The following is a 60,024-nucleotide window of genomic DNA, read 5'->3' as shown; positions in this document are numbered from 1 at the left end:
TTAGTTATTTTCTTCAAGCCCTGCAGGATGTGGGCCCATACACAACTCTACCGGAGGGTCAAATGTCTTTGCATGCCTCCATAGATTGTTTTTCTATTGCAAACATTTATGGAGTACTCTAATTGTATTTCTCGGAATCACACTGTCACTGATATGTCGCCAGACTTCTGATATCTCCCTTCTGCTATAGTTGTCCTTTCACATCTGAAGAAAAAGAAGAGATTTGTTAATTTTCGTTAAGAATAAATAAAGCAGTCTATATGATTTAGAATGGAAAAGCTAATAAATCCAATATCTCGTGTTTTATGTAAAAAATGTTTTACTGAATTTGGTATATAAACAAACTAATAAAAGGGTTTAGTCAGAAAATTACAAGCATTCGTGGCTCCAAATACTTGAGAGATCATACTATACAATATAGACCGGTATGAGTGAAATGTTAGGTGAACTTGTTAACCCTTTGATTCAATACGCAAATAAAAGTGAATGAGCAATAGTATGCTACAGCAATGAGTATATATTTCTACACTGATTAGAAAAATCTAAATGGAGGTGCATGAACTATTTGAAACCATAAAGGGTAATAAATATGCAATTTCGGCAAATGGGCAACTACGTACCGTATTGATTTGATAACTTTGTAGTATTTGACAAAAGCTGGCTTTCCCACATATACTTAACAGTGCTATGCCCGGGTGTGATATACAACAATAGTATTTACCTTATCTTTTTCCGATTTCTTTTTACCTTCAATTTTCTAAAATATCATTAAAATCGACAACAACTGTCAAAGCAGGCACGAACACTATTTGTGCCACTGCTATGCCTTGAAAGCAGCACACATCCGCTCGTTTTCGTCTCGTCAAGTATGTGCATTGGAGCGTGCTATCGGATACGATCTTCGGCCAAAAATGCCGGAGTTGCGCATCATGTTGTTTAATGTCATTGGACAAACATTGCAAATATTCAGGCTTGTGTAGGGCGATAGAGTGGTAAGTTGCTCGTTTTAAAGGCCTTCGAATGGCATTTCACTGGTGATGGCGGTATTTTCGTGCTTCTGAAATTATAACCTATTGTCAAGTGATCTATTATTAACGTTATTCCGCCTTCACATTGCCGTTACCGTACCTGACTTAGTTTCAAAAGCCTATTTAACATACAAAAATGGAATCACTCAGAGATGACTTTTCTATGGACTTGATTCTCCAAGAACTTTTCTTTCCATCAGCTGGAGAAGGATACAAACCTTTTATTGAAATGTGATATTTAAACTTATATGGTTGAAGAATGGCCAGAAGACTGAGAGACCTGCGTGACTACCGGTACCGTATCCCATGGTTCATAGACTAATAGTTAGCGTCCAAGTTAGGACTGAATTTGTGGGTTTAGTATAGAAACAAATGAAATGCAGGGGCAGTTTCAAAAGTCTTTTAAATACATTTTCTGGAAACATTGCACAAACTACAGCAATCTGTAATTTTGAACAGGTGAATATTTTTTTCAGATTCATTCATGATGGTTCAGTCGTCCATCTTGGTTCAACGCTAGATTTCAAAGCCAAGTGCTATAGATAAGTTCAGGAGTCTCTGCCACCACATCATCTTCAAATAGTGGTGTCGCTGGATAGTCACCAAGTCTCTGATGCAATTTGTACATGCTAGGGACGGTGAGGGCACCTAAGTTTATGTCGTATCACAGAAACACAGATTTATTAGCTCAGCCTGATGGGTGCAAATATACTATTGAAAAATAGGTTTTACAATATAGTTTATTCATTCAGTGTAGAAATAGAATATAACAGAATATAAAATCATATGATGAAGGAACAAGCAAGTAAATCCAAAAAAATTACTACAAATTATACAGTTTTCCAGATATTGTGTTGTATAGGATAAAAATACACACCAGATATATGCTTTTAGGCACAACAATGGAACGTCATAATAATAGAATTAAATTCATTCCACAATTCCATTGACAGACATAATGTATCACAATGATTTTACTGCTGAGGTATTTTATTAAAGCTGTCTGGTTTCATCTTCTGATAATATGGAAGAATTGCGCTCACTGAGCACTAACGTTACCTCATTGTTATATAGTCAGATGGGCAAACACCCACCACTTTGTTCGGTTCTAAAGTTATCAGATGATTATGAACAAGTTGCAATTTATATGACAGTGATAAATGCAAAATAGGTATTTATCACACACCACAGTTGCTACAAAGTGCAGGGCCAACTTCTGGTATCAGGAGCAGCTTGGTGTGACTTTGCAGTCCGCACAAAAAATGATATTGCTATCACCAGGGTCACACCGGACATGGCATGCATGCTGCGCATACTTCATAAAGCAGGGGTCTCAAACCCGCGGGCCAATTGCGGCCCGCAGGACGATAGTTTGCGGCCCCCGCCTGGGTATGAAAGTTTAATGTTAGTGCGGCCCGCAAGTTACTCAGCTCAGTTAGAATGATTGATGCATTTAATATATGATCAGGACAAGTAGAGCAAAACGAAATATTTTATAATCTATCTCCCGAATAGAATATGCGGTACGGTAACCTACTAGTACCGTACCTGTAGGCAGGATATTCGATGGACCTTTGACCCCGAAGAAAACTTCTTATCCTTACCATTGAGCATAGCTCTCTTGTTATTATTATTCCTTCATTTACCTTCCGCAGTATGCGAGAGTTATTGTCTCACTCCTACAGTAGTGTGATAAATTTTATTCGCAATGGTAGCAGTGGCATCAAAATGCCCAATTTGTTCTAATTCTAAGCAAGCGAAGAATCGCGTTTGGATGAAATTGCAAAGTAGATACTGAAGTTTGAGCAGTCATGTAACATTCATTGTTTGAGAATATTTATTTTTTGCTGTTTGGATAATAAATGGAAGGTTTCTTGAAGAATTTTCATCACTTACGACTAAAAATTAGGCACGTGTTTTATCCGAATTATATGATTTAAATAAATCTTGATTTAGATAATGAAACTTTTACTCCGGTTACAATTAAATAATAAAATCAACAACCTAAATGAAACATAAAATATACAAATTTTGTGTCGATTTTAATAATACTGTGCCCACAAACCCTTCCCATTGGCAGCGGTGGAATTTTTTTGTATGCGTGTGTGCAGTTATTTGCACATTCAGGGCCTATTCGTTTTTGTGTAGGACCCTATTACCGATCAGTCGATTGCAATCTATTTTGAAGATTTTAGTCAATCGCGGTCGAAATCAGGCTGGCCACCCCTGGTATATATTACCAAGTGGACTAATATAAATTACATTTTCCCTCTAAACTAGGGTTACCATATTTTTTTGACTTCAAAGCGGGACGCCTCCTGTAACTTCACAGTTTCCGATTTTACTACATATGCCTACATTTAAGCCGGGATGCTGTCTTCATTGACCATATTGTCATCGAGAGTTCTTGCGCATATTCTCTGTCTAAATATCGAGTTCACTTCAAAAAATAGAAAGGAATAGACGCTAACGATACAGATGATCTGAATTTAGATTTTTTTATGTACCGCAAAAGTAATAAAAAATAATGAAATAGTCGTTTTCAAGCATTGAGAATTTACTTATTCGCCCAAGCATGCTTTTCTGTAGATAACATCTTTTAAAAAACGTTCAATGTTACATTCACGTGAACGTCCGAACAGGACCAATTAGAATTGATTTCACATGTGATACGTTCGCTAACAATGTTATTAAATAAAGCGATATGGGCATGTTTTTGTCCGTTTTGCGCGTTACGCCACAAAGAATGTAGTGCCACATTATAAAATACTCCAACGGCACATTTCTTGTGTATTTTCCCCACGCCGAAAAGGGCTTTGTCGGTGATACGCGACCATATTAAAAAACAGTAAAGTGATACGCCGTCAGTAAAAAGTTGAGAACCACTGATCTAGTGTACCTGGGCACTACTTGCATTTTTCAGCGTTGTAACCAGTTGTGTCAGTTGTGACACATATTGTGATGTAATTAAACAGTCGAATGAAGTTTTGTTATTTTCTTAAATTTCAAATACCATTTACATATTAATTTTGCATTCCATTCGTCATTGCTGTATTTATTATAAAAAATCATAAATTTTTATCAACTATTCAAAACATTTTTTGAACAAAGTTTTGATAAGAAAAAATTAAAAACATACACTAAAAATGACTTAATCTAAATATATAGACCGAAAATTTACAAAAGTACTACAGAATAAACTCAATGTTTTTTATTACATATGTCCTGACGTTTGGCATCTCTTTTGTGCCACCAGCTTACTAGTATCAGGCTGAAATGATTTTACAGTACCAACTCTAATTAACGAGGTCACACGATCATCGGTTAATTTGGATCGTTGGGAATGTTTGATTAATTTCAGTAATGCAAAAATATTACGTTTATCATTTCATGTATAAATCAGTAAACACACAAACGACTGACTTTTCGGACCAGACATTTCCCGCCACATTTCGCGAGATTTCCTACTATTACGTGGTATAGGACCGCTTGAGTTGATTGATATTGAATTTTAGTAACTAGGTCAGGGATGGCGAATCTTTTTCAATGAATGGGTCAAAAATTATATTTTTATCGCGGAACAGAAGAGTGTGGATTACAGATATTTTTTCAATGTTTGTATCTATAAGAAACTTCTGACACGAATCGTATAAGCTTTTGTTTGGTGTTGGTGTAGTTTTGGGCTTTACTTATGCAGGACTTCTTTCAGGGACTTTTTATGGCAGTCAATTTTATGAAATTAGAGTACCAAAACATGCATATGAATTACCAAAAACGTTTAGAATGATGCGGTTGGTAAATTATTTTACGGTTCCATAGAGTTTGGAGGGAATTCCACTCTGATAGTGTTATATTGTTCGATCAGCTTTCAATCACATTAATGCACGTTTACACTGCCTCATTGGTATTTCTAGGTTTCTATTTCAAGGCTGAAAGATTTTTTTTTTCTCAACAATATTGTCAATTGCCAATAGCTGAATAACAGTACACAGCAGTGCAGACAAGCGTTCAAGATTAGGGATTTTGAAAATTACCATACCGTCCAAAAATTAACAATTTGAATATGAGCGATCGCAGCCTTGACTGCACAACTGACGGTACAATATAATAGTTCAGTTATTGCTAGATTAATTTAAGGCCGGTTTTATCAATTTCTATCACTGATTTTTTTTAATTCGTGCCTTGGTGGGTCACGAATAAAATGCGATGGGTCCCTTTGTTACCCGCGGGTCAGTGGTTCGCCATCCCTGAACTAGGTACTTGTATAATTTTAATAATATACAAAAACATACAAATTTGCCATATTGTATTCTTTCATTGTATTGGTGGAAACGTGAAAAATTAAACAATGTGCTTTAGAATTTTGAGAAATGTAGAAATATTGCAATTCCTATTTTTCTTCAAAAATGCCACCTTCTTCATGTACTTTGCGTTTCATTTAATCCCTGAGGTGTTTTTTTTGCAGGTATATTTGCTAGCTTGACGTGTATTCATAATTGGGTCAACTTGAAAACAAACATAAAAATTAATTTTCCCAAAACTACTTTCAGTAAATTGTCGTTTTCTGTGTGAATAATCAGTTTCACTTTGAAAGATTTGAAACATGTATTACATTTAGATAAAAAAAACTTACAAAATATTACTATTATTGTTCGAGGTGGTTATTGCGTTCGAGGGCCGCATTGGGGTGCTCTGGGGCCGCAAGTTTGACACCCCTGAACTACATGTTATAATTGGTGACAAGCAACTCCCAGGACTGCGGACTAATATACACAGGGTGGCCCAAAAGTAGGTGGTTGCCCAAAAGTAGGTATACAGTTATTGAACTATTTTATATGCTTTGAAGCTACTGTTACTTGTTGAGTACCACAAAAATTGCTTTTTTTTAGAAAATAAATCTAGTGTGAATTTTACATTAGTTTTCTAGCTGCTTGGAAGGTAATAAAACATAAATAAAATTACTGTATACCTACTTTTGGGCCACCCTGTAGATTGCATTTTCCCTCTTAACTTCTTTCACTTAGAAAAAAGAGTCTCAATACCCAGTTTCCTCTATTTGACTATGTTATACTTACTCCATTTTAATACGAAATCCTGGTATTGTTTCTCCAGCAAATGGGCACAATTATTTGTAATATTCCGTAGAATCCTCCATTTGTGTTATACACTACTTTAAAACATGGGATTTTGCTACGATGGCGGCCTTGTTGTTGAAATTTGATTTAACAACCTCCATCCACCCGCGGTTCGTCAGGATCAAACGTTACGAAGCATAGCAAATTACCGAAAGTTGGAAAAATTCCTTTATATGTTTTATATCCTATTAATGGGAAATTTGTTCCCCTTTTTCACCCACTTACGTCAATAGGTAAATCTGCCGGAAGCTGTTAGTTGAATGATTCATTACAAAACTAATAGTACGTAACAAGATAATCTTTTGTTTACTCTTGCACTTTGATCTCTTTCTTAAACTAACTAAATAGTTTGTTTGAAAACGTAACATTGCTACATGCGATAGGGAAAATGATTAACTCTGAAACTTTCGCATTCCGTGCGTTGAATGTTCTTGCTGACGTGCTATACTTCGAACTTAGACAATTCCGTCGGATATAAAAACTCCAGAATCCAATTTTATGGTGGTTCATACAATTTTGAGTCTCGGGTTCACGGGAAATTGAGATGGTTGTTGCATTCCCTGATTACTAGACATGGTTGTCTACGGTAACACCCTTGTAACACCCAGATAAAAGTTGTGAATTGAAATGGCCCATCGACAAATGACCCCGATGTAACGTAAAACACTTTTTATGGACTGGAAAAGTATTTTTGATAGCAATAGTCCAGAATGCTATCAAAAATAAATAAACGCTTATCAAACATAATACAAAAATATAGCAAAATACCTTATTCAAAATCAAAACTATGATTGAAATTGTCTGTAAATACGGCTTAAATAATAATTTGCCACTAAATTGAGACTATAAAACTCATTTATTTGTTTCCTGTTCCATGTGATTAATAAATTAACTGAAACATGACACTCTCATGTACGAGCCATAAAATAAATTTAGTTTGGAAGAATTGCATCACAAACGCCCATTTCTTTTGTTTTTGCCGAAAAATATTTACTACTCAGAAACATCGTTGATGAGTAATTTGAAACTGTGCAAAAACAACCCGACGAAGAGTTCACGCACGAATTACTAATCTCGTCGATAATTCCCCGAATGTTTCCAAGTTTTAAAATGCATGCGGTTTCTCGGCGTAGCTTTTTTATGTAAAAGTTTATTATCTAAATTAAAGGCTGCGGAATATTACATTTTCATTCGGTATCTCATATATATAAAACAATTTGTAAATATATAATGTTTTTTCAAGAAGTCGAAATAGGGAGTAAATATACACAAGAGAAGAATGTTAACAAAACTGAACTGTTTTTATATTGTTATAGTATCACTGAATGAAAGTTAATATCTGCACGTGGAATGCGTATAAATTTGGATTTTATTGCCGTCTACTTTTTTATACAAATTTCCGAAGTCTGAATGAAAATGCCTATATTACAGGAAAAAAATACTATTGTTGAAACACCACACAATTGACAAAATACCAGCGATCGCACTTCTCAAATTTTTGTTTGTTTTGCAAGCTTCCTGCAGCTTACTATTTTGTTTTGTTTTGAAGGTCATAACACACAGACCTCTTTAACGCATACCATCACGACTTCAACTAACGGAATATACTAGTATTCGATTACAAGTAAAACCTGATGAACACAAATGTTCCAATTCAAAATATTAGCCAGACGGCCAAAAAAACCTTCTTTTGAGATGAAACAATGGATACTTTTCCAGAAGTAGACTTTCAAAATATTTGCCCTCATCTACGCTATTCATTCCTACGGTGACGATTTTTGTTTGAGCCTGTTCACAAAGTGAACTTTTGGCCAATGCGACGCATTGTTCTGGCGAGAACCAAACATTGCATGCAAGCAACTGTTTTGACTGGTTCACTATTAGCGCGACACAGAATACCGATTGCATTCTCTCTATTGAAAACGGAGAATATAATACTGTTACTGACCATCGTGACCCCACCATATACCATAAACAAAGTACTCAGGTATGTGAAACGACAAAAAAGAGCAGGGATGTTAGGTACACAAATACTGGCGGATCAATTTCAATTTTTAGTCGAGTCATTTCACATCGATTCATTAAAATTCGTTTTCCCAGGTCGCAAGTAAATCTCGCATCTTGTTTTGCTAATTAGATACGTTTCATGCATTACTAACATATCTTTGCAACACCCACGCATCACCTATAATGCTTTCAGAAGCTCTTTAATTATGTCTAGGTCATTCATTTTAGACGATATGGTATTTTTACTTGACTTGCAGTAATTATTTTCCTGGTGTAAATAGAACATAAATTAAAATATAAAAATGCAGTTGATAAATGAAATTCAATGGCATTTCCTTTCTCCAAACCCACGGAACTTTTTCGTATCAGAAAAGCGACTTCTGAATCGAAACGTCGCAGATGACCAGGCACGAATGACGCAATCACTGCAGAAAGAACAACAACAGCTCACGTGATAATATTGCCGTGAATGTTCGGTACTTTTTCTTTGAAATAACTAAACAAACGAATGAAAAACGCAGTAATTTTCGAATGGAGGGTATAAAGCAACAGAAATTTCTCTGAACAGTGATTGTGCTTCTAGAAACCTTCAAATGAATGAGCTAAAAATGCTTGATTGTATAACTAGGAGACGAGGACGGGATGGAGAGAGAGGGATTGCTGCCAAGACCATATGCGAGATTTTTTCGTATTGCAATCAAACACATGATTCGAAAGCAATAATTTGTTTTTGAAATTGTTGTCAAATACTAATGTCTATCCCCCTAGCAGTTAGTAATTGCAATTAATTGAAGTAGATAGTAAGCTTCAATATTTATATAAAACATATCGACAAATAGACAGATACAGTTGTTTAAATGGATTCCGTATTTATGAAGTGCTCTAGTTAGTAAAAGTTACTACTTATCTTTATAGGATTCTTTATATAGCTGATATGCAGCACTTGCGTTACTTCGGACTTCAAAAAAGCGCTAGATGTAAATTGCAGAAATATTTACCCATGGTGACATCAGTGTAGATGAGATTTGTGACAAACTATCTTTGACATAAATTTAAGTCGGTTCTTTAACTATGTATTTACCAAATCATCTTGTTCATTATTTGCATAAGCTGAAAAATCGTAAAAAAAACTTAATGAATAAACAACTTGATTTTCTCAAAACATACGCTCAATCTAACGCTCGCTTATTTTACGGCTGACAAGTTTGGGGTAAAATTATGGGATTTTAGCGGACGAAAACATGTTAAGTAATAATAATAGGCGTGTAAAGTACGTGGACTCTGTATTCCTAAATTTCTGCTCATGCACAACAAATATTCTGCAATTTGTAAATATTTGCTAACTAAGGAAAAAAGAAAAAGGAGAAACTTAAACATTGAATATTAATACTAAAAAGATAGAGACTTCTGATCAGTGATCGGCAAACTCTAAGTATGAGTGGGACAAATTATACTAAGGAAGCGTGGGAAACCGCGAATCCAATTTTGGTATGAAATTCAACCATCGGTAGCAACGTTCGCAAGAAAACGACATACAACTGACGCTACTTACCACAAAACAAATGCCGCACACAAAGTCATTGTTACGACATGCATCCGTGCTTCTAACAATGCAGTTAGAAGCAATTTTCGTTTTCATGAATTAAAAGTGAGGTCGTTAATCTAGAGCCACAAAATATTGATCGCGGGCGCATTTGGCCGCTGATCCGACAAAACGGTTCACTATCAAAAGCGGTGTCAAAACTATTTTAATGTGGTGTTGTGTGCTTGATGGATTCTATATACAACGTACATGTTTTATACTTAATTAAATGGTGAATTATTGATTAAATAATTTAATTACTTAGAAGCTACAAAATGTGACAAGGACTGACAAATCAGACACGTTTGTCATACCCAAACAAAATATAGGTTAAGAAACTCAATTTCAGGGATATACTAATAATTTAAATACTCAAATAATTTTTTGTTTTGTCTTGTAAACTTATACTGTTATATATATTTATCAGAATTCAGATATTTTCCTAAAATTTGCAAAAAAATGACTTTGTATTTTACTTCCCGGTATGTTTCATCGGTCGCTTTACCCATGCTGATGTTGTGTTGCTTGATGATGTCGTGTGACGTCGCAAATGCACGCAGCGAAAGAATAAGAAAGTGCGGAAACGAGGCAACATCGTTTTTGAAATGGTTCTGTCAGAATCCAACGTTTGAATTTCCTTTTGATTTCTCAAAAGTGCATGGTAGGTTTTTGATTTAAGTCATTTTTAGTGAAACAAGCATAGTGTGTTACTAGTACTTGAGCACCTGAAATCGGTGACTTTGCGGACCAAAATTTTTATATTATAAACATTATTAATAACATTTTTTGACTTAATATTTCTACAAAGAATAAAACAAGTTACACAGTTCGATATCAATTTTTCAAAAACACATAGGATGCAATGGGAATTGATGATAATTTGATGAAAAAAATTTCAATATAATTTTAATTATTTTTCAGTTGTGTTGCGTTATCAGCCGCCTCGAAAAGAGCTTTATCCTTTCCAATATCAAGCTGCTGTCTGCTGTAAAATGGGCTGCAAAGAGTATGAGTTTCGTCGATTGTGTAGATACCAAAATTTGCATGATTTATGTACAAATGGTATCAATATTCGCACAAAAGAAGGAAGAGACGCACGAGCACAATGTTTGCTTCAAGTTCACGGCTTAGCAGCTGCTCCTAAAACTATAGCATACAGTGGAAAATGAAGGAATTGAACTGATAACGATAAATCAATATACATACCTAATTTTGTCGTTTGTGTGTATCTATATTCTTGCAGATTTTTGTATTTTTGAAGAAGCTTTTTTATTTTAAAGATTCAAAAAACTTGGAAGAATCACACCAAAAGTAAAATTGGGGTTTCAGTAGTCGTTAGCGTTTTTATCTATTTGTTTCAATATGTTTCATTTTTTTTTTAATTAATGTCAGATTTTGATAGGATGTAAAATTAATACTTGAGTAGATCAACCAATTTGGGCCAGATGATGACATTGAAAATATTCAATATATTTAATTTTTGTTATTATGTTTTGAACCGTATTTATATTTTCAATGGAAGAGTTTGTTTGCAAATTTTATTTGTATTTTTTGAATTATTTATTCTCATTAAAACCAGGAAACGCTATATGTCAATTTTAAAGATTTGTAATTTAATGATGCAACATATCCTATATATTATAAAGAATTGCTTCAAAGAGTTCTTCCTATACAGGATGCATGGATTATATTACATTTGAGTGCAATTGTATTTTAATGACTGAATGTATTTATTTCTGTTCAGAAATTTCCATAAAAGTATAAATAGTTTTAACGAATTATTCTGTGAAAATGTTAACGAAAAGTACCATATTCCGTTTAAGTGGAATGGCATTATTTCTATATTCTCTATTCTTTGCGTCATCACAAGTTGAAGGGGCAATACCACCGAAGCGATGGGTTAGAAAATGTGGACAAGAATCGAAGACGTTTCTACGATGGTATTGCAAAGATAGTTCTTTCGTATTTCCATTTCCGTTTCGCCAAGTTCATGGTAATTTAAGTTTATTCTACATAAATTATTTTACCACTTTTATCACACGATTTTTTTTTCATTTTCATTTTGAGCTGCATATTGCAAGTCGATATTTTGGTCATTATCATCTAAACGTGAAAACATTTTTATATTGCTTTTAACGATTGACTGTTTTGTTTGGCGTTTATATTTCCGCACATTATTGAACACAATGTTTCGAATTTATTTAAACTCGATAAAACTTAACTTTGTTAACGTGATATTTTTATTCTGTTTTAGTTGTTCTGCGCTATCCAGCCCCGAGAAAAGAGCTATTTCCATTTCAGCACCAAGCTTCTGAATGTTGTAAACGCGGGTGCCAGGAAAGTGGATATATCAAAATGTGTTGGTATCACAATATCCTCAAACATTGCGAGAGGCACAACAACCACCATACGAAGGAAGGTAGACAAAACCGTGCAAACTGCCTTCTGAAATTAGAAAAAGTCAAAAGATCCTATGAAGTTGAACAAATACCCAGGCTAACGAAAACTCAAATTGCAAGCGATCTTGCATTAGAAAGCTCATGATCATTTAACTTATCAACATATATTTAAAAAAACATGTGTGCACTTTTTTGTAAAGGTGCAATTGGCTGGCAGCTGGCGTGTTACGCAATTTTTTTCATGACATCGCGGAACCAAGCACGTAACCCAAAATTTTAAAATTGGGCAAATCTCTTTTCCAGCTGTAAAGGTCGCGATCTCAATGACTGTCTATTTAACAAAGATATGACTGCAAACTATTTTTTGCAGTTGAATTTTTAATATAACATGGTGTGGAGGGTATTCGGAGGAAGATTTCAAAATGTTCTATTTTTTTATCCAGCAATGCCAGTCAAAATTATTTGCAATCGCCACACATTTTGGCTCATTATGTACATATTGCACTGTAATATTTATGAACTTTACTTTCTGTAATTTTAAATTTATTATCATGATTATTTATACCCAATTGGGCTTTCTGTTTCTTGTGTGTATTACTCATTTTTTCTATTTATTTATTTATTGGATTATTTTAAAAAAAATTCTTGTATTGTTATAGTGAATTGGATTAATCGTTCAATTCATTTGTGCCAGATATACCCAAGTAAATAAGAAAATCGCCATGCAAAATAGGATTTGCCGGAAATTAAATATATCTCATGAGGAAAATTTTGTAATGCTTTGTGAATGACGTTTTTCAAAAAATATTTTTACGTGTAAAATTATAGAACTTTAACAACTGTGATATTTTGCGCAAAAATCACAGGGGGAGAATTATCAGAACATGCAGAATAACTTTGGAATGACTTATTGGCTTTAATTAGGATTATATAGGGCAGATATTTTTGACCATTCTTCAATTGATACATTATTCGCATTCGGTGAATGAATGTTGCCCATTGTTAGTAAATATTCGATAGTAAAAATAAAACCCCAAGACACAAAAAAGACTGGCGCTTCCGTAGTATGTGCACCAAGATGGCGGACACCGGAACGTGGTGTGTGTACCAGATTAGGGCTGGACATAATTTTATTTTAATTTTTCTTATTTTAGTTCCATTACGAGATCGGGGACTAGCCAGGTGACCCTAATCTTGTACACATACTGCGTTCCGATGTCCGCCATCTTGGTTCACATACTACATGAGTACCTAGAGATTAGTGTCATTCAATAATACTTCCATTATAGATACAATGTTTTGAATTACATTTTGGAACTAATTTTACCTATTTATCTGCAACTAAAATCCTTCATCAACCCTGAATGCTCGAGCACATCGGTAAATATATAATCTTTGAAAGTCTAGAGTCCAGACAATATGATATTGGTCGAAGCAGAGGGTGCATCATATGGCCTGCGGGACTGTCCGGCCCGCGGAATCTCTATACTTGGCCCGTCAGAGACTTTATCCGATAATTTTTGAATGCATGTTACGTGACCACGTTACAATGAGGTAAAAATTCGTCTAACAATGATTCAATAGCATTATATTTATTTACTGGCGCCGTGTAGTGATTGAAAAAATTAAAACGCCTACCAGTAATAACTTAGGTTGATAATGAATGGCGAAATGGATATGGGTTGTGAAAATGATCATCGAAAAGTGTCTCTGGATAGGAAATATTTATTAAAAACAATGGCTCGCCGAATGGATGATCTTTAAAAAAAATATCGAAGTAGGACAAACTTACAAGCGATTGTTGAACCTGAACGTGCCCATCATTGAAAAGATTTGCATATTTGTACAGGAGTTATGTATATGGGCATTACATATCTCTGGAAAATCATGAACAAAAATGATCTCTCCTCGGGGATCCTCGTACTCCTGTCAGCAATAAAAAAAATGACGCTATGCAAGACAAAATTCAGCAAACAGATTGCGATAGTTACACGCACCTGGTTCAAAGAATTAGAATACTGAAATAAGAATGGTAACATATTTTTTCATATATATATATATATATATCAGTATATGGTACAATTGTTCTTTGCACTTTCTGCCTCAACTTATCTCTGGATATTCCGTTTAATTCCCCAATGCTATGTTATATCCAGTGTATTCGCTAAGTTGCCTTATTGCCAACTTATACCTGAAATATTGTATCATTATCTATATATATATCTATACGGTATCGGTACCATTAGTAATCAAATGTAACTGTTTTATTTTATTATTATAAAACCTATTTTGTCAATTCGATTTATTGCACCTCCCTTTTTCTAACAATACACTTCGTCTAACACTCCACATTGTAACCAGGTGGATATCTAGGACCTAGGTCGCCTTCAAAATTCCACAGACTAATTTTCGGAATAGCTCTTGCTTCAAGTGATTTATCTGAAATGGGAAATTCTCCGTCCATCTGTTGGTCTTATGACTCTTCAATATAACCTCTACTATATAATCCCTGGTAAGCGGTGTTCGTTAGAATATTCATACGGTACACATCGTCATTTTTAGTAGTTTCAAAATTACCGAAATTCAAACTTTTTGTTTTAGATATTAGAACCTCGGGTGTCGCTGCTCGATAGCAAGCGTCGGTTCCCCGTGACATCCCTTCCCCAATAAACTGTGTAATTAACATTTTCTAGTAATTTGTGCTCGTGTGATATTTTTTACTGGTAAAAAAAATTTAACTTGACTTGATATCATCGGATAAAGAAGATAATTTGGCAGTTGGTAGTCTGCGATGCATGAATCAATGCATTCAAAAATAACCTTGCTAATAAAGAGATTCAAAACCACTCATATCACTCCCAGTTGACCCAGATGAACAAAAGAATAGCAAGCATCTCCGTTCTGCCAAAATCACCATTGTGACCTTATACCTACATTTCAAGTACCATGTATATCCATGTAAATTTTGGAAATCTCAAAGAGATAGGAATTCATTAAAAAGTATGAGACAAGAGGGCTGTATATATTTGGGAAATAAACCTGTTAGTTATTGCCTTATAGACTGTAATTCAATGTTCTTAATTTATTTTCATTTAAATTTACTTGTATTTTAACATTGAAATACCTAGCATTGCTAATTTGTTGATATCATCGTTTCTCATAACTATAAAATGACATCAGGGTTTTTACTTCACAGAGTATCAATTTTAACAACTAAATTATTTTTAACTCGAACGATTTCAATATGATGTCATTACGGTTTTGAATTGCTGTAAAATATGATAAAATAACCTGCAGGTGTTCATACTTGAAAATATCGAACCTGTATGAACCGTCAAGTCGTATAGTATTTAATGATGAAATGATATATAAACATTTCACGGGTTGTTAAGTTTTGCCGTTAGGGCATTCGAACACGTTTATATGAAAAAAAAACACAAATATTGAATTGCTAGGTAATTCTTACTTAGTTCACCTTTTATTTTTAAGCACATACGTTTGAGTCATAGATCTATTTAAGGTATATATAGCGCTAAACATGGCCACAGATAAAAATCAACGATTCATCAGTGGTTTTATTGTTTACAATAGAGAATAAACATTTTGTACGTACAGAATGTAAAAATGGCATTTCATGGTATAAGGAGACTAGGAAAACCAATACTGGGGTGAAACCTAACAGTAGTAATACTTGCATATACAAGTACTAAATTAGGCTATAAGATTGATTCTTTTGAATTGAAAACAGGAGCTCTGTCAATTCCATCAATTATGAACCTTAAATTATTGTTAACTCAAACAAATTTTGTTTTTCAACCAATTTAGACTACGTTTTATTATCATCCTACAAAACCGGATGTTGGTTGTCTAAAGCGATTACAGGTGTGTTGTTCACGATTATGTCAAAAATATTCCTTCCAAAAAGCATTTTTGTGAAAGATCAGGATTATCTAGTAATCACAAAAATAATCTGGTTTTAAGTGAGATTTTGGGGAATTTTACAATAAAAATACGATACAGTCTTCACGATTACGATGTTTTGTTAGTTAATAGCTGATATGAAACGTTACGGAATTCACAAATTAGAATGTTTTCGTGCTTTCAGTCGATCGTTTTGTATATTTTTAATATTGAAAGTTTTGTATAGTTTTCATGATATAAATTTACATATGTTTTGGAACGAGCCAATTTGCGTTATTAATACTTATCTCAAACTGCATACTAACATGGTACATTCAATAACATGTATATGATGTGTGTTTAGGAATGTCATTATTTTTTTGTAATCACACTACCTATTTTCCGAAAGAGCTGCAGATGAAGTATATGATAAATATACAATTTTAAAACAGAAATATGTTACTTAATTTGTGCCAATTCTTAAAATATAAGATTAAATTTGAAATATGATTATGTATACTGACGTATTTGAATATTTGATAAAAATACTTTTGTGGGTTCGAATTAACTTTATTATTTGATTGTGAAACATCTAATCACTCAATTTTCAAATTTCCCGAATCCAAATTGTTTATTTGAAAACTCTTCAAATATTATCTTGATGTTTGAACAACTCAATATTTTTAGGTGTGTGAAACGACAAATTTCATTCATCCGATATTTAACATATAAAATTATAAAATGATCTTTTTTTCACATATTTTACCATTATCGTGATTTTATACTATAAATAGGTACCATTTAATATTAAATATTAGAAAAAAACGATCAGCTCATTTGGTCAATATCTCCATTTTAACCCATGGAAACAGGTAATTGCTCGTATAAATGATATCATTGTTTATTAGTATAATGACGTCAAAGAACGTCATACACCAAATTTAGAACAATATAAAGTGATGAGCATTGCGTCAATTACCCCCAAAAACTCTCCCTTTCCTGTCACCACTGTTTAAAATGTCACCTTTTGTTTACAGTCTAATATTTAACATGTACTATACCATTCTTATACGTGAAACAAGTAACTTGAAAACATGCTTGGTAGACAGACGTTTGAGCAAAACTTCATTTCGTATTTCCCCCTTATTTCATTCAATGTTGGTTGACATTACATATTCCCCGCATTAGGTCAGGCCTTATAAGAACCAAATACCTAATTTGTACCTTTCATGAAAGAATGGATTAAACTAATATTAGAATTAAAGGCGACAATGTCGTGATATGTTACAGGATTAAATGGACCACATTATCGAGTGGGAGTGTCCTTCTAGTTCAACATTAATCCCCAACCTATATTGTTAAAACGTAGGAGCATAAAGTTAGTATTTAAGTGCATTTTAAAGCGTCAGATTTATACGCAAAGACAAGCGATAGGATGTGATTTGTATAAACGTGTTGTAATTCAACAATAATAGCAGAATCCTTTTGTTAATATTTGACATCATTTGTTCCCACTTCTAAAATCAGAAACCCCACGTATCTAGTGGTATCGAACGTGACATAAAGTAATTTAAAGGGCTTTGGAAAAAAGTATAAACCATGACTCGGTAAATGTCGCAACTGGTATTAGATTATGAATTGAAGAGATAAATAAATAGCTGATAACCAAATTATGCATTTTTCCTCTTGAAAATTGTGAAATATTGGTTTGTCGTTTTGTAACAAACCACTATTTGTTATCTATTTTGAAAATCGATATTCTAATAATAATATATTTTATCATTCAAAAGAATGTTACAAAGATCATTAAATAGTCACTATTTCGCGGGAATTGTAATAACCTAATTGGTTTGAATCTTATGATTCTGTTTGTGAGAATTGCTATTTGTCCCATTCCTGACATAAATTATTTTTAATAGGAGGAGTACAATTCAAAAAATTTAAAAGTTTGAATTGATTCGTAAAAACTGAAACGATACCTTACGTATTTATCTACGACATTTTGAAAAGTATTTATGAAAATTTCAAATCGGCCGGTTTATCTTATCGCGCGGATGATTGTGGCGTAAATGCGATGATGACATTACAACCGTGACAAATTATAATTTTTAAGATACTTTCGAACAGGTGTTAGGGTGGAAGTAAGTGGTAAAGATCGTTCTTGCTCAACTTCAGGTCTGCTTAGTCGTAACTGAATATGAAACATCTGCGAAAGTGGCTACCTAGATTTGATAGTTTCAATAAACTGGTAATATTGCGTCATTGTATTATAATAAACTTAGTAAGTGCATTGAAAGCACAATTATCAGTTTGGGACTATAGTATAACTAATTACTTTTCTTCTTGCTGTGCCTTTGCACACACGTAAATACGTACGTGTGTGAAGCAAGGATGATGTGATACAAATAAAGATGAATATAAATGATTCAAACATATTAGCGCACACCAACACAAGCATTTGAGTTAGTGTATACAGCAAGAGCCTTGATTTAAAAATATCAACTAGTTACAATTGATAAAATTCAGTGACAGTATATCAAGCATTTCCCAGATATTTGGGTGGAGGTACAAGCTCATCAACATTCTGCATTATGCCACTCATATTTATCTCCCTTTTTCAAGCTACAAAACAATTTTATTGAGTTTGTAAATGGTTTATTTTGATGGACGTACTGTCTGCGTCTTACATTTTGATTTCCCTCTGATTCTCTGAAGATACGTATATCTTTCAGTAACTTGGCTTATTGTGACGTTATCAAACATTTACTCCAAAATTAAAACTTGAATACGCACCGCCATGAACGGGAAAAATATTTTTGTATGCAAATTTAAACCCAAGTTCAAAGATCTTTGTGGTGAACAATAAATCGAAGCATTTTTTATTAACAATTTGTCGTTCAATTTTTGAGGGCAATATTTTTCATTATAAAGCCTAGGGCAATACCAGGTGTTACATATTCTTAAAAATGCTGATTGTCTACAAAATTATTAAAAATTCAAATTCTGGCCTATTCTTTTTATATTTTATCACTTCCGTATATAAAAAATATAATCGTTTTGCTAGCTGTAAATCATTATGTTAAGATGTGAGGTTCAGCCAAGTATTGGACTCATATCATTGTAGAATAGGTCTGCGATGTGAACAGCATCGTTCTTGAAGACTGAATACAGCTCGAACATGTGAAAAAATCAAATCAAACCAGAACCAAAAATTTGGGACATTCTATCATTATATTTGTATCATACACATTAAATACAAACGAATTTTGATAACATTTGGATGTAAGTTTATTGCAAGTGTCATAATGAGCATTTTTATTAGATTAAAGCTTTGTCCATTCGTGGCTGACATTTGCCAAACAACAACATCTCAGTGCGGTTTTGGAAATTTGACAATCACATGAAATGTTTGCTGGTAGAGTCGTAACAAAAGTTTGTTTTAAAAATACTTCCGTGCTGAATGGTTATTATTTAGATATTAATATTACATTACACCTTTGCTTTGTCAACATCCATGCATAAATAAGACAAGCGTTTAGGGTTGGTCGTATACAAATAGATTGAATGTGATTTATCTAATCTAATTTGAAACTCTACAAAATTATCGACACACCTTGGATTTATAGGATAGTCCACACAACGTGCAAAAATTATTCAAGAGGAATTCATGCAATTTAAAACAGTAAAACAAATATTTACTCATGTTTAAATTTACTTTTTATTATCGCCTTATCAATGGGGCCATTTTGCTTTTTCAATGGAGGTAACATGAAAGAATGTCAAAATTGTTAGCACACCTGTTCTTTGCATAGCTTTAAAAATTATCACAACTTGTAGTAAAATTTCGTAGTGGTTAAACGTTGAAAATGAATGAAAAATGTCGAGTTCATCATTGAAATTACTTGTTTCTTGAAGTTTAAACTTTCGAAAGCTGTGTTCATATGATATATGTGTAGAATAACAGGGTAAATTATATATAGACCATTAGCCAGGTATGGCAAATATTGCCTGTTAATAAATATTAAACGACCCCTAAAAAATTAAATAAATGATCAGAGCGAGCACGAGATTGGAATATATATTGACTGCGATTCCCACCTTGAATATATAATAAACCTTTCTTTAACAATAGCGTAGTTGTTTCACCATCTCTCAAAAGATAAAATGGTGAAAATGCCCCTTTATTGTTTTGTTGAGATTGAGTCTTAAATCTATTCAAACGTGCGTCAAGTAGTTTATACAATAATTTCAGGTCAAGTGTATCTGGATTTGGTAAATCCTAGGCCAATCATAACCCAACGTTTGTTATATAACTTAAATGGTAATCCCTCCTCATAAATTTTTGTTTTGTTCTGTAATCTCCCTCCCCCACCTTTCCGATTCGATAAGTGAAGTTTCTGTAAGGAAGATAAAGTAGGCGATGATTTGAATAAGCGAAAATAAACCTGCGTGTTCTAAATTTAGAATCCTAAATAGACAAATTCAGATTTCTGGTGAAGCTAAACAAACTATCACTTTAATGCGACGAATATGTGGTTTCCAGCTCATTATGAAACTTCCCTCTATCTGAAGTAGGTATTAAGTGTATTCATTCACATTTGACTCTGGCGCTTTTTTGAGAGAATTGCAATGAAGTTAAACCGTCATTTGACTACAGCTAGTCAGTTCCCATCTTTGACGCTTTGCGTCTTTTTTTGTCTTAAAATCACACTCTAAAAGATTGTACAAATAGCATAATTAGGTTTCAAAACAAAAAAAATCCTACATACAACATTGACGAGTTTTTTTTTGTAAGTTATAAACGATGCCACAAGTTTTATCATTTTTATATAATTTTATATTTCTCGAAAATGAAAAAAAAAAGTGCCACAAAAAGTTGAATGCGCTAAAAAATAAAGCACTTGACAAATAAGAAAAGACAAGCAAGCGTTACATATATACGTAAACAAAGCGTTTTTACTTTCATCCCAAGATTACTAGCACTATTTGAGACTTAGAATTGTCGGGTAACTAGAGTATATCGCCAGCAATATCTCAAAAAATTATTTTTGTGATAAACGCACTATATGACTTATGAAATGTTCTGTGTCGCGTTTAACACTTCACATTTTGTCTTAAACTTCCAAATTCAAAATGGTAATGAATTCAGAAAAGAATATCTTGGTCACCAGCTTATTTTATATAATATGAAACCGGAATAATATAAATTCATGTAGAGGGTATGTTAACTAAACTCCATAGATACAAATGTACGACACTCGTCGTAGTTTGCATTCTGGGTAAAGCAAGTTAGTTGAGGTGGCATTCAGTGACCAGCACTTTGCGATTATATCCTCATTTGTTGTAGATTCTCTACTTCAAAGTTATAAACGACAATGCGAATATCGTCGTTTTCTTCTGCCAGCTCTGATACGGTGATTCCAATATCTTTCACAATTTTGGATTTTTCTAAAAAAAATTGTGTATTGTAATAAGTATTATCTCTGGAAATGCTCTTGAGATTGAGTCAAGGGTGATGAATGCGAGCCGTTATCAATCTATTAGGATATTTAAATTGGGCTTTTCGGGTATTTGATACTAACACGATAGAATCATTGCGCCAATGATTGGGTTAGACAATGGATTTGAATATACGGGAGAGGTGATGCGAACATTAGAACACCTGTATATTGTTGAAATAATTATAATAAAATATTTGATTCCAACATGAAATCAAAAATACCATTGTTTATAACGAGCTGTAATAGCGACTAAATGAATTATTTACCTGAATTTATAAATATCAATAGTTTAGCACTATCACTACTATCGATAAAAATTGCACTGATCTATGGCTAATCTGATGAACATTCAATAGAATGAAATACTCACTTGTGATAATGACACATCTTCTGATACCCGCTCTCAGGACAACCAAACCTACAACATACTGAAGCCTGATGTTGGAAAGGATAGAGACCTTTAACTGGAGGTCGATATCTCATTATGACTGAAATATAAGTTATTAAAACAGAGTAAGTTTACCAGTATGGCAAGCATTTTACAAAATTCTAATATGATATGAATTTGAAAATTCACGTAATGTAATTTGAACCAATAGCAATGCTAAAATTTAATGCGTAAGAAAACAAATATTAAATTATTACTAAGAATATCATATAACTGCACCAACGAACTGTGACTGGAGTATCTTAGTATATCACGATAATATTCATTTAAATGCAACAGAACAATAATTCACTTACTGTAAACTCGGTTGAATGGAAACGGAAAGTCAAATGAAGAATCCATGCAAAACCATCTGAGAAATTCACGGGCATTATTTCCACATCTCTGCATGACACCATTTGATACGCCGGCATGTGTTTTGTCTACCTGACTCGACAGCAATACCAAGAAAACTACCGAAGCAAAAGCATACGAAAATAGAGCCATTCTCATTTGCATTGATGACAGCAACTTGTCCCTTTTATATTTCAAATTTAATCACTACTTCTGCTCAAAATATATGAAAATCATGTTAGAATGAATAGAATAAACGATCAGAAAAATTCGGCCACTTCGAAACACTGCGATTTGCTATGTAACCTCTTTATTCGTTTGTAGAATGTAATGAGAAATATTGCTCTTCCGGTTCTTTTTATATCTACAAATGGACCTAGTTTAGTATATTTACAATAGTTAATAATTGAGTAATGTTTAGGTCGTTCCTTGACACACATGTGACTGGTAATGATATCGATTCACTCGACCAATACTGTAAAAAATTGGTGAAAAAAGGGAGATAATAACTAAAAATGCACATTTTGATATATATAAATATATATTTGTATTATGATGCACAACAAACAATATAAATGAAATATATTCAATTTGATATTTTGTAAAAATTTTTAAATCTTATCAGTGCAAGCTGAAAAATAGTTAGAGCGTACACGGAAAGCACCATAATTTATCTGTTTGTCCAGGCTATTTGTCAAAAGACAAACAACGCCAGTCTAGGTTATCTAATAGTAAACACCGTCATTTGGTTACTTGATTCTGAGCCAGTGATGAAAATGGGCGTTGTGGGTATTATTCTATTATCCTATCAGCTACTGTCATTTCCAACACAGTTCTGACACCCTGAATAATTAACTTAGATGATGACAGTGCTCCAGTTCGATTGCTTGTATTAAGGTACCAATGGCAGTCACAGTTGGTAAATCGAATGTAAAGCGTTCGATAATTCCAAATGTTTACACTGAAATCCACGATGGTCAGGCCATTTTACGATACCTTTATAAAAAATTACCGTGGCATAAACACGTTTCTAATTGCATATGATATGACCTTATTTTTAAATATTATACATGTTACATTCCGTAAATACAATTGCTGAATATAATTTCACGTAGCTGCTATCTCTTTTTACTGCAAGACGGGAAGCATTTTCTGCAATGAATTCTTTTCAGTTCGACAGTTTCTTATCTATTTTATAACCTTTCTCGTGCAAAATATTTTACTTCTTATTGCGAAACTCTATTTTCCACTTTTTGCAGTCGAAAAAGGGCATAGTTTTTAAGAAGAATAGTGCAGCTGAATTTCTACTATGATATGCTATTATATATTGTACGAGTGTAGTTTGATGTATTTGCCAATATCTTCGTCTCTTTGTAACATCTTTTAATATCCCCAACGAGATTTGTAAAAAACCGTTAACCTGTTCTGCACCTATCGAAGAATAAATTCGACAACTTTTGTCACTGACTTGTGACTTCCTGCGAAATATTGCCATCGTAGGAGAGAGAAATAAAAAAAAAAGAGAAAAAAGAAACTGAAGAATCGAGAGAATAAACCACAGACCTCTCTCAAACCCATCTGATGTTGTCTCAGTAATATAATATATATGATATACATTTGAAAAAATCAGCAAGTTGAGTCGAATTCAAAGTTGACGTGGCGTTAAGAAATGGATAGCAATACTGAAAAAATGAATTTTGACATTTTAAGGGGGCTAGTGCTGTATCTAAAAAACGCACTTAAAATATTTGATCAACTAACTGAATTTCTTTCAACGAGTCTTAATTTATTGATATATTTGCTCATTTTTGTGGTTTGGACTGATACCAAGTTTATAACGCAAACCCGCATAAATAACAGACAGAATACTTTATAAAAAGGAAAACTGTTTCAATTACGCATTGCGTACCAAGTTATTGGTTTGAATATTGTGAAGGCGTAGCACCTTATGCAAAGTTCCTTTTCAGTTATAAACAAACTCAAAATTATATATTAAAATTAAACGCTTGATCTGCTGGAATATATACTGCACATTAAGTTAATATATCTCATATTTATTTTTTAAGATTTTACAATCCCTCGAATAACAATTTAATGCGTATTGCAGGTAGTTAGTGTTTAATTTTAGCAAACTATCAAATTGCTAAACAATAAGTCCAAAACATTGAAAGCATCATTCAATATTTTCATATAATATATATATATATATATAGTGCATTAGGTAATTTACTGGTGTTAATAATTTACTTAAAAGTATACATGAGTATTTGATATCACCCACAAAAATTTCAACTGAGGATAAACTATTTCATTTTATTTTCAATTTCAATCCCATCTTATGATAAATTAAACCCTTATTAGCACAATACTTTCTGATGGTCCCCAGTCATCTTCAATTGCAATTTATTCTTCTTTGGCAGTCGTCCATGGGCTCTATCCATGAACAGTGTATTCACAATTTGCAACGTCAGTCTTAGACATCGTATCATTGTGTTTCAGTGGATTATTCTTGTACAGCATCTACCAGCAATTATGGGTTGATATCATACATTTTATAATATTTTTTAAATGTTTTGAAGTTTACTAAGCAATGGGTTTTTCTTAAATATGGTAACTATGGCAAAATGTTTTACTGGTAATGTGCTACATAAATAAGTTGCTGGCGGAAAAAGTGGTGAAACGATCTTATATCAAATTGAACAAAGAGCCGAGTGCAAATAACAAAAGAGAAAACACACATTAGGGATAAACCACACTTTGGGTGTAGCATTGAATTATGATTTGTTGTAACAGTCTAGCCTTTGAGTTCTCTAGAATTTATATAATACTGTAAGTTTCCTGACCTTTCTCATATTTCTCGTCACGATCTTTTGAAGTCGACAGATCATTTAAGATTTATTTTCTTTTCCGATGAGAAAAAGCAGAACGTCTTGCGCAACAAGACTCCGTGGGGTCCGAAAATCAATTTTCGAAGCGCGCTATTACCGGACTAGATGTTTTCTTTCAAATGTTTACTTTTAGAGTTTGATTATTTTGGCTTATATAATTAAAAAGCAACATAAATTTCATTAGCATTCCACGGTATATTGATATGACAACTTGGGAGTCAAACGCGTTTTAGACTCCAGAACGATCCTACTTTTATAATAATCAATGTGAAACAGAATAATATATGGTACAGCACGGAATAGACGTAATTGTGTGCCAAGCCGTAAAAGGATATTAAAGTCGAAAGCCAAACCGATCTATTGAGTTGATTACACAAGGGGTGCTAAACCAATAGCATCGTTTCCGCTCAAGTCGCTTAGTATATTGATTTAGTAGTCAGAATTGTTATATATGTCAATCGAAGAAGATCAAAATTGGTGCAATATTAGTTTAGGCAAGTCTAAACACCTCCTTTGATTTCCTGCTTGAAACGCTAAATGGGATGGTATTTATGTTTCTTGAATTCATATTATGTTCATATAATTTATTAAAATCGCCAGTGGACAAAACACTTTAGGCTTTGTTTTGACTAAGCCACACATGGAGATGGATTATTGGTAGTTAGATTAAACACGAACTCATGAGCTTTGGTAAAATGTTATTGTTGATAAGAGTACTTCATCAGTATTTATAGTGAATGATAAATTTTGAGCAGCGTATTCACAGCTTTATTAAATAGAGATTATTTAATCAAGAATGACATAACTGCAATACAAATATTTACTTTTGGCAATTTCGCACAAAAGCCGCATTCATTTCGTTCGACACAATTCGACCATAGGCACATTGTCGCCAAAAGGGGAGACTTTGCGTCATTCGGGGGCAAACAAGATTCCACAATAAACATGTACCTCACAATTGAATGCTTTGTTAACGCTTAAAAAGAATATTTCTGAAGACTAGCTTAATCATTTTTAAATAAATTCAGTGGCTCAAACACTAAGGTAAATAAACAATGAGACAGTGGGCTATTGTTGAGCTACAAGTTTTCAATAAAGACTGGGTTTAGTGTGCAAAAAGCAAAAAATCCCGTCTCGTCGTCCTTTTTACCACACGGTGTGCTTGATTGATCGCATCTTACAAGTACATAAATTTTCAATTTTGTGGTTGATTTTAGAAACTGAAATATGTATATGTAGCACGAGGTACACAAAAGAATCATTTGAAACGAATAGACATTTAAAAATACGCACCTGATATAATTTTATATATTTTTGTGGCACTTTTTTTATTCTCAAAAAATTGATTCTCTGATAATTCTTTTTAATACTGACGACTCCCTCAGGTATTTTTTAAACTATTTGTTCGTTTAAATTGCTGATGGTTGGTTTTATACATTGGAGTTGTAATTGTATTTAGTCAATCCGTAAAACTACTCAAAATGTGATCAAAAGAGAGCAAATGTAAATGTATCGTTATTTTTGTAATAAGTATATTTCGATGGAACATAATTTACATTATTTTCATCAGTTTGATCTGTCGTTAGGTGGCGCCGTCCAACCTACTGAATTTTATCGTCCGATGCGGTAAAAAAATACGAACTCAAAAGTTCTGATTGAAAGTTCTAATGCAAAATTGTATCAACTACGTATACATCTTAATTCTCTGATTCTTATAATGGTACCAAAGAGACCTTTGATTGAAGATCTGTTGAATGAAAATCATAAACAATGTATTTTCTTTGCCATGACATGAAAATATTCAAAATAATTTCATCTCCTAAATCTATTCCATCGTTCCCATAATTTATCAAGACTTGGTTTTCTATGAAATACAAGAAATAAAAAATGGGATATCATTCCAACCGTAGTCTATTGCGAGAGTAAAACATTTTACAACTATCTTATTTTTTACCGTAATAGAAGTCAATTTTTGCCGCCTGCACAACGCCAAAGGTAAACAAACATACCGTTCGTAGTTTTTATTCGGTATTTGTCTGTTCTTTCATCTTTCCATTTGTACCTTTTCTATTTATTATGTCGAAATCTAATTCTGATATTTGTTACGGAATTTAACAATTATTGTAATTTATTTTCTTGGGGGCTTATAACGGTTAAGGGTACACGTTAAATGCTCACTTGCAAAATTTTCTACCTACGAAGGGGCTTCCAGAACGAATTAATTGCGTATGTTGAGTTTCTACTGTGGTTGCAAGCACAAAAAATTGTTTGTTTTTGTTATTGATCTTAGGGTATTGTTAGGGTTCCTTGCAGAAATGTTGAGTTAAAACGCATAAATTGAAAACTGCCATTCAAATTTATCGTCATACCGACTTTTAACAAATTCAGTGAGAAACACGTTTTTATAACACTGTGTATTTTGCAACAGGATTTTTCAAGCTAGTTTTTCCAATATGACATTGGTATCAGGTACTGACATATTCTTTGCGACGCAAAGACGTTGGAATTGCTTTCACGTACCAGATTAACTAAACTGAAAACTCGTTTCGCGGGCATACACCATTCAAAATCGACACTACTCCGCGGGCCGCTTTTTTTTTCGCGGGCCGCATTTGGCCCGCGGACCGCAGTTTTTACATCCCTGCTTCAAATAGATTTTTATATAAAACACATACAATTTGTAATATGTACAAAACTGGGTTTATTTAAATTATGTGTCTTATATTTTTAGAATTTAAGTGACTTAATTTTTAAATATTTTTTCTACCGTCCACTGACTCTCTGATTTTTCTGATTCAAGCAAAAAAGTTTGTTTGTTTTTCTAGTAAGTAACCGTCATAATGTCGACTGATGGGGTGGGTACATTGCGATGCTTAGTTTCACTGTGTTCATCACTAATCTATATCTTGTTTGTTCGTTCCTGGGGTCAATTAAACAAGAATTTTTTCGAATTCGTTTGCTACATGTCTGCATTCAATAATATATTTATTAAAGTATTATAAATTGTTGTCGGAAAATTGATTAAAAGACGTTTTCTATATTTTTAAGATGTCATAGAAATCATTCATTTATCAATAGAATTGTTAGCGTGTACTCGCTGGATGGCGTTATGGAGCTATAATAAAACAATTTATTCGCGACCAATTTTTATCCTGATATACCAAAGCGCAGGTATGAAACTTAACCCAACATGTTCTATTTTATTGAAATAAAGTGACTCCATACTACGATTTTGTGGGCTATGACTTATTCGAATGAAACCCTAAAAGTGGTTAGCATTTATGAGTTTATTTCTGAAGCCGAATAGTAGTCACCGATTTTTTTGTTCCTGCTTGATTGTGGACCTGTGAATTTTCAAATCAAATCTACTGACTGACACCGTAGGCTAACATGTCTATGGCTAGTTAGAATATGGAAATCCAATTATATTGGTGTTTTATACAATATGTGCGAATATTCACCCATACTCAAAGAAACTCACAAGTATTACCAATAATTTATCTTAGCAATACACATCTAAATAACAATAATTATTAAAATAAAAAAAATTTATTTTAGAAACAAAAATAATTGAAACCATTTCCCATTTGTTGTGGCGCCTTTCCAAAATTAGAAACATATCAAATCTGAGACAATAGCAACATATTTATTGGCAAGATAGCAAATGATTGGAATTAAAATTTTTAACAATATAATACAAATAGTAGTTTTGAAAATTATGAATCCAGCGACTGTTTTGTACTCTGTAAAACAAAAATGAAGATACATATAAACTAGATACATATTACTCATAATAGATGTGTTCCTAGCCAGCACATTGAAAAGTGGGCATTTAGAATATTTAATATATTTTTATACGTTGGTCACTTGATCTTATATCCATCAGTAATATTCGACGACGATTGAAAAAGTGACTAAAGTTAAATATCACATCGCAAAACTATTAGTTTTGTAAAAAAAAGGAAATAAAATAATAACAATAAGATGTTTCAAAATCATAACACATAATCATAATGAATATAACATTACTACAGATGTGTTTCCATATATTCTAAGACAGCGCATGTAGTCGAGTACTGATGCAATCGTCAGTAGAACTCTAAAAAAGAAAAAAAGCATCAATGAAAGATATGAATAAGAGCTCAATTGTGGTTATTTGCGTTGCTTTTTTCTGGATTAATTTTTCTTAAGTAATTAATAGTTGAAGTTGGGAGTTTTCTAAAAGACATTTTACATTAATTTGTTTCAAGTTTTCCTGGGTTATTTGCTAATTAAGAAAAATGCTGTATCACGTGCTGTGAGCGATTCCGACGTGCGCTTGCTCAACAAAAATACTGGAAAAAACATTCATGATATTATACATGATTGCACTTATCTGTTGTTAATAATATACCAATTGTGAATTGCATTTGATTTTTGCCTCTCATAAATACTTATTTTGTAAAACACATATACCTCATATATCTTAATTTTGAAAATTACTATTTTTACTATATTCATTATTATATTCATTATTAATTTATTATTATTTACCTACCATGACTAAATCATACGATTTCCCTTCTTCAGAAAATTTCCGTCTTTTATGCAAACAAATTGTTGCAACAATCAAAACGAATTCCGCTGCTGCTATTACAAATAATATGATATGCATTGTTGCAGATATCTGAATATAAGAAATTTTCATCATGAAGGGAGGGAATAATCGATTTAGAAGAGCTCCTCGTCTTGATATTTATTCTCGTAAACTTGTAAATAATACACACCCATGTCATAAAACTTATTGTGAACACAAACGCGCAGGGAAAACGATCTTTTGAAAGAAACTGGTAGATTTTTGTCAAAACTGTGAATGCAAAATTGCCCAAATATTCTCAATGTTCGATCAAAACAACTACATCATATTTCAGTAAAGCCTATGTCATTTTGTACAATCGCTAAACTATTTCATCAGTCGGCTTGGAAGCATTTGCATTTCAGCTACATTGAAACTAATTTCGAACGAGTTATGGATATGTTTAATAACAATCATGTAATTGTGAATCAAATGATTCATATTGAGTTACTACATTTTTGAGAGGAGGTTTTATATGGTTAAACTTGCTAGTATCCACCATGCATGGCAGCTTAATTCCATACTGTATTGCTTATTTCAGAGCATTTTGTAGCCAAATATGATACATTGATATCCCATTTATAACTCAAACCTGGCCTAGCTGTATAGTTTCTCCACGATAACCACAAAACATACCAAACATGCCGGTATAACAAATTGGGAGTTTTGTTGAATATTTTGAATGGAAACGAAATCGCTCGACCGATGATTAGGGAAATTCTATTCAGAACGAGCTAACATTACAATGAGGAACACATTGAAAATCCAACACTCATAGCATATATAGTAAGGTTTGGACCCCATTTTTTTTAGAAATCACATTTTATTGAAATGTGATAATTAGGAATAATCTTCATTACCATAATAACTTTGTAATAATTTTTGAGCAAATGAAAAACAATTAAACCATGAAAATGAAGTTGAGATTCAAATTAAATATGGTGTCATTTTTAGTTAATTAATTTCACAGCGTGGTATATAATCACAAAGACATGAAATAAGAAAATAGGAATAAACAAAATACCAAGTTCTGTGGACTGTCTTGAAAAGCAGATACACATTCAATCGTCTCGATTACAATCATTAGGATGGCAAAGTAGGCTGAAACTAGACCGAAAGTGCAGATAATCTGAAATAGGTTTGTCAATAATTCATGTTTTGGGTCTGAATTCCCACAGAAATTTTACATTGTGTTTGACTCGACCAAGCAATAATTATAATAAATCACGCTTAGATATACTACAGTTATGCACGTAAAATGCTTGATAAGTTTAAGTCAGTCGAAACTTAATAATAATTTTTATAATGGGACCCAATGGCTTTTCTGGTAATTACTTCCGCATGTCGAGTCGTAAATATTTTTATTCCAAATAATATTTACTATATTAGGCATCTGTATCTGTCCAACTGTGTTGTTTTATTGGTTTGGTTAATACAAACTACTTCCTAGACCGAATTGCGTTTTTATGTAGTGTTATTTAGTTGAATAGAGTGATCATATATGCATTGAGATTTAGAGCGTTTAGAAATAACTACCGAAAAAAAATTATAAATCCGTTCTCCCTTTTGCTAATTGGGCGAATCTGGATAATTATTTTTTCACAAAATACTGACGTTCATAATAGGTCAAACCAATGAAGATTACAGCGTTTTCAAAGACAATAGCCCGATACGATTCTTGATTAGATCGTTTTACATAATATATACTTTATATGGAGTTGAACAAAAAAGATTTTTGAACAAAAAAAAAACTTTTTCAAATAATCTAATGCAAATAGTATTTAGTAAAGTCCAAAGTAGAAATTAGGAGGTTAATACCACCTTTTTTAGATTTCTATAAAATATACCAGATAAGAGTATGGTAATATTGTATTGTTTAGTTAAGGATCATCCTACTGTATATATTTACCTTAAAACATGCCTCACAACATTGTGGTATTTGTTTATAGAATAACTCTTGTAGAAACGTACAAAATGCGAAGGCGGCAAATGAGTAAGCTTCTAATTAATGGAATGCGATGTACAAAATCCTTTGTTAAATGATCAGCTCAGGGTAAATTATTTGGCTTTTCACAACCAAACTAAGTATGTATGGTATTATAGATAAGCGCGTTCCGAAGCGTGTCCAATCCTTGAAGCATACGCGGCATAAGATAATTAATTCCTTTGAGGGAACAGCGCAATCGTGAGCTTTGCAAAAAGGGTAGCAATAGAATGAAGTCAGAACTCATTGAACGTACTGGATGGTTTTAGAGTGGTTCTCGAGTACAAATTCCAAGAACAGCTGGATCAAGTCAAGTCTTTGGAATATTCATTTGCATTAGCTTTCTCCAAGAAGCATGTTTGTAAAAGATGGGACTGATCGTCAACTATTTCACTTTTGTTAATATTGGTTTTAATGCAAGAAATGCATAATTTATGTCTTATTGTTTCGAAGAGTGTAGGCCATAACAACATTTTAGACAACGCTCACCAATACAGTTGAATGATTTTATACAGGGTTTTCAAAGCAATAAATTAATGTAATGAAAAAGCGCAAGTGTGGACATGATCTGTACATTTTTCAATTAAATTATTTTTCTCACAATCGCCCCACTATTACGATCAAATTCAATTTGAAAGCCTAATTCACGGCCTAACTCACGAGCCTAACTAGGTTCTGTATAAATGCTAAAAGCTTTTAACTATGAAAGTGAATGGCAGGAATTTTTCTTTTCGTTACAACCCACTCAATTTGTAGCTTTCGATGTTATATACATTCACATAAAAAATCGAATTGATGGAACAATTTTCCAAATTTACAAATGCAATACAGGGAGCTTCGCCGTAGTATCAAAAATAATTATTCCGTTATTAAACAAATTATTTGAAAGTCATCCGTAAATTATCATACTTGTGAGCAATATTATTACGACCAATTAGTTCAAAATATGCATCGAAGTAACAATGACAATTTTGGGGAGATTTTGCTCAACTGTTGCGCTTGAAAGTACGATAGTTTATACATTAGTTTGTTGGCATGTTTACAAATTTTAAATTTTTCACCTCATTAACCTTTGAACTAAAATGGATTTTTGAATATTCCGGCCAAATCTTTCATCTAGGACGTGATGCCAAAGTCATTTTGCTTCTAACAATTTCTCGAAATTTATTTGTTTATTTTGCTGTGAAATTTCTGAGAATGCTTTTATATCTCAAAATTTTTCAGGTCAACATCTGACGTCAATCGGTGTGATATCTCAAGAGATAGCTGTCAATTAGTATCCTCCCATATGAGCGACATTACGAGAGTGCAAATTTTTCTGTACGCAATACTTAGTAAACAATTTTTTTACAAAATAAATAAATTACGCCTTTGACTTTAACTGATTTTCGAGACAGAATAATGTGCAATACTTGACTTGGAACGTAAAGTTGATTGGTTTCGTTTCATCTATGCATAACCAGAATAGTCTAGAATTATAGGAGCAATGATTTTTAAAAAATGCTCAATTTTACAGGTTTGTAAAATTACAAATTTTCAGGTTTAGAGACGAATAATGAGCATGCTCGTTCTTGAATTTGTTTTGTTTCAAATGACAATTTTGGTACTATTTTCCCATTCACGTAAAATTTAAATTGCTTACTTTGTAAGAATGCATGTCGTCTTTATTTCCTCTGCACATCGCCCCCAAAACTAAAAACTGAAAAACAGTTGGAATTAAAAATATATTTTATCGTCGGAAAAAAAAACACTAAAACTGAAAGTTACACTGATCGATGACACGATTTTCAATTGACCCTAAAATCAATATAAATCAACAATTTGCATAATTATTCAAGTTTATTGATACATTTTGAGAATGTATCAGCTCATATAGTCTCATCAGCTACTCTTTGGGACCTCTTATGAAGATTATTGAAGCATGGTTTCGAGTAATGATTTTGAATGAAATTAGTAAAATTACCATCAAGTGAAGTAACTACCCACTGGCGGACTGTAGGCCATGTAATAATTATGGTACATCCGACACGTCGGTTAGATATACATAGCAATCTGTTTTATGTAATATACTCACAAATACAGGACACCATACACCGCTTCCAGCTGACTGATAAGTTTCACAAGGTTTACAGGCTAAGATGAATGCGGATATACACATCGACATAATTGCAAAAAGTATTTGCGCAATCTAAATGTACAAGTAAAACACATTAAATATTAGCTTTCAATTTTTGGAGACATTTGTATTAAAAGTTTGAAGTAAGCACATCTGAAGTGATAACAGAGATTGGTGTTCAAGTCGGGCGTTTCAGATGAGCCATCTGATTTCCAGCTGACTGATAAGTTTCACAAGGTTTACATGCTAAGATGAATGCGGATATACACATCGACATAATTGCAAAAAGTATTTGCGCAATCTAAATGTACAAGTAAAACACATTAAATATTAGCTTTCAATTTTTGGAGACATTTTGTATTAAAAGTTTGAAGTAAGCATATCTGAAGTGATAACAGAGATTGGTGTTCAAGTCGGGCGTTTCAGATGAGCCATCTAATGTGATATAAAAATCACAGTTAGATCATTTGATTTAATATAGAATTAATTGCCTAATCATATGCCAAAACATCTAAAGGGCATTTTGAGTGCTTTTTTCAAATGCTGTATTGCTCAAGTAAATTTCCACCATTGTACATTCAATCTATGATTGAATTGTTGATTACTTTAATTGATAGCTATTTTATACGTTATAATAGCGATGATTCTACTAATATGTCTTTACTTCAAGAACAAACAAAAAAATTGCGTAGTTGTTGTGAAACCACTCACCGCTAAATTATGAACAATTGGTATTCGCTCTTTCAACCATATCTTTTCTTTTTCATTCTCCTCCCCCGAATATGATTCATTCAAATATATAAGTTCTTCCTGAGGTTCATCCAAAATCTCCGAACTGCTTTCAGCCGTTTTATCCGCCATCTAGTTGCGTCCTAATTTTACTGTAAAGTGAATGCAAGATTTTTGGAAATTAAATCAGAACCTGATAAGCGGATTAAATTTTGATACAATCTGAAATCAATTTTGAAATCAATGAAATATTTCAAAACCTGCTGACCAAGCTAACCGTTCTAATAAATATATCCCTTCTGATAGTTATAAAATATTATTCCATAAAACGCCACATGGTATAAATTATATCATAATAAGCTTCGTGACTTCCCAAAGCGCGAATTTTGTGATCTCATTAAATATATCGTAAATACAGAAATACATAACGTTTTCATTGTATGAGAACCAATAAAATATTGCAACCCTTGTTCCGTCATTTCCACTGTCACTTTTTTTTAATATAGCGCTTAATAGACCATAAAAAAAATTAAAATATCCTGACGTACTGATATACTGAAATAAATACTGATTACAACACGTGGCATATAAGTAACCGACCCAATTTGTTAACATTTGTGTGTGATATGCATTGGGTGTTAATTTCTCAAACAAAGTTATTCTGTTCTACCAGATCTGACCTTCCCTGCTAAGTCGTAAAGCTACTCTCGTACGTCACGTCTTTAAGAGATAATCAGTGATAAACAAACGGAAAATTTTCTGCTTAAAATCAAAAAGTGTTACTAAATATGCCCCAGGCTAGGGCTGAACAATTAAACTTTCACAATCAGAATCACTTCACAGCATTCTAGAAGCTACAAGTAGACCGTTGATGACTTTAAATTGAAGACAAATCAGCTTGCTTTCCCGAGGGACTCGCGTCTGAAGCACGAAATTAATCTACAGACCTGTCGCATTGTCAACCTCTAAATATGTAAAAGACAAGATTGGTTTCGCTTTAATGATCAATACTAATGAAAAGGAGTGCTTCGTTAAATTTCTTCTGTGTAAATCTCCTCTTGTTAAATAGACGTTCTTCAAACCTCAATATCGAATTCTATTCAAGCCTACTGTTGTTAGTCACCTGCAAAGAATTCCCCCTTTGTTTTCTACACGTGAGTTAGCTCATATTGTTGACCCAAGTCTAGCTTGTTACCTTCTTAACTAATTTCATGCCTTTATGGTCACGTATTTATTGTTGAGCTTTAAAATAAGGTGTGTTGAGAAATATTTATGTTAGATGAACGTGAAGAACAATATCCAAAGATATAAATCGCGAAAAGTAAACATTATTTCCCTTTTATCCGACTTTATGACGCGTATGAAGGTTTATTATAGCTGCGTCTTATAGCTCATATTTAATTGTGTTCTTTTTGATTGATATTACATATAGCATTCAATGCAGTCATAATCTGTCTCGTTTTGCTTCATTCAATTTCACTTACACGGGAATCCTAAACTCCAGTACGAGAAAAATCCCAAATCTTTTTTGCAATGTGATCTCCACAATTTGGCCTACAATTCAACTTATTTTTTATCCATTTTAAAGCCAGAGGTCTCTGTATAAACACCCTCCTTACTTTTATCCGATACTGTTACCGCAGAAAATCGCTGCTTTAGTGTGTGCAGCATTTAAAAAATAGAAATAACGTTATTGGTAAACTTTGGTACCAATAGTGAAAATGTTCCATTTCAACACCCAGACAAAAGGTTTTTATCTTTTTTGCACATGTAATAGTATCCATTATAAGTAAGAAATTGTTAATTAATACGACAACACAAACATGTGGTCTTAGTAGGATAGGATTTTCATTTTTATCCTGGAGAGAAAAATCCGATGGTACAACTTTAACCGTATGCGGACTACGGCCTCTCGTCCGTTGCCAGTCTGTATCGAGTATGAAAATAGTAAACCAGTTATTTTTTTTCAATTTTATCAACCTGATGTAAACAAACAATATATAAGCAAAAACTGGTAGATGGTTCTCCCATAAACCGATTGTTTTGCAGATTCTGGTTCGCAAATGCAAGGAACTGACAAGTCCCATACTTTATTTATAAAAAGAGTTATGTGATTTAATACAAACATTCGTAACGAAAAATCTGGTCTGCCCGTTTTTCTGAATCTATGAGTGCAATATATGTTCTGGTATTATGGGTAGGGAAGGCCTAATACGTCCATTTACATTTTACAACAATGCATGTTTTTAAACTGCATATTTATAGATTGTTTTATTCTATATTGAAACGAAATTTTAAACAGCATGTTGCCACAACGCTGGCTAGCCATTTCACACGGAATCAAAGCGTCTCGGTATCGAAAGTATCCCGTTACAGTTTCCCTTAAGTGCACTTGCTGAATGCACAAGCATGTACATTGTAAAAGTGAAAATATATCCACATTTTACGGAGTTATTATGCTTACATACGATATCTAAAATATAATTTCATTGTGTATTGGCCTTGCCTGGTGGGGTGGTGGCAATATTTTTTTTATTCAAATACTTAAAAAATGTACGCCGCGAGGTGGTATAGTTGCGCAACATACGACAGGCTTTTTTGTTTCAGCAATATACGTGAAACATTGCGAAATACACAAATCGGCAATTTGCACAAATTTGGTCTAAAAATGAAAATGATTCTGCAATAGTTCGAAATTTAAATTAAAAGTGGCGCCAGAGATTTTACACAATTCCAACATCCGAATGTGTTGCATATTTATGATAAGAGTCGTTTTCCCACGAAATTATCATCCAGGAATGCCGCAGGAGATATTTTGGCACCAGTTCAGATTGAAATATTGCACTAGCGTGTAAACGGCAAAAGAACAGGTAAAACAAAAGTGCAACAGCATTTTTCAAGCAATAACTATTCCACGATGGAATGTATTTTGCATATTTACGTACAATGCGTATATTACGGTTTCCCAAAATTTAAATTAGACATCATAAAGTTATAAGAAATACTAACTCCCCCCAAATTATTCATTTCGTGATATATTGCTCATTTTGCTTGTATAGGGCCAGTATGCTACATAGTATATACACTATTTTTTAAATATTTAAATGCAATTATATTTAAGTTAGGAACCAAAGTTTTGTGTTGCACCTTAAAATTGGAGAGGTGTTTGAAATTTTAGAGGAGTGTGGAGGAGTCACTGTATAGAAACTTCTTTAAAACTACTGTTTCGGACAATACTTCAATCTGGTCACGACTCATATGAGGTTTAATGTCAATTTTAAAACATTACAGTTCAGAACTAGTGACTTGAGCTTCAGTTTATACTACAACTTTAACACATTTCAATTCTTGACCGAATGTTTGAAAGGTAATGGTTAACTTCGATCAGTGCTTCAACAAAGTCTTGCTAATTGTAGTATATTTTATACGTTTATCTCAAATAATTATATCTTATTTTCTTTTGTCGTGACAACATACGGAAATGGCAGGTGACATTGCAATGTTTCAACCTTATAATTGAGCCTATAACAACTGTTATCACCAAATCATGATTTCCGAATATTATGAATTACAACACGAGTATCAAATAGATAGATTATTGGAAGGAAAATACAAGGACGATTCGAAATTCAAAATATTATCATATGCAAAATGGGAATTGCTCCAAGTATAGAGTATTTTTCTTATTCCAGTTAAGCCCTTGAAAACTTTTCATACAATAGTTTGTTCATAAACATTCGTAGTATTGATTTTCAGTACAAAATCTGACTTATTGGGATTATTGATTTTCTTTTACTTCGACGGAATTGCGTTTCTTGTATTGCGATCCTCCGTTTATTTATATACCTATAAAACTGAAATATCGCTTTGAAATTAAACAGCATATAAAAAATTGTGGATTTCAAAAAGTAATCATAATTTAAATTGAGTTCACCCATTACAACTAAAAACAGCTCGTGATAAATAACCAATAGAATGCATATGGAAAGAATGTACATGAAAAATCTGTTGCTGCAAAGAAACATCTACCTGCCATCCAAGAGGCCGGCTGACCAATTCATAGTTATTCTAAGAAAAATGGTTGAGAGAGTAATGGTAGATTAAAGCTAACTCAATTATCAGTTTCGATTTACAAAATTATGGGATTCTCAAGAAAGTTATCACGACTTTTTAGTTTTGATTTTACATGAACATTTCTTAAAAATATTTTCCGAGTTTAAAATTCATGTATATTTTGTTTCAACTCTACATTGCACATAAAGGACATTTTTATCGTTCAATAATCTAATTTTTTTTAGTATAGAACTGAAGTAAATTGAAGACGAAATGTTAAATGAAGTCGCCAATTTTTGGTAATAGTTCTCTATCCGTTTCTTTGGAATTATATTTGAAATCAACTACCATAATCAACATACAATATTTGTATATAACAATAATCATAAAATTGTTTAACCATATACACATACGATAACTCTGCTTGCAAATGTACAAGAACTGGTCATCCATTGGTACAAATTGTATTTTATTTTTTTTTTTATTTAGTTGTTCATTCGTACAGCAAATGACTCTTTTTTAAGAAGATCTGACTTTTGTAATTTTTGCAAATTATCGATCATTTCAAAACGTTTTATTTTTATTACACACTGGAGCGAATACATCAATCCACATTTATGGCTGAAGCAACTAACTGTTTAATTCAGGACACATTTATATATATACCCCTAGAGCTAATGTGCGACGAAATTAGGATTTCAAACTCACCATTTTTAATGTCAGACACCAAATGCCAAACCTCTTGAAATTGTCTGTTGTACATGACTGCAAAATGGCGACTTCCCATCCTTGGCATTTATGATACATTTCAACTTAAAAAACAAGTTGGGTTTTCCTGCTAAAGATGAAAATGCAGAAAATTCATATAAATTTGCATGAATTTCCAATCTTTTACACCTTGAGATTACCAAGAGATTAAGCCGAAACTTCAGTAAAATGTGGAAAATTTCCTTCGTTTCTTAGCAGTGTGGTTGTAATTATAATTTCTATAGGTCGAAGACAATTACTGAAAAATATGTTATCTATTTATACTAAAGAAGAAAAGTGGGCAATTATCGACCACATTGTTCGGTTGGCGTTATGCAAGTAGTTTTTATTATATTAAAGTTTTTCTTAATTGAAAAATATTTATGCTTAGATCTCTTTTAAACTGTTAGATGGATAACAAAAAAAATGTGATACCTATTTTACAATTATTTTGACGTAAGTATTTCTTTTAAAAAATTATTGTCAATATCACAACCATAGCTTCATCAAACTTAATCAGATTTTATCAAAAATTTTCTGATTTTGATTTTATTCTATCATATTACTTTTACTGGTATCATTGTTAAATTATTTGAATGACGAATCTGTGATATCTCTAATACCATTCGCATGCGAATCTTTCATATGTCATAACTCTGTAGTTGGTCTCTGTCGTGTGTCAAACACAGAAGATTTTATCAAAATCTGTAATACTGTTTCCGTCGGGACATCCTTTTTAGTCAAATTTTTTGATTCTCTTCCCTGATTTATGACATTATGTTACACGAAAAGCGATGCCCTTTTAGTTGCAATAATTGCATTTAATCATCTTATTATATTATTTGTTCTCTGAATCATACTAGGCGTCTCAATGTCTATAATACTTCATCAAATTATACCACATTTTAATGAAATATTTTGTATCATGACTGAATCTGAATTATTTTTTTAATTTTAACAGACGAGAAAAAGTTTGCATTGTGGCCTTTTCGCTTTATAGTCTTTTCAAAGTATAGTAATTAGACGCCACGCTATCATTCCACAACATTATTACCGATATCAAATTTGACAAACTGCTCCATGCATTTTAATTTTATTACAGCAAAAGAAAAAATGTGGAAAAAAAAATTGAAAGTCACAATAGGCCGTGTACAATATTCACAGTGCAAAATTAAACAACCATGTTAATTAATTGATTTACAAAAAAAATGCTTGCAGCTTAAATCTTGGAGTCGGTTTTATTTGTTCAATACTTGGTTGTTATGGATTGGTGTCATTTACGGTAACTTTTATTTCAAATAAAATTTTTATATTGAACTTCTACTGAAATTTTACAACGATCATAACTAGGAACATATCAACAAAATTGTGTTCATTTCTAGTTAAAATGTCTCAAACAAAATTATTCTTTGCCTCGAGATTGTTCGTGATAACGATCATAAGTTTTGTATTTTCCAAAAGCATAATGGACAGTTCAAACCAAGCCAGGCCATTTGGATAACCTCTAAAACTCACAAAATGTGTGTGTATATGTGTATAGGTATATACCAATGGTTATACCCAATTAGTGTTTGTCAATATTTAGGAAAGAATGGCCAGGGCAGATCGACATCTTGCGTGAACTCGTCGGCTTGTTTTTCTTCCAGAGAACATATTCATTGCCATTTCGCATCTTCTTATTTTCTTGTGAAAATAGCACATTCTTTTGTATCCACTCTCATTACATCCGGTTCTACAACAAACTGCAGCTTGATGTTGGAACGGATAGAGATCTTTGAACGGCGCTCGGTATCTGAAGATAACTGTAAAAAGAGTAAAATTTTGAATAAAATACAATCAAGGTCAACGATGTTTGAATATGAGTGGTAGTACACAATTTTGGAATTGCATTTTGTGCATTCGTCAGCATGTCGTCGCTCTTTATGTTTTAAAAAATTAAATACATCAAGTTTCCCTGTACAAATAATGACGACTGATTCATCGGAATTTCATATTTTTATTTTATGATTTAATAAATAAAGAATAACACAGCTTATTATTTTGTCACAATGATTCATTTCTCCTTATATACTTTCCTCTTATACTTCAGAAATCCTATTTTACAACGTCATCAGTTTTATACTGTTTGAATAAGAATGTACTCACTATGAATGCGGTTGAATGGAAAGGGAAAATCGAACGACGCGTCTTTGCAAAACCATCTCATAAAATCTTTTCCATTATTGCCACACTTTCGAAGAGTTCCGCTGGATCGTCGATTCAATGCTGAGTCCACATTTTCACAACTTCTCAAAATAATCACTACAGCAAGAAAAATTCCGACAATACATCCTTGACGATAGATCATTTTGACGCAGTATATTCAAAGCAAAGTTACTTAATTTTTCTAAAAGCAAATAATTTTTTTTTTAAATGTAACTTCAAGTCTGACCGTTGGAACTACAATACTGTCTCATTCGCACATATCTTGATCTATGTTCCGTATAATGGTTACTATCTCTTGTTTCGTGTTTTCATTGTGTAAGCTAAAGTTCAAATTTCCATGCATATCATCTATTGATTTCGGTAAAAGACAGATTAAAGTACCATCGTCCATTGCGCAGCCGAAGCAGTTGCAATTAACCAATTTTAAATCCTATTTTGGAGTTTCTAAGCGTGAAGGAAAAATAATTTTTCTAATAATAAATATACTCAACCAAAAATTAAGTTTAATTGTGATTAGAGTGGTTGGAACTTCCTCAAATTCGTGACAAATTCAGCAAAATTTCATAATATTCATATCACAATTATTTCTTAGTCTATTCTGGGTCAATGCCAATTTATAACGAGACAATAATTGGTCTGTTTGGATGATTAGAGTCTCTTTAAATAGTAGAACAGGCGATTTTAAATTAATCTCCATTATTGAATATTATGTAACGTTGGCATGTCAACGTTGTTTTGTTCTTACTAGAAAATATTTTATCGTATTTGAAGCAATATTCATTTAGGTTCAAAAGTCTGTTTAGATAATTAGATATGTCACTACCTTTCTGCAACGAAAACTTGTTACAAACTATCTTTTAGGTAAATGGCTATTTTATGCGAAGATCTACTACTACAAACTATATTTGAAACCCTACCGGTCTTTTTCAGCATAACCAATTATTATATCTACGTTCAAGTGTAGGTTATGATCTCGCCATTATACTGACCCCGACCGAATCCCTCTAAATGAACATTCACTTATTTTTTAGGAACACGATTTTTGCCGTCTTCATTTATTTATTAAAAACCCAAGCATTTTTACTTGCAGCCAACGATGTTTCTTGTTGCAACGCTCACAGAATCACAAATAACCATCTATTTGTACTCTTAGTTCTTACCATAATCAAGTAAATATATTCGACTGACTTAATATTCATCCACAATCTCCTTTTATAACAATATCTGTCAAATAATCAAAAAAAAAGAGAAAAACATTTGCTATTTGCATGAAGTACTTATTCTAAAAATAAATTACGTGTTCATTGGCGCATCTGTTTCATCTTACCAATCGCGGGCTATATGTGCCAATTTTACATGGTAGGCCAAGCGTGACATATAATATATAATTTGGATGCTAAACATAAAAGTGTCAAACTTGACGACGTAGTCTTACAAATGTAAAAAATGTTTCACGAAGTAGTTCTCTCCGTTTGGCCAGACTTGAAACAAGGTACTTAGGAGCGTCATGTATTATCGACAACATACACCAAATACTAAAATATCGTTAGTTGTATTTCTCTAACAAGTGTAAACCAACGATGGGGGTTGCCGCATTAGGGCGATTAGCTGTGGCAAAACAATTTTGAGCGAGGGAATAGAACTGTAAACAAAATGATCTTTATTACCTCAACCTCCATATTCTTATCACCGCCGACGACAAAACATTTCTAAAATACAACAAATAGAGTATTGGTTAGCGTGGAAAATCGGTATCAGCCCTGAACCTAAAAAAATGTTAACTTCACCTAATAACCTTTAGCGCTTGAGGACTTAATACTTCAAGGCAGGAATATAGTTTTTAATGAGCCCAAGCAAATCTCCCAAAGCTAGAGTCATTTACATTGAAGCCGTAATGAATTTGACGGCTTTTTAATTGGGAAGTGTGAAGGACGTCAATTAGAGTTATGAAGAATAATGTGTATTTCCACCGCATATCTTACTTATAACACATATTAATTTGTGTTCTGTTTTCGTCCTCATGGAAATCTCAAGTAGTATATCACAAAGATTATTAAGCGTTTTTGCATATAACATAACTAAATGTCGAATTTACGTTCAAGTTCGTGGAATGCGGCATATTTGATTATGGTATAAATTCGTGGTTATATCTCTGAATTAAATTGAGTTGCAGGAGAATCAATTTTTGCATGATATTGAAACAATTTCAAATGAAGATTTTATGTTGTTTGTATATCATTCAGATAAATGAAAGCCTTTGTTATTATGTTGCTATATTTCACTCTTTCTGTTTTTGTAAGAATTCGCCCTGTACTATTTGCCTCTATTCAGATGGTCTATTAGGCAACAAATATAGTTTTATATGTCAAAGTCAGATACATTTCCTAGTTTTTCAAATAGAATTTGGCAGGTCATCTTATATTCTATTTGTGATTGATATTTTATGTACACGGTATTATGAATGTATTGTCCGCTTATCGAACTATACAAGAAACTGATTAACTGCTGAATCATTCATAGCTGACGGGATATCGAGTCAAGCCACTTAAATTTACACTTAAGTAGTGAGAGTAAAAAAGGTTTCATGGAGTTTGATATTTAAGTTCAAGTTCCATCAGATGCGGTCAACGAATCTGAAAATACTTTCTACTTTGAGCCTTGCCACCACCCACGCATTAGGATATGCATCCTTATCATGTTTAGGTCCGAGAGTCATCGTGCAAAAATCTTTCTGAAGCATGTTGCGTGACATGTTCAAAAGTACAGCCTTGTGAAAAACGATCTTGTACATTGTATTACGTACTTAACATTCTGGGCGAGTTAATCCAAATCTTACAATTAACTAGTTGCTGACAGTTATGATCTAGTTTCGCCACACAGTGATTTGACCTCTCTTACGTATAAAACACTTTAATGTCAATGGGTTACACTCAACTTTGCACGATTTTCGATATCACAACAGTTCCAGATAAATCCAAAGCGTTTGTTTGTGATGGTTAAAAATACAATCAACTCCTTCTTGATGCTATCGATCAGCCATGTGATAACACGCTGTGAGACACTCGTTACATAGGGTCCCAAAATCGCAACAAGAGAAAGCTGGAGCTTTCGCTAAATACAACGTTCTGTTATCGTGTTGGACCGCATCTCCAGTATCATGTATAAACATGCATGCATATTTCTAAATATTGCTACCGATACTGCTTGAACGAGGAAAAGACAACCGACTTCTGCATATTTGTTCGCGTGTTATTTTCCGTTGCTATTTAGTTCCCCAAACTACTAGTTTCGTGTGAATCGGGGTCGTGAATTCCAGAATAAATTTGAATTATTTTATTATAATTTCCGAAAACAGGTTTATCGATTTTGAATGACTATAGATAGGCATTTTTCGATTTATAATTCAAACGTGATCATTGTCCTGTTATATATTTCAAAATAAGACAATAGGAAAATTTCGTTGGGAGCATAACCTCACGGTTCTGGTTTAATTCATTTTTTCCTCCGTGTCACCAAAGTGAGCATGACTCAATCCATCAATGATGTTTGTAAAAAAATGAAGTGTAAAGGTTATCCATATGTATTTCAAGTGTTGACTTGCTTGAAATATACAAATTGCGATATACTTACTCTTTGACTTAATGGTTTAAATTTACAAAACGCACCATTAATCGCCATGCCATAATAACAAAAATATCAAAAATCTATGTAAGATAAGGTCGCCATGATATGCCATGTATGATCCGGGTTTATTTTGTTCATTACATCATTGAATTAATATTTATATTGAATCCAGGCTTGACATAGGGTTCGGGGATATTATACCACTGGAAAAAAAAGATTCGGCAATCGTGTGCTGGATTTAATTTATAATTGGATGAAACTGATGAAGAGGGCTATCAGCCTTACGTCATTGTAGTCAAACAAACTATATAGTTTAACGTAGCATGGCCCATGTATATTACTAGTTGCGTGAGAACTAGATGGGTGGCGGTATGGAAAGCACCAGTTACGTAATGCGTGGTCACCTGCTGTGTGTCATGCCATGTTTGAAAAATGTCGTAATACGAAGTTACGTCATTTAAGTAAAGCAATCACATCAAAGAGACACTAGAAGAGCTGAAGACTCTTCCGATGGCGAGCAAATCCACCCATTGAACATTTAATTTCCGCTATGTCACTTCAAATGTTTTATTAAATGCCAAATGGGTTAAAGTGATTAATTACACAAAGCCAGGCCGCTTTTCGATGTGACCGAATTTTTTATAAAGTAAAATAGGATCAGGTAATCCCATATTTCGTGATCTCACAATTGACCCCCCATTGAGTCCCACACAAACACGATAGAACAAACATGGTGAGACCATGGTTAACTTTGGCTTATGTTAATCAGATATAAATAGCTATTCTAGCTAAAATATTACATAAGGTCTCAGCCTTTAAATGAAGAATCAGATCCGGTATTCAAATTGAGTTTCCGGAAAGTTATTTTTTCGAATCATACAGTATATTAAACTTTAATTAAAAAATAACAAATACTTACAAAATGAGGCTTCTAATTTTCCTAGAATATATAAATTTAACTAACAAAGACTATGTTTGTAATTCATGTCGTGGGAAATTTTTCTCAAAATGAAAATTGATTCTATTCTTTTTCTTTTATCAGTTTTTCTTATTTGTAAGTTGTTTTAAGTACACGGAAGGTACAAATTACGTTTAATTAGTGAGGAGAAGGTGATATTCTCCCACTTAATTCTGGCATTGTTTAGTCACAAACAACAAATATTGCATAAATTAAACCAATGAAGCTGGAAATGTTTCGTGGAACAGGTGATAGTCACCAATAGTCCAGACAGTTCATCTGGAAATGGCACCAGACATTTTCTTGGAATATGTCCTTGTGAAATATCACTTCAAATGACTTGTCTCCGGCATAAGGTTTATTGGTTTATTATATGATCTTTGCTTAATTTCCTTTTCTAAATTCCATTCTTAGAAATAGGTTTCCGTGTTAGAAAATGCAAGCAATATTATTCAGTTATAATCTAAGGCCAAGCCCATTTCAGCAATCTCTGCAAGCACATGTGGCAATGAAGCTACGTTGGTTATAAGTAGTGTAGTGTAAGTAATGGTTGTTCGTTCATCACTGTTTCAACTTATTTTGGCCGTTCAGAGACTCACTGTACGGACATTTCTTCTTCTTGAACAGAACATGAGGGAGGCGGGGTTCATGTAGGAGAATAAGTTGTAAACATAGTAGTAATGTTCTAAGAATTTGTGTAGTTGTATATAATTTTTGTTCCCAGGCAATGTATTGTCGAGTTGTGGGCTTGCACTACTCATCGTGGGAATGTTGGACATACCACAGAAAAGAAAAAAACCTACTTGTTGATAGATCGGCTATATATAATAAAACATCATTGAATGGATCCGATTAAAGAACACGCTGAAAGTCAATGTAATCATGTCACCAGATAACAGGCGACCATGGCAGCATTCTTTCAACCATCATCAATTTACTGTGCTTCTACAATAAAAAAAAACATTGAACATATATATTTAGACGTGCACAGCGCAAATCATAAACAACAATTAATAATTGTGTACTGAGAAACGTGAGCATATATATTGGGCTAGAAGTAAAAAAACATTTTTAAATCTTGATATAAATTGGTTAATATGAAGCATAGATAGATCATAAAACGCGAGACTCATCAATACCTCATGCCTAGTTTATGCATTTCCTAATTGGCCTATTATAAATATTGAGTAAAACAGTACAGAGCTTGCAATTGCAATTGTCCTTGCAACAATGCCCTGTGGTCTATATAATCATACTGTCAAAGTCGTTCGCGGTTTACTATTTCAGTACGATTTGCAGCATTTACTCCTTTATACAGTTGCTTTAACCTAGTACAAATTCCGATAGCGTGTTTCAACATGCATCAACGATGTGATACTGAAATATTTCTGCAGTAATGTAATTGAATTGGAGTATATAATATGCAAATATGCCAGCATTTTTGTAGCAAAATAATACTTGGCAAAATTCATTAAAAATTCAAAGTAAATATTTTAATTTCTTCATTTACTAATATTTAATATTTCACGAATGACCTCAAACATTATAAGGCTAGAAAAAAAAACTTTAGTTGAAAACTCTAAGCACATATGAAATTAAAAGAAACTTTTACCATAGCTATTACTGAAGTAACCCGTTATAATTAAGGTTGATATTTTGAATTTGGATGCATCACTTATTCTAGTATGGCAATCAAGTATATTATTTTTTTCAGTTTGACATTCACGTCAGTCCGCGTATCGTTCCTCAGCAATGCAAATATTTTTTATCAAATCTACCTCCCTGTTTAACTAAGCCTTGAATGATTCCTTCAACATGTGAAAAACATTGAAGAGAACTGGCTTGATAGTATATATCATAAGCTACTGTTACTTACTACAAATTAACGTTGTATTAATTGCGATAATAATAATAGGACCAATTTTCATTTCACTTCAAAGTAAACTGACTTTACCTGAGTTATTAATTTGCTCTCAAACAAGCAAATGATTGACATGTATAAAATTAGAAGTTGCATTGGAAATTAAAAAATCTACGATCGTCTTCAGTCTAGCTTCTATTCTTCTTTGAAATGTCTGCGGAGCTGTTAGCTTGAATAACAAAATAATCAAGTGCCATACTCACCTACTGAATGCCTGAATCGTTGGATGAAAATTTTGGAAGAAGATGGAGATTTTCAGTAATTTGAATCTAATTAATTTGATGATGCATTCATCCCAATCAACAGTTTTTGCATAATCCTATTCATTATCCAATATGATGGTTTCTGAGTTTTTTTGTACATCTTCAAATTTAATTCAACAAGATTATTACATTTACATATAATATTGGATATATGACATAAAGCAAAACAATGTGAAAAGTATTATATTGAAATTTAAAAGATTTATTCTCCAAAAGATTAAACTCTAAGCCAGCAGAAATTTCCTTCTTTTGGTAGATTTTCTTTTATACAACAAATTAGCAAAAGCAGTATTGGTCAAATATTTGTATGATTCGGAAGTATCAGCATACCAGTGAAGAGGCAAAGCTGTGGATGGAGCGGGATTACAAAGTTTTCCAGGATAAGAACGACATGAGTGTCACGCAACACTTTGAAGTTTAAACTTAAATACCTCTTATAAATGACTTTGATGTCATGTGTTTGTGCAAACAAGTAATTAAAATTTTAACTTACGTTTGCGACGAAAATGACATAAGTGTACGTCACATTACGAGCAAATAATTATTGATCGGTACCGGTTACGATACAGCTCCGCCAGGTGGTTAACTTTTGTCATTGTTTAAATTATATATTTACTGGGCGTTCCAGTACATTTGCGGTACAAAAACAAAATGATAACATGCACGATTCTCTTCAGTTGGTAATGCAATGTTGTGTTTGATCTAAACGCTTTGCGAGAATTTAAAACCGAAAAAACATTTGCTTGATCGTTTCCGAATGGTCACGTTTACAAGGAAATTATGGTGACATTAAAAACGACATAGATGTTTCTCTAAGTTCAAACATATGAATTCAGGATCGAAACATGCAATGAACCTAATCAATAATATACTTAATTACCTGCCCATATGCAGTAGTACGTCGGATTTAAATTTTCAAAGATTTCAAAGATTTTCAAAAAACAACGAAATTTAAGTCTATAATGTTAATAATATTTAATATTATGATTGCTGATCATTTTAAGATATCCACAACCTTTGTGCTTTTACTCAAAAAATATACTTCCACAGCTTCCATGTATCTGCATACTTATATAAAAAATGTATGTAAAATATTTTTGACAGCATCTTCTAATTTTTTTTCTCTTACTCTTTGTTTGTCCTGTTTGCAAAATAATATCATGAAAATCAAGTTGCACGGTTATTTGTGTTCTCATTTATTTATATGAGTGTTCCACTAGAGGGGGTAAAGAACTTTTGTGTCATATTATTGATTTGTAAAAGGGCCCCTTGAATTATGTCTTATATAACATATCATTTATTTTAAACAATTTTTTGATTTCATTAAACGGACGAGTGAGGTTTTAAACGTCCTGCCTCCAGTGGATTGTGGGTGACTAATAGAGCACTTAACGTATAAGATTGTCCACATAAAGACGGTATAGCAGTCAATACCATATTTGATAATTTAATGACATGTTATCTGTTAATTAACTTAAGTTAATTGTTGGTTACACCACGGCGCCTTTGTGATAAACGTTGGTTAAGCAAGGCACAGAATTTGAAAATTTGCCAAATTTACTACCATTTTATTACTATTGGTTGTCATATTATTTACTCGAAATATTGAAAATACATTTCTATATTACTCGCAGAGTTATAAACCCATGTTAACATTGTAAAATCGGTCATTATAGATATATCGCTCCCAATCTCTATCTTCTATATTGCAATATTATTATTGAAAAAAAATACGATCTAATTTCTAAAAGGCATGCGGTCTCGACCTCTAACCGCGTATAATATAGAAGAAAACCCAAAATTCATGCTTTGCATGATGAGATTAACAATTGTTTAAAATTGAATTACATCAGTATAAGATTACGTTTTGTTATTCTAAACTTATTTTGTTTTCTGCTTCACTGAGACACTTCAGGTAATCTACTCAGGCAAACTGTCATTATTGAATTCAAATTACAACAAAAGATCAGACGTTGTCGATCTGTCAAGTTTTGAAATTAAAATTAGAAGTAGTAAAAAGCAATCAACAAAATTTATTCAACTGTATCCGTGCTGTTTAAAATCTGATTGTAAAAAAATTCCCCTGTACGTTTTTTGAATTTACTCTGAATGGTTATTTTTGTAGAAAATAAATTGGGAAAGTTGAGTTTTACTCAATGTGTTGATATTTTTTTCAAGTCATATGTTTGTTACAAAACAATAAAAAATTTTCCTTGCGGCAATGATATGTTACTTGAATCCTCAAACAGGGATATATCAAACCTGCACTGTTTTTTCCAACTAGGAAAAATGTCTGGACTCCAGTGCCTAGTCTCTAGACCACTGGTTCTCAACCAGGGGGCCATGGCCCACTGCTGGGCCACAGTAAGATTTTGAGATGGGCCATTAAAAATTGCTAGTTTTATTTATGTCACAATAGTTAATTTTGATTGTAGAAGCAATCAATGACGACGCTGTTTTCTGCTACTGAGAGGTAATTCTCATTTTAATTATAAACGTTTAAGTGTTCATTTTTGCAGAAAGATCTTGATTTTTCTTGTAGATTTTCCCTTGTAATAAAAGGTTGATGGGCCACAATAATTTTTGAGCAACAAAAATGGACCACAAAAGAAAAAAGGTTTAAAACCACTTCTCTCGACGATATAGTCGCTGTAATTGGAAAAAAGATAGACTTCGACACCTATTGCGCAATGGATTTGAGGAGCTGTTGCATATATCAAAGCAGATATCCCACTGAGACTTACCATTCGGCTCAAACAATGCTATGACTTCCATTAGCGCAAAGATTCAAAACCTTATATTGTGAAACTCACGCAAACATTTTCATATCTTACTTTATTTTACATAGTGATAAACTGCAAATAAATTGATAATAATAAAGTGTCACAGTGTAAGAACACAGAAATAAGTCACGATTAAATCAAAATTTGTCAAATATAATAAAGAAAAATGGATTGCCAACTCATGCTGACATAGAAGTTCGTCATCAATTTCGGTGTGAGTGAGAAATTGTGCTATGACAGTTCTAACGAAATGTCGTATTCTCAACAAAATGTTCATGAAATGGAATTTGAGAGACGACACAATGACAACCGACGAGATCTTCTCCCTTCTCTCGTTTTCGGATGGACATGTCTCCTTTTCTCGCACGACTTCAACTTGTGATGATATTGACACATTCTTTGATAAGAACTTTCTGGACATCCTGACCTGCAGCATACCGATGCTTGGTGTTGAAATGGAAATAAATTTTTGTACGGAGGTCGGAATAATCGAACGACTAAAAATATAAAAAATAAATATAGGTGATTGCTTGAATTCATTATTATCATGCAACGCACCCATTAATGTTTTTAAGACACTGTATAGGTGAAACATATTTCGAATCAGTCACCGCAAAGGCTACAGTAAATTGCATATTGTGGGGTGAATATAGACAATATTGCTGTAATATTCTAATACCACTAGTAAGCGAAAAGAAGGAAACATCTATATTTATGTAAATAAAGTGAAAACCACTAAAATTTTTCATCAAAATCTGATAAAATTACACACCACCGCCAAAGAGAAAAACTCCAGGCAAACTTTTATTTCGATTATCAAAATTGATTTGGATTTATTATTAATATGAACTATTTTAAAGAATTTAAGAATTAGCTTCTAAATCAATAAATTCAAAGTTAATTTAACAACATGAAAGCGATTATCGCGTACTTTTTGTCAGCACACATAACAACGACGTTTAAAGTAAATACTGCACTTACGGTGAATTCGATTAAACGGGAACGGGAAATCAAACGTTTGATCTCTGCAGAACCATCGAAGAAAATCTCTGGCATCGCTTCCACATCTTTGAATAAGGCCGTTTGATCTGGCATCGCTTGACCTGATTTGACTTGATATCGTCAGCAAAATGATCACCGATGCTGTCGCAGTGAAAAGTCTTAATGAACTCATGATTTTTCGATATTAGCTATTGAGCCTTTTAATTGATTCTATACCGTTATAAAATAGTATCTGAAATATAATAACAATAAATACCAAAAGTGTTCAATAAGATTACTTTTATTTGACGAAACAAACTTAAACATTTCACTTCTTTTGATTGAAAAGCCATTGGTAACTCTTTCTGTATAATTCAAATTGACTCCATCTCCGAATCAAAATTGAACTTTCTCGCTTTTTTTTATTTTAATATTTGTTTAAACCATATAAAACCTAATGTAAATATACAGTATATTCCCATTTAAGTTTAAAATATCTAGAGCATTAAATGTATATGTATTAGAGACTAGAAAATATTTCGCCTTGGTCGCAATATTATTGCAGTACTAAAGGACTAAATACAATTTATTTCAAATTCACAGGCAGTATAATATACTATTCCCTAGAAATATGGAATAAATGACCAAGCTTCAAATTTTTGGAGCTTAAATACTTTTCACGAGAGTAAAATTTCGATAACACGTAATTAATAGGAGAGTACTCGAAAATAAATTTTAATTTCGAGCAAATCCTTGTTACTAAATATGATGTTATCTCGTATAACCCAATGGTTTTCAAAAGTCTTATAAAATATTCTTTAATATTATTATCTTAAAGCATTGGTACACCAAGACAAACAAATAAAAATATTCAGATGCTTCTTATTGAATAAACTTTTCACGTGAGGAAATAATTCAAGTTATTCAACGTTTCACTGACGCTCACATACGAACCATAAGTCTGACCTGATGCCATCATGATTTGTCATTTTCATATCATGTGATAGTGATAATTATAACGGTGTTAGACAGCGTTAACACCCAGAAATAATTCGTCCTTGCACAAAAATAACTACTTTAATTGCTAAATATGTACAATAATTTCCCCTTTCAAACGATATAGCGTGCCAACCGAAATTCTGTTCTATCATAACATCCTATATGCACGTATACGTTGGATAACTACACGCACTAAAGTTTAGCGGGCTCACAAATGTGAATGTCGAAATGTCAAAGACACACATTTGTTACGCATGTCGGTTGAATAATTACGTTTATCTAGCGTAGCTTATACGTTCCTATGATCATTATCTATGTGTTAGTAATCCTTGCTAACAACGTGTTACATAAAGAGATTCGAGTCAAGTTTATGCCAACCATTAATGCTCGCGACAAACACGTTGCTGGTATTTTCGCAAGTCAGTTAATTTACTTTGTATTATATCAAAAGTACAAATTTATTTTGAGTTATAATATTCTTCAGCTCAGGCTGACATGAGCTTGTAATAAGCTTGCTTCATTTGTGTTAAAAACAATAAAAAATACGCACGTTTTAAACTCTTAAACGCACATTATCCAAAAAAGGTAAATTTTTAAGGTGATTTGTTTTATTATCTATAACACAAAATTAGGTAATATCACACCGGATTATCCGGATTTATACAACCTCAGAAATTCCTGCTTAAATTATTAAATGCGTTAATCCAAATTTCGTGTTATTCCCAAATAACTTCGAATGAAAAAATAGTATACGTATACAAAATAATAGTCAGGAACTGGTCATGTTTTAATCAATGCAATATAATGTTTTAGAACAGCTTTGAAAGCAAAATATTTAGTATGCAATTTTTTTCATTGTATTTTCCTTACTTATCTTTTCATACTAAAACTTACTGTTTGACAGATGTTGATTCTGCCTTCTTGAACACTTTCCTTGAATACATATTCTTATGTTCAATCACATTTACACTGTACTCTTCATGGGATGTACCAAACCTTTTTCAAATTTTTCCCACAAGACTGTTTTTTATATAGGTTATCAGTACATACATTTTTGTTTGCGAAGATCATGTGAAATGGATTAAAACCCTATTCTCTATACTTTTCACTTGACGTGTTTGATGGATAAAAGCAATGCTCGACCCAAGTCGTTATTGTATAAGTTTTCGGTGGATATTTTGTGACACAAAGTCGTAAACAAATTTAATGACGTATTTTAAACGTCTCGCTGTGAGCTGCAGTATTCGAGCAATTCCGACCGTTGTAAACACATAATTATAACTGTGAAAATTTATAACAATGAAATATGGTATTTCAAAGACCATACACCTACTAAAATAGCAAGATATTGTATAAGAGAACAAATTGACGGAATAAAGTACTATGAAACAACATACATTTTAAACCTGTTTTTTTCATTTTATTGTTGAATGTGTTATATTCAACTTTAATACTGTATATCTAAAACAAATAATCAATGTATGTACCACGATGTTTGAACAAGCCACAAATGTGTACACGTTCTTCTAACATCACAACATCTTGTTTTATTTTGTAAATATTTATCGTAAAATAGGCTAAATTAAAACTCTTGACGCTTATATCATGTTGTTCGGTACGTTCTTGCATAACTTTGTTTAACCATATCAGTTGAGTGTTGCATTTGTATCTCTTTTTCGGATTTGACTGTCTTGCTCTATTTTGATTTTAATTATTCTAACATTTCTTATCAATATATCATATCAACTAGATATGCAATATTGCCCTAAAACTAATACAATAATTGAATAAAATGTTTGGTTTCAAAGTGTCTAAGGAATTATTGAAATGTGATAAGAAAGTCCATTTACCTAAAGTAATACATTTTACTCGATATTTCAAGTATTGTAATTAACTTTTATTCACTAATTTCTCACCATCGTATAAATTAATGTCAATCAACTTCAACAATGTACTTACTGGTACAGCTTCCCTTAAACATCAAAGGATTAATATAATTATTGAAAAATTTAACATCCTACAACTTTAATAACATACTTTCATTATTTCAACTTGCCAAATGTGGGATGGTAATACATGCATTTTTTAGAGAGGTTCAATTATGCACAAACCTTTAACCACTCTTTGCAATTTTGTAGATGATTATCTCTTGTTATATAAATTTCATAATTGCCTTGTTGAGTACTTAAAAATACACTTCAATTTGAAGTAAATTACGTAAATTTCTCCGAATATTACATGAAAACAGCACGAAGTAATTATTTTTATGTGGTGATGGATTCAGCATATCCTAGACAAATTTATTGAAATGAAATTACAATTATCTTGTTAAAAAAAGTCAAACTAATATTGCTGATAAATCTTGGTGAAGAGCGCGAATGCTCTTTATATCTCTATTATCTTTCAGTATTACACCCATAACATAAAAACAACGAACTGGCATGTAATAGAAGTTGGAAAATAAAAAACTTATCTCACATGAAAAGTACATCTACGCTTTTACAATAATTTTAAAAATTCAAATATTTTCAAAGCATCTAACCACAAGAGGTCGTACGAAGGACACGTTGAATTTCAAATTCATTTTTTGCATTGCCTTCGCATGCGACAATGTTCAAGGTTGAAGCTCCCTTCTACCATACAATACAATTATGCACGTTTCAAGAAAATATTAATGAATTTTGAATCAAGAATGCTGAATCAAGTTTTATTATTTATAAAACTAACTTTTTATGCCACCTTTTGATATAATAGATCATCCATCATTCACCGGTTTGTGATAGAAAGTTTTTTGTTTGAAGAAGTGTAGGAAAATCGTAATAAGTATTTTGCGCAATGCTCCAACAAGACGGTCAATCTATGATAAACAAACTGAACTAAGTCTATAGATTAAATCAAGCACATGAGTTGGACTGTTTTATATTTTATTCCTTGTTTCAAGCATATTTTTATAAGCCTGACAATTTTGATCGATTCGGTACTGTTAAAGGCATGTGCGTCCGCTCATTCCACGACCTAGCTACGCCGCAGAGTCAAATGTCCTTTCATCGCAGCAGGATCAACAAAAAAGCATTAAAATATTCAGAAGGAATATTTAGTAAAAAGGAAAAAGTGGAAAACCACAAATTGAAAAATCTCAAAAGTAACATTAAGGTAAAATTTTAGTTTTTGGTAAATTCAAAGGTTTGTAACTTTGCAAATCTGTTCACAATTTTTGTAATAACAAAATTAATCGACGTTCAGAGTTTGATAAACTCATCGATTAGTAATTTTTATCCACTGTTTTACCAAATTATTACATCTAATATTACAAGGTATTATCAAGATTCACATTTACACAAATTTAGAATTCAAGAATAAGTCTAAATTTATATGCAGGTCTTTTGTAGGAACATTGATAGAAGGGTTGATAGTTAATGAAATTCAGAAATATAGCGATAAAAACTGAGCGTTCATTGGATAGATTGTCTAGATTAGAAAAATGGAACTATGAGGTGACGTGAGGGGAAAGTCAATACGTGAAAAAATTAATTCTTTCGATGGAAAAAATCCTACACAATGTGCTAACACAATGTGTTGAGAAATTTTTTTGCCTGTTTCATCTTTGCTTCGACGTTCCTTTTGCATTATTTTATCAGCATTTCGGGGCTAGTCGTCCCAGAAAATTTGTACCACCACGTAAGTTCTAATTGTGCCTAATTGTAAAATTGGCTAGACCGTAAAAAATATTTTCAACTAAGTTTTAGTATCACTAGTAAATTATATCAATGCAATACTAATTTTCTCTTTTTGCTCTTTAGGATTAGTACAAAATTGCGTAAGCAACTCAATAAATTATTTCGTTGTTTTGTATTGTTGTGTCTAATTGCTGTAAGTGTATATTTTTAGTTTGTGTTTTGGTTAGTTTTGACTTTGAGAACAAAACAATTTTAGATTGTTTGATAGTTGAAGTAGGCAAAATTTTTCAGATATATTTATAGTTTGATATTCGATTTAATCGTCTTATTATAATAGATTCAGATTCAGATTCAGATATTTATTTCCGTCATGCAAGAAATATTGTACAAATAAACAGTAAAAATAAATCGAGAGAAGAAATAACAGACGTACAATAATTCGACTGCAATAGACGAGGAGTCGCGAATAAACTATAAAGTTAACGTGTCAGCGACACCTAAATAGCTGTAAACAGCAGCAGATGAAGTCAAATAAACAGGATTTAAACATATATATTTTTTGAATGAACACAATTTGGAAAATGTAAGTCGAATTGAGGAAGTCAGTTAGGAGAAAATAGTTAAATCGAAGATAATCATGAGAAACGAGAGAAAAACAAGAGCGCGTCAGGAGGGAAAAAAATGCTCAAATCGTCAGCGTCATGCTCGGGTCGGCACCGTCACAGCTGTCGGGCTTCTGATTGACATGACGCTGCCTTGCGGAGATAAATTACGGGGAATTCCCAGCAAACCACAATAAGGGAATTAGTTTTGGAGGTATAAATACATAATGAAGTTTGGGCAACAGAATCACAATACGAGAGGTTAAGTACACGGCGAAGAGATTTGGGGCAACGTAGCTTGTGGAAGAATAGTGAAAATATTCAATAACACTGGGAATGAATGATATGAACAAATAAGAAAAACATCACATTCAGCAAAATTGTCATCAAATACAGGATTGATGACCAGTGAATTAGACTACTGGATGTTATAAGCATTGAGGTAGTGATTTTTTAATTCTTTTTTAAATGTATTATAGTTCTTAGAGCGTATGGTAACTGGAAGCATATTCCAAAGTTTTATACCAATGAACTTAATGGAATTTTGTGTGCGGCTAGATGAATAGCGAGTCATATAATATGAGCTATTGGCAGAAGACCGAGTTGCATGAGAGTGAATGACGCTTTGCTTAACAAAATAGCCGGAGAATGCAGCCGGCAGTTTTTTATTATGATGTTGGTGCATAATTTTCAGCACTTCAATTTTATAAATATCTGCATTTTTAAGTATTTTCATCTTATAATAGTAGGATTCTAAATTGCACCGAGGTCCGGCGTGTGTAAGAGCACGGATTGCCCTGTTTTGCATGACTTCAATACGATGCAGTAACATTTTGCTTGCTGAACCCCAGGCCGCAATGCCATATTGGATATGGGACTGGAACAGAGCATAATAAACCATACGTAAAGTTGACACTGAGGTGTATGATCGAAGTTTATACAACATTCCTACCGCCTTAGATAATTTAACGGTAATGTTGGATATGTGAATATCCCAGTTCAATTTATTGTCAATATCGATACCAAGATATTTATACGATTCCACATTTTCCAGAATAGTCCCCCCAATTTGGATTTTTAAACCATCAATGCGTTTTGGTTTTTTAGGAGTTATCAACATAGTTTTTGATTTATCCACATTTAATGTTAGTTTGTTAAGTTCCATCCAATGAGCAACCTTTTGTATTTCAGTATTCACTCTGGATTGAAGCACAACATGAGACTTATCACTATCGAGAAGGTTCGTATCGTCAGCGAATAATTTGGAAAATAGAGTGGAGCTACGTGCAAGATCATTAATATAAATTAAGAACAGAGCCGGACCCAAGGACGAACCCTGGGGAACCCCATGGGTCACAGGTAAGACAGAGGAGCAATATGTACCTATTTGAACATATTGAGTTCTACTTGTCAAATAACTAGTAAGGAGTTGATTTGCTACCCCCCTAATACCGTAATGCCACAACTTATACATTAAAATTTTGTGGTTGACAGTATCAAAAGCTTTTTTAAGGTCGAGAAATGTTGCACTGACATATTCTTTCCTCTCTAATTTATCATATATATGAGAAATAGTATCTAAGATGGCATGTGACGTGGAGTGATTGCTTTGAAAACCGAACTGTGATTTATTTATAACATCGTGCTTTGTAAAGAAGTCCATTAGCCTCCTGTAAATTAGACGTTCAAAAACCTTATCAACAGCAGATAATATGGATATAGGTCTGTAATTTGAAATTTGTTTTGTATTACCAGATTTGAAGATTGGAATTACTCTGGCAATTTTCAGTGAAGATGGAAATATCCCCAATCGAAGTGAATTATTAAAAAACTCAGTTATACAAGGTGCTATGATGTCTGCCACATACTTAAGGAAACGACTGGGAATGTTGTCAGCGCCAACCGCTTTACCCTCATTGAGGCATACTATTTCCATGGTCAGTTCATTCACTGTTGCAGGACTTAAGAATATGGATTGATTTACACGCTTGCTTAGAAATATTTTAAAGCCATCCATATCATTGGAGAATTTAGTACCAAGGTTGGACCCAACAGTGGAAAAATATTTATTGAATTCTTGTGCAATCAAGGACTTATCTTTAATGGTTCTGCCATTTTCCAAATCAATTTCGTTAACACTTTTGGTTTTTTTATTTTTAGTAGATGCTATTTGATTAACAATTCGCCAAGTACACTTGGGGTTGCCTTTGTTTTGGGCAATCAATTTTTGAAAATACATTTGTTTAGCATCTTCAATGGCATGTGTTAGTGAATTGCGATATTTTTTATAGTATGAGGATTGAGAACTATTGCCGCATAAGTGGTGAGATTTGAACATGCTACTTGAGCAATACCAATGGTTCCTTATGATTTGCATCGTTCTCACGAAATGAGTCAGTTGAACTTTTGCTCGACAAATCGGCAGACAAACTTATACCATAACTTTAGTTCCAGAAAATTTGGCAAATTAGAAACTGGAACAAGAGAGCTATGCTCAAATATATGGACACGTAGAGTCACATAATTTTGATGACGTCATAGCAAAA

General features: G+C 32.7%; 5 protein-coding genes across 9 annotated transcripts; 1 reads left to right on the top strand and 4 right to left on the bottom strand.

The window, feature by feature from the left end:
• Positions 1-10,157: 10,157 nt before the first annotated feature.
• LOC120341590 (uncharacterized) lies at positions 10,158-12,920 on the top strand. 2 transcript variants are annotated; one of them, XM_078120175.1, is made up of 3 exons: positions 10,158-10,413; positions 10,674-11,745; positions 12,007-12,920. In XM_078120175.1, exons 1-2 carry the CDS (start codon positions 10,212-10,214, stop codon positions 10,919-10,921), a joined length of 450 nt encoding a protein of 149 aa, XP_077976301.1. In that variant the 5' UTR covers positions 10,158-10,211; the 3' UTR covers positions 10,922-11,745; positions 12,007-12,920. The 2 variants fall into 2 exon arrangements, with proteins under 2 accessions (XP_077976301.1, XP_077976300.1); XM_078120174.1 differs by lacking the exon at positions 10,158-10,413 and having other exon boundaries at positions 10,921-11,745.
• A 7,941-nt stretch (positions 12,921-20,861) lies between these two features.
• Positions 20,862-22,609, bottom strand: LOC120340935 (uncharacterized). The gene is made up of 3 exons (XM_039409336.2): positions 22,297-22,609; positions 21,923-22,040; positions 20,862-21,499 (listed from the first exon to the last, which is right to left on the bottom strand). The coding sequence occupies exons 1-3, from the start codon at positions 22,496-22,498 to the stop codon at positions 21,415-21,417; spliced, it is 405 nt and encodes a 134-aa protein (XP_039265270.2). The 5' UTR covers positions 22,499-22,609; the 3' UTR covers positions 20,862-21,414.
• A 5,639-nt stretch (positions 22,610-28,248) lies between these two features.
• Positions 28,249-34,855, bottom strand: LOC120341540 (uncharacterized). Of its 4 annotated transcripts, none has more exons than XM_078120230.1 (7): positions 34,648-34,853; positions 33,895-34,008; positions 33,463-33,519; positions 30,861-30,965; positions 29,759-29,887; positions 29,251-29,320; positions 28,302-28,964 (listed from the first exon to the last, which is right to left on the bottom strand). In XM_078120230.1, exons 1-6 carry the CDS (start codon positions 34,795-34,797, stop codon positions 29,273-29,275), a joined length of 603 nt encoding a protein of 200 aa, XP_077976356.1. In that variant the 5' UTR covers positions 34,798-34,853; the 3' UTR covers positions 28,302-28,964; positions 29,251-29,272. The 4 variants fall into 4 exon arrangements, with proteins under 4 accessions (XP_077976357.1, XP_077976354.1, XP_077976356.1 ...); XM_078120229.1 differs by having other exon boundaries at positions 28,303-28,965; positions 29,224-29,320; positions 34,648-34,852; XM_078120228.1 differs by having other exon boundaries at positions 28,292-29,320; positions 34,648-34,852.
• A 5,697-nt stretch (positions 34,856-40,552) lies between these two features.
• Positions 40,553-41,872, bottom strand: LOC120341107 (uncharacterized). Its single transcript, XM_039409549.2, has 2 exons — positions 41,611-41,872; positions 40,553-41,267 (listed from the first exon to the last, which is right to left on the bottom strand). The coding sequence occupies exons 1-2, from the start codon at positions 41,810-41,812 to the stop codon at positions 41,047-41,049; spliced, it is 423 nt and encodes a 140-aa protein (XP_039265483.2). The 5' UTR covers positions 41,813-41,872; the 3' UTR covers positions 40,553-41,046.
• Positions 41,873-51,259: 9,387 nt separating this feature from the next.
• On the bottom strand, positions 51,260-52,818 carry LOC120340975 (uncharacterized). Its single transcript, XM_039409380.2, has 2 exons — positions 52,201-52,818; positions 51,260-51,716 (listed from the first exon to the last, which is right to left on the bottom strand). The coding sequence occupies exons 1-2, from the start codon at positions 52,391-52,393 to the stop codon at positions 51,493-51,495; spliced, it is 417 nt and encodes a 138-aa protein (XP_039265314.1). The 5' UTR covers positions 52,394-52,818; the 3' UTR covers positions 51,260-51,492.
• Between the last annotated feature and the right edge of the window lie 7,206 nt (positions 52,819-60,024).

The sequence above is a fragment of the Styela clava genome, chromosome 14, assembly GCF_964204865.1.
Source record: "Styela clava chromosome 14, kaStyClav1.hap1.2, whole genome shotgun sequence".
Classification (NCBI taxonomy): domain Eukaryota; kingdom Metazoa; phylum Chordata; class Ascidiacea; order Stolidobranchia; family Styelidae; genus Styela; species Styela clava.
The sequence above is the reverse complement of the archived record's forward strand: the minus strand, read 5'-3'. Positions and strand labels throughout refer to the sequence as shown.

Bases quoted from the DNA above. Each gene is read 5' to 3' on its own strand.
- LOC120341540 (XM_078120230.1), bottom strand. From the start codon at position 34,797: ATGGCGGATAAAACGGCTGAAAGCAGTTCGGAGATTTTGGATGAACCT. The intron at 34,009-34,647 runs GTGAGTGGTTTC...TTGTACATTTAG, and splicing joins CAATTGTTCATAATTTAGCG to ATTGCGCAAATACTTTTTGC. The intron at 29,321-29,758 runs GTAGGTAAATAA...TTTCTTTTTTAG, and splicing joins AATCGTATGATTTAGTCATG to AGTTCTACTGACGATTGCAT.
- LOC120341107 (XM_039409549.2), bottom strand. From the start codon at position 41,812: ATGATCTATCGTCAAGGATGTATTGTCGGAATTTTTCTTGCTGTAGTG. The intron at 41,268-41,610 runs GTGAGTACATTC...CTCTTTTTACAG, and splicing joins TCCATTCAACCGCATTCATA to TTATCTTCAGATACCGAGCG.
- LOC120340935 (XM_039409336.2), bottom strand. From the start codon at position 22,498: ATGCAAATGAGAATGGCTCTATTTTCGTATGCTTTTGCTTCGGTAGTT. The intron at 22,041-22,296 runs GTAAGTGAATTA...CTTATATTTCAG, and splicing joins TCCATTCAACCGAGTTTACA to TCATAATGAGATATCGACCT. The intron at 21,500-21,922 runs GTGAGTATTTCA...AATTTTTTTTAG, and splicing joins AAGATGTGTCATTATCACAA to AAAAATCCAAAATTGTGAAA.
- LOC120341590 (XM_078120174.1), top strand. From the start codon at position 11,544: ATGTTAACGAAAAGTACCATATTCCGTTTAAGTGGAATGGCATTATTT. The intron at 11,746-12,006 runs GTAATTTAAGTT...ATTCTGTTTTAG, and splicing joins TCCGTTTCGCCAAGTTCATG to TTGTTCTGCGCTATCCAGCC.
- LOC120340975 (XM_039409380.2), bottom strand. From the start codon at position 52,393: ATGAGTTCATTAAGACTTTTCACTGCGACAGCATCGGTGATCATTTTG. The intron at 51,717-52,200 runs GTAAGTGCAGTA...TTATATTTTTAG, and splicing joins CCCGTTTAATCGAATTCACC to TCGTTCGATTATTCCGACCT.